The 72,089-nt window shown below is 38.6% G+C and overlaps 2 protein-coding genes across 3 annotated transcripts; one reads left to right on the forward strand and one right to left on the reverse strand.

Annotated features, from left to right (window-relative positions):
* Positions 1 to 2,285: 2,285 nt before the first annotated feature.
* On the forward strand, positions 2,286 to 20,767 carry LOC127507738 (uncharacterized). Its single transcript, XM_051885033.1, has 6 exons — positions 2,286 to 2,312; positions 2,383 to 2,445; positions 2,567 to 2,751; positions 3,749 to 3,903; positions 4,101 to 4,564; positions 20,553 to 20,767. The coding sequence occupies exons 2-6, from the start codon at positions 2,430 to 2,432 to the stop codon at positions 20,765 to 20,767; spliced, it is 1,035 nt and encodes a 344-aa protein (XP_051740993.1). The 5' UTR covers positions 2,286 to 2,312; positions 2,383 to 2,429.
* Positions 20,768 to 22,841: 2,074 nt separating this feature from the next.
* Positions 22,842 to 57,491, reverse strand: ush1c (Usher syndrome 1C). Of its 2 annotated transcripts, XM_051884707.1 has the most exons (21): positions 57,330 to 57,491; positions 51,199 to 51,266; positions 49,334 to 49,477; positions 45,971 to 46,109; positions 45,319 to 45,427; positions 45,038 to 45,062; positions 44,878 to 44,935; positions 44,077 to 44,180; positions 43,854 to 43,938; positions 43,692 to 43,751; positions 43,539 to 43,595; positions 43,021 to 43,163; positions 42,110 to 42,175; positions 41,587 to 41,738; positions 41,311 to 41,342; positions 30,851 to 30,892; positions 30,651 to 30,704; positions 30,461 to 30,560; positions 30,129 to 30,238; positions 27,016 to 27,071; positions 22,842 to 23,061 (listed from the first exon to the last, which is right to left on the reverse strand). In XM_051884707.1, the coding sequence occupies exons 1-21, from the start codon at positions 57,363 to 57,365 to the stop codon at positions 23,049 to 23,051; spliced, it is 1,653 nt and encodes a 550-aa protein (XP_051740667.1). In that variant the 5' UTR covers positions 57,366 to 57,491; the 3' UTR covers positions 22,842 to 23,048. The 2 variants fall into 2 exon arrangements, with proteins under 2 accessions (XP_051740667.1, XP_051740668.1); XM_051884708.1 differs by lacking the exons at positions 41,311 to 41,342; positions 41,587 to 41,738; positions 42,110 to 42,175; ... (10 more) ...; positions 51,199 to 51,266; positions 57,330 to 57,491 and adding exons at positions 34,557 to 34,670; positions 38,105 to 38,158; positions 38,675 to 39,316; positions 39,620 to 39,736; positions 40,736 to 41,190.
* Between the last annotated feature and the right edge of the window lie 14,598 nt (positions 57,492 to 72,089).

Below are 72,089 nucleotides of genomic sequence, written 5' to 3' on the forward strand. Positions count from 1 at the left end.
ACAGCCTCTAGATGGTGAAGATGTTCCTCCCAACTCCTACTGTGGCATATTGCATACTGTAACGACTCAGAAGAGTATTGATCCATTTGCAGTTTATTCAACAACAAGGGCAATACAGGAATCATAAACCAAGTAACAGGCAGAGGGTCGAGGCAGGCGGCAGACAGGGTAAACTGGAACAGGCAAAGAGGTCGAGGCAGGCCACATTGTTTGAAAGCCATGATAGCTCATTTCGAAAGGAGAGCCATGATAGCTCATGTGCGTGACGATCAGCTATCGGCTATATTATGTGAAGGGCCTAAATAATACTGCCGTGTCGCCACAGTCAACCATTTGCCGGTTGTTTATTTGCGAAGGGAGCAGCAAGGCAGCCAAATTAATGTCCTTTCCAATCTCAATTTTTGTGAGACAGAAGCAACAGCAGGAGGAACAAAATGCCTAAAAAATACTTGCTCTGGTAAGGCTGTGGAAAGGTTATAATATGCCGTGGATGGTGGAGCGGGAGCATCTTGAGAAGAAATCTGATGCATGAATGGAGCTGAGGCTGGTGTGGTAGAAGACGTGGAAGGAGCCGTAGAGGGACCAGAAAATGAATGAACTTGGAATGAACTTGATGGTGTCGTAGGCAGGGATATTCCAGGTGTGAGGGTAGAAAAAGCAGACTCGAAAACTCCTAGTCTAGTTTCGAAGCCTTCAATGGTGTCAGAAACAGGGTTGCCAAAACCCGCCCAATTGCTCCTCAAAACTAGCCCAAAACTAGCCCAATCGCGTTTCAGGGGGGTCCCACGGTAAAAATCACTTTCCGGGGGGTAAAAAACGCGTTTTTGACGGGGCTCTCCTGGTAAAATTCACATTCCAGGGGCAAAATATCATGTTATTTTGAGTCGATTCAACCCGCGAAAAACAACCCACGGCAACAGTGTAAAAGTAGCCCAATTCCGTGGGAAAACTGCGCAACACTGGTCAGAAAGTCCTATGACTGCTTTGATTAGATTGGCATTGGGACGTTCTGCTTCGAGGCTCGGGGAAGGTGGTGGAGTTGGTGCAGAAGATTTATATCTTTTAGCCTGTCGGGTGGTGAAGATGACTTGGCAGTCCGCGTCTCACTGGTATGTTTAGGTTGGGCTGATGTCGTCGGGACAGCCGGACTGACATTGGTAGATGAAGTAGGAGGGTTACCCAGGGTGTTGAAAGCCAAGAAAAGATCTTTGCATGAAATCTCACTGTTGATCGGAATGCCAACAGCCTCTAATGCAGCCACGAGATTCCCGCGTTTGAATGCGGGAGCTTTGGCGCATGGCCGGAGGAGTAGGCAGAGCAGGATCTTCGTCTGAATCAGTGATTTCAAAGTCAACAAGTGCTTTTTGCGACACGGTGAGCTGCAAGCGGAACGTCAGCCACGACACGTACGAGCAGCAGATAGTAGAGTAAGACTGAGTTTTTATATAAGGTGTCGTGCTGTGATTGACTATAGATCTAATTATTTAACAATGAATGACATGGCATTAGAGTCTTTCTGGTAAAACCTACGCTGGAGCTTTTCTACTTTCAACAGAATGTGCAAAAGAAATGAGGTAGTTTTAATTGTATATTACAATAAATCATGTATTCATTTTATAATTAAAAGTTTTAGAATAAATTAACATATGTGTTAAATATAGAAATATGCAAGCAAAAACAATGCTTATCCACAAAACACTACTTGCTTATAGACAACTGGCCTACTCGTCAGGACCCCAGGAATACTCCTGGGGCTCCCGATGGCCAATCTGGACCTGCAAACCTTAGAATTTCACAATTGCACAAACCTGCTTTTGGGCATAATCATGTATGCAATGGCATTTTGTGAAGAGCAACTGCTGTTAAAACTGTTGCAGAAATGCAAACAGATACTCATATGAATGTGATACATGTTTTAAATGTATTTCACATAAACATACTGTTCTCTTTATATGTGTGTGAAAACCAAATAATGCATCCCTTAAAATGGAATAAAAATAGAATAAAACAGTTTGATTTATTTGAGAAAATTATGTCTTTAAAAGTAAAGGTATAGCTCAATAATTCTTCCTTTAAGGCATATAAGAATGTGTGATTTCTACATTTCAACATCACAGGCAAGAGGAATGTTAAAAATTCAAGTCTCACCCTGCCAGACCACAGAGATCCCCCAAGGCTATATAGTACAAGGTTTGATTGTACTGATTAATGTTAGTTGTACATGACGAACAATTTTAAGGAGGCGCCATAGAGTATAAATTCCCCATGCTGATACAGTCAATTACATTGCTTAGAGGTTCATTCGTCTTACAGGTAACTTTTATTGGCCTCTCCCATCCATTGTTTTTTTTATTCTTGTCTCATGATGGTGTTGTTGTTTTTGTGTTTTTCAGGTACTTCCTTTACAGACAAAAAAGAAAAGAAATAAAATGTCGGACAGCCAAGGTGAGTAAAATTGTTTTTCACTAATAAAACGTAAACCTCTCACATTTGTTATGTTGTTAATAATTGACACAAGTCTGCACTAAACCATCAAGTTGTAACTATCACATTTGTAATTCTACAGAAATTATGGTCGCAAGTAGCCCCGACTTTGTTACGGAGCTTCTTCCATCTGCTCAGCGTACAGCTTTGCTCTACCATCTCTCTTACCTCTGTCTGGCTAAGTTCCCCAAGTTGGAGAGGGTTCTCCGAGAGCGTGCTGTTGAAACTCAGCTTCTCTTTGGGTCCTCGGAGGCTCTTCTGCTGAAGGTAAAGCCAATGTTCTTGAGCCATTGCAACCTATATCCACTAACACTCTTAAAAATAAAGACGCCAATTGTAGGTTTTCACAGCAATATACATAGAAGAACCATTTTTGGTTAACCAAAGAATCTTGCAGTGAACAGTTCTTAAAAGAGCCATGTGAAGAATATTTAAAAAATCTAAAGAACCTGTTACCACTAGAACCATTTGTGCAAAGAAAAAGTTCAATGGATTTTAAATGTTCTTGATGGAACCATAGATGCCAATAAAGAACCGTTATCTTTAAGAGTGTACTACTGTCTGTCCAAGAGAATAGTGCATTGTTATACAGATCTGTTTACGGTCATGGTTAATGAGTCCACTATTCTCTTCAACAAGAAAAATGGCAGTCATACAGTAATTTTAAATACTGGCAAGAAATCTGCAGTGTTTAGATGAGTATTAAAAAATGCGCTACACTCTATCTCTCCATAACACAACATCCACACAATAAAAATGAAAATGATGAGAAAAGAGTGGTTAAGAAAGCTTCTGATCACAGAAATGTGGATATGTTTCCGCCAGATCTGCAATTTGGCACGCTACTCAAGTTTATATGTATATAGCGTTTTATACCATACAGATCACTTCACCCTGACAGAGTGAAGGAATGAATGAGAAGGCAGATCCCAAGAGCAAACCCACCTATCCCACAATCATCATGGACTAATGGCACCAGTTTATCAGCTGACACAAACTTTTCCAGAATGTTGGCTTTGGTGAGCCGTTTTGAACTACCAAAACTCTCAGAGAACTGTCCATCTTGACTGCACTTATTTCACTCTTGATTGGCATTTCAACTGAGCCTAATCTTTGAACTGGTCACGAGACACACAATAGGCAATGGCATTAAAGTGTCATAGAGCTTTTGTATTTCATCGATTGATTTATTTTGAGCAGGTGTTTCCTATGTAAACTATGAAACATGTGGATAAACAATGTAAGCATTTCTGCTGTCTTTCAGTGTGCGGCCACAAGTAAAAACCTGGTTTCCACGCTGCTGCCTGCGCTGATGATTGCTGTTGAAAAGGATAAAAGCATTTTGGCTATTAAGTCCCTGGAAAAAGCCAGACAATGGATCATGGAAATTGTTGAAAAAGTGGGACAGATGGTAGACAGGTAAAATGTTTCAATATGTTGCTAAAATTTTAATTTAACATAAAGTGTTTTAAGATTTGTTGGATTTATCATCTTTGCAACACCTTTTAATATGGCCACTGCCAAAAGTCCTCTGGATGAAACCAACATGGTTCAGTGTATATCAAGAACATTTGCTGTGTTTAACTGATGGTTAATCTGAAATCTGTTATTGTCAGATATGAGAAACACAACCACAGTGTGGCTTCCTGCACCAGTGATGTAATTCTTGAAAAGGCTGAGACAGAAAAAAAAAAAGAACAAACTAATAAGGACATACAGGCTCAGGAGACGGCGGTGAGGGATCTCGAAGATCAACTGAAGAAAAACAATGAGAAAATTAGACAAATTGATGCAAATATTGCACAGAAAAACGCTGAGCTGTATAATCATGTCAAAGACACTTCTACCAAAAGTAATGGTCTGAGTATCTTTGCTGCCCTTGTACCATTTGTTGGACCCCTTGTTAAATCCATTTGTGATGCTAAAACTGCCCCTGGTGTAGCTGCAAAAACCCAGATTCTGACCAGCGAATTGTCTCAACTCTCCATTGAGAAATCAAGCCTGATGAGCATGGAGTGGAACATCCATGTCAGGATGACTGATATGCAGTTGAAGTTGGCAAGCATGAAAATAGAAAATGGTAAGATTCTTTCACTTAAAAGATTTCCAATCATGCTCAACACAATTCCTGATTTACACCATAAGCCTCAGAGTGATCTCTCAAATTAATGTCTGCTTCATATTGTTTCTAAAGGTTCAATACCGGATCCTGTCCATCTGAATGATGTACAAAAATGCCTTTCCCGAATCCAAAACATTCTGATTCAGCTTCAGAAGTTCTGGGAATCAGTGAGTGTAATGCTGGAGGCTCTCAAAGATGAGACTTTTGCTAATGAACACTTCATTGAGGAGAGTGAAATGAAGGAGGTCTTTCTGGATTCTATTCGTACAGCAAAAGGGGTAACTTAGGAAATGTTCAGTTACAGGTTTACAGAAGTTAATTTCACCTTAATTGCATATTCTTTTTTATGATTGATTATGTACATCAAATCTTTCAGCATTGGAAAGCCTTCGGTGAATCCTGTCTGAATGCAAAGAGCATCTTTAGCTTGCAGACTAAAGATGCGTATAAATTCCTGGAGACCAGCCCATCTACATTGTCACCAGAGGAGTGGAAAAAACAGTATGACGCTGTTATAGTGGATCTGAACAAAATAAATCTTGATCCCTTCACTCCAAAAGAACCAGCTCCCATTACTCAGTAATGTAGAAACATAAGAAGTCTTTCCAGTACATACCTATAATGTTTCACGCTTACTGCTTTGAATAACACTTACTTATGATGCTGTTTTAATAAAACCTTCTTTAAGTGAGCTAATTTGTCATGGATTTTCATTTCTCTCATGCCATTTTTCCGTTCCCTCTGTGATTAAATTGCTTTGAAATTCAAAAATATAAAGAGAGAAAAAAAAAGAAAAAGTAAAAAAAGAAAAGAAAAGAAAAAAGTATTTATTTATTTTGGATACTGGATACTGTCATGCAGAGATTGTTCATCCAAATGCATATAACAAAGACTCAACGCAAATAGCATAACACGGACATGTCCAGAGCATGAACAAGAGAACATGAGTGTATAAATATACATGAAATTTATATCATGTCTTACTGCTTGGCAGATATAAGACAGATATATATATAAGCAGTATTGGGGGTAATGCATTACAAGTAACTTGAGTTACGTAATCAGATTTTTACACAAACCTGTAATAATTAACTATATTACAATTAAAAAACTGTTTTTCTCAATCAATTTGACACATTTCTTTAATGTAATTCAACTGTCCTCAAAACAGTTAACACAGTGATCTAAACACACTCTTACCTTAGCCAAACAATTCAACTTTACTGCAGTATAAAGCACTGCATTTTTTTCTAGTAATGCATTTAATAAAAGTAAATACTAACATCAAAACTACAGTTGTATTCTCTAATGATTTTAGAACACTTTCAGCTGTAGATGTACAAATACACTAACGAAAATACACGTTTATTGTAATGTTTTTCCAACAGGTTTTGTTATATGGTTCATTAAGCAATTAAAGCTTCAAAAAAGGTATTTTTAAAAAATCTTTTCAAAACTGATTTAATGCATATTTTTGAATCATGAACAATATGTAAACAAGTTTCAGTTGTTACACAGCATTTCAAAATTCATTCACTTTTTTGTCAAGTGGTGCAACCAAATTCTTGTAAATATATATCTACCCATACTTGAAATATGTGTCCACAAGATTTTTTGCTTCAAAATTATGTGAAAATCAACCTACTCATTCGCATAAAACAATATATTGATTTAAATTTTGCAAGACACTTTTTGTTTTGAAAGACAGTATGCATGGGGGCGTGAATAATCCTGAATAATGCTGTGATTCACACCTGAGGAGACAAAGACCTGCATAATGAGCCACATAATGAGCCTTTTTAGCCAGGTATGTGTGAGGAGACTAAGAACATGAGGACAAAATATTTTATTTTGTAGTTTATTTAGAATTTAGTTAACAATATAAATGAGAGTCAAAGGCACATTTTGAGTATACAGTTTTACCTGGAAATAAATCCTGTTCAAAGATAGAAGTGAACTTCCCACTGCCAGTTGTTCTCAGGACCCTCGGCACGGATGCACTGGCACACAGCTGGCTGCGGGGCCTTCGCAAGTATGTGTTTCCCCCAGTGAGCCTTCTCACACAGACACTTTGCAAAAACAGGGTGGTTGAGGAGCAGGCCCTTATGGTTGCGCCCTATTGGCCTGGCCGGACCTGGTTCCCTGAACTTGTACTCCTTGCGACAGCCCCTCCCTGGCCTATTCCCCTGAGGAAAGTCCTTCTTTTCCAGAGAGAGGGCACCCTCTGGCGCCCGCGTCCCGATCTTTGGAACCTGCATGTGTGGGATTAAGTACCTTGCCACTTCAGGTGGTAGCTACTATCACTTCGGCTAGAGCTTCGTCTACTAGACAGGCCTATGCTTTGAAGTGGAACCTTTTTGTCACGTGGTGTTCTTCTCGTCAAGAAGACCCCTAGAAATGCCTGATCGGGTCTGTGCTCTCCTTCTTTCAAGAAGGGTTTGAACGAAGTCTGTCTTCTTCTACTCTGACGGTCTATAATGACTACCATCGCAGCTCACCACAATCTCATTGACGGTAAGTCTGTCGGGAAGCACGACCTGATCATCAGGTTCCTGAAAGGGGCTGGAAGGCTTAATCCACCTCACCCTCAACAGGTACCCTCTTGGGACCTCACAGTTGTTCTGTCTGCACTGCAGAGAGCTCCCTTCCAGCCCTTGCTCTCAGTGGAGCTGAAGTTTCTTTCTTTAAAAACTGCACTCCTGACGGCTTTGGCATCTGTTAAGATGGTTGAGGACCTGCAGGCATTTTCAGTTGACGAAGCGTGCCTGGAATTCAGGCCGGCCAACTGTCACGTGATCTTGAGGCCCCGGCCTGGATACGTGCCCAGGTTTCTACCACTCCCTTCAGGGACCAGGTAGCGAATCTGCAAGCGCTGCCCTCAGAGGAGGCAGACCCAGCCCTGGCGCTGCTCTGTCCAGTACATGCCCTCCGCACTTACATAGACAGAACCAGCTCTTTGTTTGTTACGGATGCCAGGAGAATTGAAAGGCTGTCTCCAAGCAGAGGTTTCTGTACTACTACTCACGGTTTCTGTACTAAGTCTAGCCCTTTGCTCGTGCTAAGCCTCATGCTATGAATGGAGGACCACCAGATCAAGATCCACAATCTCCAGACCTGAACCCCACTGAAAACCTCTGGAATGTAAGCAAGAGGGTCATCAGCCATTAAAGGGCATATTGCAGGTTAGAGCTTTAGTGATTCTATGTATAGAAAAATATTGTAGGAACTAGATTTTCTTTAAAATACACATATAAATACGCTACTTAGGCTTCTGGAGTCATTTTATGTGAGAAAATTTTACTTCCGCATCTGAAAAATGCCAAATCGGAAGTGACGTAACGGGAGGGAGTGCGGTCAATATAAACAATAGGAAAACAATGGATCGCAATGACAGTTTGGACGCTGAGGAAATTATAAATGTTTATTCATACTCGTATAACAGACCACAGCCATAATTAGCCTGCTATGCAGCCAAGAGAGCAGGGACAGGCCAGGATTAGACAGAATAATGGTCAAAAGAGACAAATTGAGCTGTGGTGAGGAGAAGCAGTGGAGACCATTATCAGCTTGTAGATATTTGCTAACGATATGTAACACTGTGCTCAGATCACAATATTGTACAGATTATTATCATGTATCAGGCAATAGCAAAGCTAGTATTGGTCATCTAGGAGTATTGATTACTAATAACAGAAACTAATAAACTTTGATCAGGCATAGCCTGTCACACTCATTAATACCCGTCCACACTAACGTTATGTGATATATCGGTTTCTCATTACGACTGATTTGGTAGTTAGCAAATGTAAAAAAAACAAAAAAACAAAAACAAGACTTACGGTGCGCAATTCACGTTTTCATCGAGCTGCATCTCTGACGGATCCATGACCATCATGTCTCCCGCCGGGGAGTCTTATTGTCCCCCTGACAGTGTGTCTTATTGAATGTACTTCATGTTATGCTTTATTCATTAATTCTGAGTTATGTTTATTCCGTGCCCATTTACTGATAGTGTGAGGATGCATATGACGTCGTGACTATGTAGTTGAGTGAACTTGAATGTACATACATGGCATGAATCAAATTGGAGTATTTACATTACCAGCAAATAATTCAAAACTTATGTGTGAGTGTGAGACTGTATGCATTTGTATGCATAATTTGTATTCATCAGTGTTGAAACTGATTCACGAAAAAACGGTGAAGAAGCATCGTGTGTGTAAGTTTATTCATTTAATATCATAATTTACAGTAGTATTACAATGTTGAACTCCATCATATCGCCGGGATGATAATCCTAAAGTGAATGCATTCGTAGCAGATGCAGAAGTGAAGTCCCGTCTCTTCACCTGCACAAAACACACCCCGGCACGGAAGATAGCACCGTCCTTTTTCTTGTTAGTAAACCTGTGGACTCGATGTCCTTACAGGCTGGAGTTTGTGCAACCTCCGCAAACACAATAATTTGCCATGACGATGATAAATCAAAATACAAAAACTACCGAAAACACATTGATTCACGACCGCTGTTACTGAATACCAACCTACTCTGCAGTCAACACAGAGCTCGGCGAATGACTCCCTCTCATGAGGTAAAATGACGCGACGCTGAAAAAAAAACGGTTTCTACAGAGACTGTCACATTATCTACTAAATTCGTGCCCTTATGTCATGCAAAACATTTTTAAATCCTGCAGTACCTTTTCATATGGTATTTTCGTATGAGGTTATATATTCATATCAAAAAAATTTTTTAACCTGCAATATGCACTTTAAATAAAGCCAAGCTGCTTGAATTTTTTTTACCTGTGGCATAAAGTCGCCCAACAGCAATGTGACCGACTAATAGGGAGCATGCCAACACACTGTAACGCCACGCCAGCAGAGGGAGCCCTCTCCCGAGTACTGACTGTATGCCGCTCCCTCTGCTTCACTGGTTACTTCCTGTTTGGTGGACATTTAAGCATGGCCTTGCTCCTTGTACCTTGCGAAGTATTGCCAGCCTGTCTGCCTTACCGAGCGTTTACCCATTGCTATTATTTGCCTTATTGTGTATGATCATTGCCTGTTTCACCTGTTTACTGCCTTTTGGATTGCCCACTGTTCTGTTGCCTGGTTTGGACTGCCTTATTGTGTTTGTACCTCTGCCTGCCTCACGTTTACGATTATTTGCCTGCTGTTTTGGATTTGTTTGCTGTGGATACATTAAACACTGCACATGGATTCTAATGCCGCCTCAGCGTCCTTACACACACATGAAAGCTGTGATTGAAAATTGTATTATTCAAGGTCTGAAAACATGGCATCTTTTTTCATTATTTTGACCAGTTGTCTTTTTCTGCAGATAAATGCTCTAAATGACAATATTATTATTTAAAATTTGGAAGAAATGTTGTACAATTAATACTCTATATATATATATATATATATATATACATAATAAATCCAGAGAAACTGCTGATTTTGCAGTGGTCTCTTAATTTTTTTCCAGCTCTGTATATCCATAAGACATTCATAATGTGAAGAAAGTAGGTTGACTTACACTCACTACATATTCTTTGATGAGTGTCTCCATATCTTCATTGAGTCACACTTCGACACCTCAGGATTCAATTGCGCTTGATGTTTGTGTAGCGTCTGCGCAGGATCAGGATCATCAAAACAATTTTGAATTCGAAAAGCTTTTAACCTTTCGAACCTCTCCTGTATATCTCACTTAGGCTCCGGCTTGGCTGAAGTTTATGGCTTATCCGACAGCTCAGCTGTGAGGTGTGAGACAACTCAGATATCCATAAAACTCTCCCTCCTTGACTTCACAAAGATCTTTGTCACCTCGGATCGAATTACCCTAAAACAGGCCTGAATTCCAAAAACCCCAATACACATCACACACACACACACATACAGACACACACACACATACACATGGAGACTGTATTTACCTGTAGCCTCAAAATATGACTATGCCAAAGTGTACCCTTTTGTTGTATCCAGTGTGTATGCATGTATCCATATTTTAGAAGCTTAGTTACGACTGTAGTTGTGTTAGTTTTACTCTAAACGTTATATTCAAGTATAACACTGTATGTCTTTCTTAATGTCTTTTCCACCTATCGTGTTTAGTTTTGTTTGAAACCTCTCCAAATGTTCTAATTAACAAGGTATGTTACGTTACTGTAAAATGCATTTTTCTATTTTTAATAGTACTTCGAAGAAAATGTACTCAGATCTGACACTCCAGATACTATGCAAATTAGGTCGTAAATGGAGACAAAGAAAAAGTTTGCCTGCCAAAATTGCACCCTCGCCACTGGCTGGCGCATCCAAGGAGGTGTTTTGGCTTGTTTGTCTCTAAAAGACAACGACAAACGTCTATCATCGTTGAGTCTTCTTCATCCGTTGCCTTCACCCGAAGCCTTCACTCTTCATTACCTATGAGACGGACTCTTCCTTTCTTATTTTCCGGCCATCTTACTCTTAAGTTAAAATCTTGTTCGAAAATCCCGCCGAAGATCCTTCCTCGGAAAAAGGACCAATCGCTCCAGCTTGCACGCACTGAAACTCCTGCAGAAAGGCAAAGTAACCACAGCACCTAAACCTATGCAAGTACAGAACTATTTCTTTCAACGTGTTTTAAGCTCCATGTGTAAGTTTTGAGTTACCTTGCTGGCTCTCAAAGGTTTTAACTGTTTGTAATTTGCCATTTCTTTGATCACCGCTGTTTTCTTGACTTTACTTTCGTTTTATTCTAAGTATGTTCCTTTGTTATATTTTAGTCATATATTTGTAGTTCGTATCTATTAAATCCATTATATTTATACTTTTATTGTCTCTGTTGCTGCTCATTTATGAAACCAAGTCACTTCAACATTTGATTTCGTTTATGCTTTTGTAAGTACTTAGATCAGAGATTTTCCTCATGGCCAGAGGAAAATTCCTTTTAAGAGCTGATAAGCATAATCAGACTGATAATTTTGCTGGACAAAATAGATCAGTTTTTCTGAAGTATTTCTAAAACTAGAACTAATTCTAGACCATATATATATATATATATATATATATATATATATATATATATATATATATATACATACATAATTGGTTATAATCTGTTGTAACTGATTATCATAATTACATGATTACATAATTCCCTTTTTGGTCGATTTATATTATAATTAATCATAACGCGTTATGATTAGTTATAAATATATTTCACCCATAATTTGAGCTAATTCGTTAAATCGTTACATTTGTCTTAATTTTTAAACTGTTAAACTGTTTGTGGGTGAAGGGATGTAGCGAGGACTCAATCGCAGGAGAAATATGCTTTTATTTAAATATAAAAATAAAACAAAACACGAACAAAAACTACCCAGAGGGGAAAACACACTGGACTTGACTTGACTTGACTAGACTTGAATAGACTTGACTTGAGATACCACATGGAAGGGAAACAATGACAACGATCCAGCACAGGACTGCAAACCCAAGGAGAATAAATAGGAAGCAAACAAGGCAGGTAATGAGGGAGGACAGGTTGGGAAAATAAACCAATAATCATGTAACAAGATGGGTGGGGTCAAGACAATAGACAGGAGAGCACATGGGACAAGGAAACACATGATAAGCCATGTGCTCACACCAAACATGACAAAAACACAAAGCATGTGCTCACACAAAAGGAGACATGAACATGCAGCTAATAAGAAAACTCATAAGCCACACAAAACAAGATAACATGAGCACACAGCCAGTGAAAAACAAACTGCATCCTACACAGCACAAGACAAAACATAACACAAACACACATGTGCACCATGTGCTACACAGAACACAACAACACAGGAGCACCTGGCCAATAGGAACAAACCAGGCACTCACAAAACACGAGACAAGAGCGCAAGGTGAGTGAAAGTACACACAATCTGTGTGCTCACAATAAAGACAGAACAGGGAGCGTGAGTGTCCGAACCCTGACACAAAACTGAACCAGACATGAGTGCCGGGATCCGAACACCACGCACCCAACATGAAACAATAAAAAACAGACAAGACAGCGCACGGCTTGAGAACTCTCGAGGCCGTACACTCACGCAAAGACAGGACAAAAACGGGAGTGTCACAGCTCTGTCACAAAACCAAGAAATAAACTAGACAGAAGTGACAGAACCCTGACACTACCCCCCCTCTAAAGAGACACCCCCTGGCACCGAACACAAGACAGAAACATAACATGAAAAACACAAGACCAGCACACTAACATGACAATACAAGACAAAAAGAACAATACACAGAAACAAAGAGGGGAGGGAGGGAGGAGAGCCAAGTCAGAGCCAGCAGGAACATGACAGCAGTCTTAGATGGGTCTGGAGTCCAGGCAGATTACCAGGGAAGGACGGGAGGGTTGAGCCAGGGAGGCTTGGGTAGGTCTGGAGTCCTGGCTGAGGGCCAAGGAGGAGCCGGATGAACAGACCAGGGAGACTCCGGCCAATCAGGAACCCTAGCAGAAAACCAGGGCAGGACCAGAGGGACAGACCAGGGGGACTCTGGCCGGTCTGGAGTCCTGGCTGAGGGCCAGGGAGGAGCCGGATGAACAGACCAGGGAGACTCCGGCCAATCAGGAACCCTAGCAGAAAACCAGGGCAGGACCAGAGGGACAGACCAGGGGGACTCTGGCCGGTGTGGAGTCTTGGCTGAGGGCCAGGGCGGTGCTGGAGGGACAAACCAGGCGGCTCCAGCAGGTCTGGAGTCCTGGCTGAGGGCCAGGGTGGTACTGGGTGCTTGGGCGGAGCAAGCAGGTCAGGTAGCAAGGACAGAACTGGCTTGGTAGGCAGCACTGGCGGAGCCGACAGTGCAGGCATCATTGTGTTAGGCAGAGCCAGCAGTGCAAGGAGCTTGGGTGGCGCCAGCAGGGCAAGGAGCTTGGGATGGCCTCTGGGGTGGCCTCCAGGCCAGCAGTGGACTCTGGGAAGGCCTCCAGGCCTACAGGGGGCTCTGGGATGGCCTCCGGGCCTACAGTGGGCTCTGGGACAGCCTACAGCGGGCTCTAGGACGGCCTCCGGGCCTTGAGGAACAGAGGAAGCCTTCTTCCTCCTCTTCCTTCATTTGTGAGGGGGAGGCGGTCGCATTGAGCTTACCGCGTTGGGTGTGCTGCAGCATCTTCAGCAGCCTCTGGGGGCGCTGCAGAATCTTTGGCCATCTCTGGGGGCTCTGCAGCGTCTTCGGCCGCCTTAACGAAGGCTGCAGCAGGAGGATGCCCTTAGAACTCAAGGAAATCTACTACTTGCCCAAAAGTCAGGTGCTGCAGGCCCCTCATACCCCACCAGATCTGGGGTTCATCAAGGGCATAATTAAAATGTCCTTGAGAGCTGAATCATTGAACTCCACGGCAAACTCCCTCAGGTCAGTCCCTTCTTGACAGAGGGAGCTCAAGATCTTAAATTGGAGCATGTGCTGGTACGAGGTAAGACCGCACGGCGAGTGAAAGTACACAAACTGTGCGCTCACAATAAAGACAGAACAGGGAGTGCGAGTGTCCAAACCTCGACACGAAACTGAAACCGAACCAGACATGAGTGCCGGGATCCGAACACCACGTGCCCGACATGAAACGAGACACACAGACAAGAGAGCACACGGCTTGAGAACTCTCAAGACCGTCTGTCGTGCCATATTAAAGACCGCCAAAACGGTATTTATTGTTTGAATTTCATGATAAAATTGACAGAATTTTAAAGCTGAGACTTTGTTTTATATCAAAAGTAACACAGCACAAAGCTTATTGCAATTTATTAAATGAGAGGTGGCGAGGCAAGCTACAAAGTTTTGTATATTAATCAACTGAAAACAGTATAGACTAAAAGATCGATTCTTGGGATTTAAGAATCAATATCTGTTCAACTTGCCTTGCTATCAGGTCACGATCCAGGCCGCTCCAATGAAAGATGGAGAGGAGAATGATTCTTCTTTGGTTGCTGCTGCTTTTGATTTTGCAGGCGCGTGGATCGGCATCATTTCCACTTCTATTCAATTAAATTCAATTCACATTTATTTGTATAGCGCTTTTCACGATACATATCGTTTCAAAGCAGCTTTACAGAGAATGCATGTCAACATTACAATTTGGAGAATGCAGTTAGCTAATAATGTAATGTAACTTCTAAACGATTTAATTTCCCGAAATTCGTATGTAAAACAATCTCATACAATTTAACTAACTGAATCTGGCTTGTTCCACAGCTAGCTATATTTAAACCATATTTATACATTTTAGCTGATTAAATCAAATAGTTTTCACAATTAACAGATTTATATTGATTCTAAGGAATCTGATTAAATACATTTTGAAAAAACGTACTATGGTAGTTAAGCAGCGAGTTACGTCGTTGTACAGGAAACGCACCCCTGACCCGCAAGTACCTGCCAAACCAGGTGAAGTGGACCAAAGAAGCAGAGCAGGCCTTCACTGACCTGAACCATGCCCTCTGTTGCGAGCCTATCCTGCAAGCCCCAAACTTAAATAATTGTTTTTTTTCTACAACAGATGCCTTAGAAGAACGGATTGTAGCAGTGCTTTCCAAGTTGCAGGGTGCACCCAGCATGTTAGCCATAAGTTGCTGCCATATGAAAATAACAATAATACAAGAATGACTTTCTGTCAAATGGGCTATTGAAAAATTTAACTGATCATGCCCTGTTGAGATGGATATCTCAAAACAAAGAGAAAATGCACAAATCAGTTGTTGGTTTCCTCATTAGCATGATTTCCATCTTATAGTAGAACTGGGAATGGGTAGGCTGGGAATTCTCATGCAAATACAGGAATACAGATGCCATGTCCAGGAGACATGACTGCTTCAGGATGTGCGCTCACAATTGCACAAACCTGCTTTTGGGCACAGTCATGTATGCAGTGGCAGTTTGTGAAGAGCAACAGCTGAATGCAAAATGCAAACAGAAGCTCATATGAATGTGATACATGTTTTAAACGTATTTCACATAAACATACTGTTCTCTTTATATATATATATATATAAATCTGTGAGATACTGTATAATAATAATAATAATATATATATATATATATATAATAATAATAATAATAATAATAATATATATATATATATATATATATATATATATATATATATTATTATTATTATTATTATTATTTTTATTATTATACAGTATCTCACAGAAGTGAGTACACCCCTCACATTTTTATAAATATTTTATTATATCTTTTCATGTGACAACACTGACAACACTTTGCTACAATGTAAAGTAGTGAGTGTACAGCTTGTTTAACAGTGTAAATTTGCGGTCCCCTCAAAATAACTCAACACACAGCCATTAATGCCTAAACCGCTGGCCACAAAAGTGAGTACACCCCTAAGTAAAAATGTCCAAACTGGGCCCAATTAGCCATTTTCTCTCCCCGGTGTCATGTGACTCGTTAGTGTTGGTGTTATCGCTCTCACTCTCTTATACTGGTCACTGGAAGTTCAACATGGCACCTCATGGCAAAGAACTCTCTGAGGATCTGAAAAAAAGAATTGTTGCTCTATATAAAGATGGCGTAGGCTATAAGAAGTTTGCCAAGACCCTGAAACTGAGCTGCAGCACGGTGGCCAAGACCATACAGTGGTTTAACAGGACAGGTTCCACTCAGAACAGGCCTCGCCATGGTCGACCAAAGAAGTTGAGTGCACATGCTCAGCGTCATATCCAGAGGCTGTGTTTGGGAAATAGATGTATGAGTGCTGCCAGCATTGCTGCAGAGGTTGAAGGGGTGGGGGGTCAGCCTGTCAGTGCTCAGACCATACGCCGCACACTGCATCAAATTGGTCTGCTTGGCTGTCGTCCCAGAAGGAAGACTCTTCTAAAGATGATGCACAAGAAAGCCCGCAAACAGTTTGCTGAAGACAAGCAGACTAAGGACATGGATTACTGGAACCATGTCCTGTGGTCTGATGAGACCAAGATAAACTTATTTGGTTCAGATGGTGTCAAACGTGTGTGGCGGCAACCAGGTGAGGAGTACAAAGACAAGTGTGTCTTGCCTACAGTCAAGCATGGTGGTGGGAGTGTCATGGTCTGGGGCTGCATGAGTGCTGCCAGCACTGGGGATCTACAGTTCATTGAGGGAACCATGAATGCCAACATGTGACATACTGAAGCAGAGCATGATCTGGCATGATCTGGGCCGCAGGGCAGTATTCCAGCATTCCAACATTCCAACATGATAACGACCCCAAACACACCTCCAAGATGACCACTTATACAAGCTGTACACTCACTACTTTACATTGTAGCAAAGTGTCATTTCTTCAGTGTTGTCACATGAAAAGATATTATAAAATATTTACAAAAATGTGAGGGGTGTACTCACTTCTGTGAGATACTGTATATATATACAGTGGTGGTCATAATTATTGGCACCGTTGGTAAATATAATCAAAGATGACTATAAAAATAAATCTGCATTGTTTATCCTTTTGATCTTTAATTCATAAAATTAGCAAAAAACTAACCTTTCATTGAAGGAAAAGAAATAACATTTATTTCACATTATGAAATAAATGTTTTTCTCCAAAACACATTGGCCACAATTATTGGCACCCTTTTATTCAATACTTTTTGCAACCTCCTTTTGCCAAGATAACAGCTCTGAGTCTTCACCTCTAATGCCTGATGAGTTTGGAGAACACCTGACAAGAGAGCAGAGACCATTCCTTGCGATTCATTGCGCTCTACATTACTTAAATGACATAGTTTAAGACATAACTTACTCTACATTACAAGTCATGCAGTCTGTGTAGGGTAGCATCTTGATTTGTTATATTTTTATTCCGTTTTAAGGGATGTATTATTTGGTTTTCACACACACACACACACACACACATATATGTGTGTGTGTATATATATATATATATATATATATATATATACAGTGGTGGTCAGAATTATTGGCACCGTTGGTAAATATGATCAAAGATGACTATAAAAATAAATCTGCATTGTTTATCCTTTTGATCTTTAATTCATAAAATTAGCAAAAATCTAACCTTTCATTGAAGGAAAAGAATTGAAAGTGGGGGGAAAATCACATTATGAAATAAATGTTTTTCTCCAAAACATGTTGGCCACAATGGACAATGATCCAAAACAAACATCAAAATCAACACAAAAATGTGTCACTGAGCACAAAATGAAGCTTCTGCCACGGCTGTCTCAATCCCCTGACCTGAACCCTAAAGAAAATGAGTGGAGTAAACTGAAGAGAAGAAGCACTAACATGGAGCTGGGAATCTGAAGGATCTGTAGAGATTCTGTATGAAGGAATGGTCTCTGCTCTCTTGTTAGGTGTTCTCCAAACTCATCAGGCATTAGAGGTGAAGACTCAGAGCTGTTATCTTGGCAAAAGGAGGTTGCAAAAAGTATTGAATAAAAGGGTGCCAATAATTGTGGCCAATGTGTTTTGGAGAAAAACATTTATTTCATAATGTGAAATAAATGTTATTTCTTTTCCTTCAATGAAAGGTTAGTTTTTTGCTAATTTTATGAATTAAAGATCAAAAGGATAAACAATAGGCAATGGCATCAAAACTGTCATAGAGCTTTTGTATTTCATATTTCATTGATTGATTGATTTTGGCCAGTTGTCTCCTATGTAAACTATGAAACGTGGATAAACAATGTAAGAATTTCTGCTTTCTTTCAGTGTGCAGCCACAAGTAAAAACCTGTAGCGTCTGGGCCAATCAGGCACACAATTATTCATTATATTTAATGAATTACCCATAAACTCACTCTATCAAAGTTCTGTGAACCCATCCCCCTAAAACTGCAACTAGCATCCCAAACGTAGCTAACACAGAGGCAGAACTAGGTGTCCTGTTACAGATACATGGTACTTTTACGATCAGAAAGAATTTTGCAGAGACTAGTGACTCTGACTTCATTCTTTCTGAGAAGGACAAATAAACTCTCTTAATCCTATGTATTTTCTATATAACCACTTGGGAAATGTATAAACATGTATCCAATTTTCCCATCTCATGACTTTCCTTTTATAGGCTTTATTCTATGTATTAATTCTCTCCTTTGAACTATTTTGGTATTAATGTTCCAGAGTTGCAAATGTACAGTTAACTGAAATTACATTGGTAGCATGTTTGGTATCTACAGACTCCAACTTTCGTTTCCTATTTGGTAATTTATGCTACATGTTACTAACTCTGTGACACATTAGCATTATAAGAATCTAGAAGGTTCTTCTCTCATTCATCCAATCCAGTTTCTTATGCTAATATCCTGCCAAAGTCACAAAGACTCGTAAAGTTCCCTCCGAGGGGGCAACTCCTTATTGGCTCGGACACCTTAAGAGGGTGTGACATCTTCACCCCTTATATTCAGTGATCACAAGATCAAGCTCTCTTCTCTTTTACTGACAAATGCTGATGTTAAGATGATGCTGTGAGAAGTTAGAAGCTTCTAAGGAACCCCCAAGCTTGTGCCAGGCTTCAGCCTAGACCTTCCATTCACCAAAGATCCTCTGAATCCAACTGGTTCTCTTTCATCAAGACAATATCAGCAAAGATTCAACGGGAGCCTCCACAAATCGCATCAGGACAGTTTTAATTTAACTTGGAGAGATATGCAAGTATCAAACTTAGTCTCATCATCTGATACATTGAATATCCTTACCCCTTTTAAAGAAGGGCCTGTTAAAACTAAACTGATGGTTTGCTCAAGGCTGTTGATCTGCTGAATTTCAAACAATGCTGTAACCTCTTGCTTTCCTATACTCTGCTTCAACTCTCTCTTTCCCTTGGTAAACTGTATGCATGTATGTGTGTGAATGTTAGAGTAATTAAGTGTTTAGTCTAGTTAATAAAGTCTTGTTCATGTCACACGTAAAGTTGTCCGTGTTTCACGCTCATTTACTGGAGTCCCTATTCATGCAGATCCTGACTACAGGCTCTGAGTAGTACTGTACAATAAGATTGTTATTTCCCAAAACCTGGAAATGAACATTTTGCTACAAACCTGTTTTCCACACTGCTGCCTGCACTGAAGGTTGCTGTTGAAAAGGATAAAAGCATTTTGGCTATTAAGCCCCTGCAAAAAGCCAGAAAATGGATCAATGAAATTGTTGACAAAGTGGCACAAATGGTAGATAACCAAAATGTTTCAAAATGTTGCTAAAATTTTAATTTTAGCATAAGAAAGTGTAGTAAGATTTGTTGGATTTATTATATCTGGAACACTTTTAATATGGCCACTGCCAAAAGTCCAGTGGATGAAACCAACATGGATCAGTGTATATCAAGAACATTTACTGTGTTTAAGCTGAAATCTGTTATCGTCAGATATGAGAAACACAACCACAGTGTGGCTTCCTGCACCAGTGATGTAATTCTTGAAAAGGCTGAGACAGAAGAAAAAAACAAACAAACTACTAAGGACATAGAGGCTCAGGAGATGATGGTGAGACATCTCGAAGATCAACTGAAGAAAAACAATGAGAAAATTGGACAAATTGAGACAAATATTGAACAGAAAAAAAAATGAGCTTCATGTCAAAGAGACTTCTACCAAAAGTAATGGTCTGAGTTTTTTTGCTGCCCTTGTACCATTTATTGGACCCATTGTTGAATCCATTTATGATGCTAAAACTGCCCTTGATGTAGCTGTAAAAACCCAGGATCTGTCCTGGGAATTGTCTCAACTCTCCATTGAGAAATCAAGCCTGATGAGCATGGAGTAGAACATCCACGTCAGGATGACTGATATGCAGTTGAAGTTGGCAAGCATGCAAATAGAAAATGGTAAGATTCTTTCACTTAAAAGATTTCCAATCATGCTCGACACAATTCCTGATTTACACCATAAGCCTCAGAGTGATCTCTCATAATTAATGTCTGCTTCATATTGTTTTTAAAGGTTCAATACCGGACCCTGTCCATCTGAATGATGTACAAAAATGCCTTTCCCAAATCCAAAACATTCTGATTCAGCTTCAGAAGTTCTGGGAATCAGTGAGCGTAATGCTGGAGGCTCTCAAAGACAAAACTTTTGCTAATGAATGCTTCATTGAGGAGAGTGAAATGAAGGAGATCTTTCTGGAGTCTATTCGTACAGCAAAAGGGGTAACTTAGAAAATGTTCAGTTGTAGGTTTACATAAGATAATTTCACCATAATTGCATACTCTTTTCTATGATTGATTATGTACATCAAATCTTTCAGCATTGGAAAGCTTTCCGTGAATCCTGTCTGAATGCAAAGAGCATCTTTAGCTTGCAGACTAAAGATGCGTATAAGTTCCTGGAGACCAGTCCATCTTCACTGTCACAAGAGGAATGGAAAAAACAGTATGACGCTGTTATAGTGGATCTGAACAAATTACATTCTGATCCTTTCACTCAAAAAGCACCAGCTCCCATTACTCTGTAATGTAGGAACATAAGAAGTCTTTACAGTACAAGTAGCATACATGCCTATAATGTTTCAGGCTTACTGCTTTGAATAACACTTGTTATTTATGATGCTGTTTTAATAAAACCTTCAAGTGAGCTAATTTGTCATGGATTTTCATTTCTCTGCCCAATACTGCCCAATCACATGGTTCTAAAGCTGTCCAAATTTTGCCCTTCATCTTAAAATGCACTTATGTAGATCAGAGAAAGCAGTTTTTTCAGACACACTAGCAAGATCAGAATTTCTAAAACCCGGCCATGGACACACCTAGGCAAAGTAATAATAGGAGACAAGAACAAAGGAAACCAAAAACAAATAACCAGTTTCCCCAGTGTATCCATGTTATTTCGCAATGCTGAAGTAAGCTATTTTCTTTGAATGTGCGAGACTTCCGATTCAATCAGCACAATATGTAAATAACAAGAACAACAAAGTGTAAAATCATTAGCGCTACAAACCAGTTTACTTAAAATAATGAACAAACATTACAATACTATGGTAAGAAATACCAGTTTGGAGTAACAAGCAATGCAACAAGCTGTTTTTTCAGCTAAAAATAACTGGAAGTGGACATAATATTAATATACCAATACAATATGTTGATAACCACCATAATATATATATATATATACACACACCTGCGTATTAGGTGTTTTGCTTATGTTTACCGTCAACTAGACTGCTATGTTTCTCATTGACACACACCCAGCTTATAAAAACCAGAATTTTTATTTTAAATTTATCACTCGTAATTATGCCTTTGTGGTGGCGTACAACTCTATAAATATGGGCCCGGTTTCACACAGGATTAGGCCTTAGTTCCATTAGGACATTTAAGTAGCTTTTATAAACGTCCACTAGAAAAAAAAAACATTACTGGTGTGCATCTTGATACAAAACAATATTTTAAGATATGTCAGGACAAGTTGCTTTCAGTTAAAACAGCTCAAACATGCAGTTTAGTCTAAGACTAGCTTAAGCCTTGTCTGTGTAATCGGGGGATGGGATGGTCTTTCCTTCATGACTTAAACGCACCAACAAATTGATTCACAGTGTTTGGGCAACCCGTTTGACCAGTTCACAGAAAATAACTGATACCCTGACCATTATAGTGTGCTTTCACACAGGTCCGTTTGATGTCAGAGATTGGTTCATTTGAATGTGATGCGAACCCGGTTTTCATAACTCGTGTGCACAATCGTGAACCGTGTGTGAAAGCAACTGTAGTTGACTAGTCATTACATAGCAACAGAGGTAAACAGCAGTTGCTTTGATTACATAAACTAAAATATGGGGTTCGACCCAAAAAATACAGATTGAATAAAATTGAGCGGGAACATCAGGGCTGATAAGATCGGAAATACAGCCATTTGAATTTTTTTTTTTTTTTTTTTTAATTTAATGTAGGCTATATCTAGGCTAATATGATATTTTACCCTAGTATTACATTACACATAACCAGTTAATAGCTAGATAATACAGTAATGGTAAATTTGATCTTTCTCTCTTTTGACCACCATCTTCTCTATCTATTTTTTTCCTCTTTTGGAAAATTATGGAAATGCAATAGTGGGTTTTGTTTCTTTCGATAACAAAGAAATTCTATTTGGTATATTCTCCCATTTACTACAGAAGTTTACCCTCCTACAGTTTACTTTTTTGTTCCAAAACTAGAAATGTGAAAAGGGTCCAGTGTGAAAGCACCCTTAATTTGCGATTAATCAGAAATCATACAAACATCACACAAAAACACCTTTTTGTTAATGCATATTTATTGTTTTTCATACAACAAGAACAAAATATGGCCCAAATAGTAAATTATGTATTTCTAAAACAGATGTTGTATTTATAAATCATGTGAATAATTGCATTTGCTTCACTTACAACATATATACTAAATTATGTGCTTGCTTCAAAATTACTAAGGAATGGCTCTCAATCGATTCCTCCTGTGGTCCGTCTTAAAAGAATGTCCTGTAATAAGAGCGACAGAAAATATAAAAATACAGTTAGTCTGAGGGTTCCCTTTCGAAGTGGAACTCAACACTGCGTCATGGAGTTGACGCTATTGGAACACTCCTCATGAGCTAGTGTCTGAAGCATGTGTGCTACACGCTAATCTCGATTGGCTACCGCAGTCAAGTGATGTCACAGGAGCGCCGACAGAGCATAGAAAGGGCGCCTAGAAAGAACGTTATCAGCTTCTTTGTCTTCATGAAGCCGTTTGTTTGTCTGTGCATGTAAAAATTTCTGTGTGTTTTTTTGCGAACGCTTCACAGTGAGGAAGCTCCACTTCTGCCTGGCTCTTTTCAAGTTGGATGAGAGCCAGGCTTTTGCGCCCCTCGGATCGGGTCCCCCCTGATTTCTTCTATATGAATAAGTGGCTGCTCACTACCCCACTTTTTCAGCATATGGCTTCTGCTGATTAGTGTGCATCTTGTAATCACACTCATTAAGTAAAGTTGGTGTGCTCACAATTCGTGACCCACTTTTTAGCTACAGCTATTGCCCCATCCCTTTGTCTGTCACGCCCTTGAACACTAGGATGTTTCCGTAGGAACTGTTGGGATGGACAACTATCAGCTGATAAGAGCTACTTGGTAGGGAGTGGTATGCGAGCACTGTGGTGCTCCGCTCTCTCAGTAAGCCCTTCTGGTTCACACTGGAGGTAATAGTCAGATGAGGGGCTTTCGCACCGGAGGAACCTTTTCATAGTTCCTAGAACTATTGGCTGAAGTACCCGGATTTTTCAGTGTTTGCACCACAGGAACTAGGAACGATTTTAGGTCTAGGAACTCCTTTTGGGGGAACTAAATTAGCTCCCACTTCAGAGTAGGGTCTAAACCAGCACTATAGGAACTATCAGATTTGTCAAACGTATGTCAAACACCGGCACCCGACATTTTTAAAAAGCTGTGTAAATATGTTTACTTCATGAACATGGAAAACAGTGATAACAGCATTTAACTGTTGTCTGTAGGGTTGTGTTCTTTCTTCGCCGCGATTATATGTAACACTTAGAGTTGTCATAGGAGATTTCGTCTCTTAGCCCCACTTTTTGCTCTTTCAGTCGCCTAAATTATGCGTTTACATTTCATCTCAGTTATCACGAAACCCACGACACACAACAAACACAGCTCCGATCACGGCATCCTCTAACCAGTTGTTTTTAGCTTTTGTAAATGCCCCACTTAAAGACACCGCTGTCGGTCGCTTCAGAGTTCCTATTCCCGGTGCGAATGCAACCAGGAACATGGCCCGGGGGACAAATTATTTCTCTGGGAACTGAATAGTTCTAGGAACTTCGTTATAGGAACTAGCCACTAGGAAGGCTAGTTCCTATAGTGAAGTTCCTAGAACTATTCAGTGCAAAAGCCCCTATGACTGTATGTCGACTAGTACCCTAGGAGACACAGTTTTGGTTAACCATGTTCCTTGGTAGAGCAGGCAGTTGAGAGAACGGTGTTCTCTCCTGAGGCCTCTCCCAGTCCTTAGGACGGGATACTTAATTCTCCCTTGAGTAGGTTGTCCCTCTGGAACTAATGGCAGAGGGTCTGGGTGGCAGTTCTCTAGTCTGTTCCACCTTATTGGTGGCAGATGCAGTGAGGCTGCAATCTACCTAGTCAGTTCTGCCCCAGGTCACATAGATTAGGTGATAGGGGTGGTATTGAGCTACGGAGCTATCAGCCTCAGGCTGATAGTTCTTGGTCACTAGGTGTGCTGTATGGCAATCTTTGGCTACAGTTTTGTTTGCTGGTGATTTCACACAGGGGCATCGTTTACATATGGCAGAGTATGGCAGTTGCCATACCCTGGCATTCAGACAAAACGGGAAATAAACAGCTTATGATGCTGCTTGTTAGTTCTGTTGCTTGAGATGGCCTTTGGCAGAGGTTGCAGCTTTGAAAAGCAAACTTAAATAGTCTAAAGGTGATGATACATGGGGCAACTTTTTGAGCAATGTTGCCAGGCAATGTTGCTTGGGCACTTTCCCATTGAGAATGGCAACATTGCTCGGCAACATTGCCCGGCAACATTGCGCAAAAAAGTTGCCCTGTGTATCATCACCTTAAAACCGTGTCCTAACTAGACGCGACGCATCAAGATTTTCCAGCGGTAAGCAATTTATCCGTCCAAACCAGACTGGACCGGAGACATGACAAAATCAATCAAAAATCACAGCCAATCAGTTGAGCGTGTGGGCAGGCTCTCTGTGCAAGCGCACTGCATTTGCAACGAAATGGATAAGTACATTATCAAATTCCTAAATCTTACACAATTTGTGACTCATTTTTTTTATTTTTTTTTATCACAGAATACACTTGTTTGTTAATCTTGAGTTGACAGTTTGAACATTGTTGTTTCCTTGAAAATTTATTTTCAAGATCTGAGGTGAATTAGCCTATCCATTGTTGCTTTCAGTATGTCTATAAAGGTCACAAAAAATGATATTCAAAGTCACATTAAATTCTTTTTATATTAAATAAAGCACATAATCAGCACCTGAGATTATCATTGTCATACTTTGTATGCTGTTTCAGCCGCAGCGCCCGCAGAGAAATAGAAACTGTTTGAAAAACAGAATCGTCGCGTTAGTACAAAAAAAAAAAAAAGTGATTAACGTGGAAAAGATACATTTTCTTGAGTGTTGCGTTTTGTTAGGACACAGTGTAGATAGGGCTGTTTCAGAATTTGCATTGATTTCGTATTGTTGTTGTTAAGTCTGTGCATGACCTCGTTCATTTTTTTTGGTATGGTAGATTTTTGTCCACATTTTGTTTAGATATTATATATTTAGCCTACTTGGGAATGTTGTTGGTTTATGGGCAGAAGGAATCATGCCATACCCTACATTTTTGTGAAACGCCGCCACAACACAGTGAGCAGGCATTTGAGCAGTAGGGCATAGTGAGTATTTCATTCCCATAGCGTCAACTCCATGACGCAGTGTCTCATTCCCCTTCTAACCTTATCTAACATTCCCCTTATCTAACCTAACGTCTCACATCCACACGAGGGGTAAAGAAAAAAAGGTTGCACTCTTAGCAAGGAAAAGGAAATTTACAGCAAAGACTATAAATGCTATACATGAAACCTATATAAAATTTACAGAGATTGTCACTGCATTGATTCACAGAATGAGCAACAAGACTTGGTGATAAAAAAAGTCAAAAGACGCAGTTACTATCTGCTGCAACTGGCGGGCCATTACTGGTAGTGCAAATATAAATGACTTCAAGCACAAATGTTGCACCCGTCCATACGTTTTTGACTCATAGTTTGCTTCTAGTGAACCAATGGCAGTTTCTTTTCAGAACTCTATGCACAGTAGTGCTGTAGATATTTATAGTATCACGCAGTAGCAAAAGGACAGATCAAAGCTGCAATAATCAATGCACGAGTCATGACATGTAACAGTCCCTTTGAACAACATCAATCAGAACGACTGCACAGCCTTGTGAACAACAGAGTATTGAATATTGCATTATTGAATCATTATCACACCAAATCCCCAAATGAAAACATCTGGGTGGGTTTCCAGATTGACAAAGAGATTGTCACATGTACATGATGCACATTGCAGAATGGTATGGGTGGATTTGGGGGGCTTTTACCACTAGGCTAGTGGCTGATCAGGTTGGGGGATGGGGGGTCCTCATCTGAAGGACGTAGCCCTGTCTGTACACAGGGGCACTGCCTTGGAAAACCTTTTTCTTTGCAGTGGGTCTGAATGATGCTGCTTTAGGGCTGAAGACATACAGCAGATGACAGCTTCACCATTGAGAGCCATTTACCCAACTGATTGCTTTTTTCATTGGGCACAATGGAAACAGTCCACATAATACATAATACTACACTCAAGTGAATTGAATTTAGAGAGCACTAGAGCTGTCATTGTATTATGAGGAAGAATGCAACTATACGTACACTTCATCTTCATAATCCTTCGGTGGAGACACTGCAATGACCAGGTCAATCCAGTCCTGCATGCACATACACAGAAAAATAACAAGCATATGCACATGAACAAAAGGATGGAAGTGTTTTGTACGAGTCAGATAAATTCTAGCACACAATAGAAGACATGCAGTCAGTGATTTATTTTCCTCCTACACATTTCATTTGCATTAATTAAATGCGTTAACTGTGAATAACATTACTTAAAACCCCACTCTCTTGACGTTTGACAAACACAATGGCACAACGTTCTTGATACATTCTGCTTCACTTCTGCTTCAACCCTTCATCTATATTTGATGATGCTTGCTGAAAAAATCATTACAGCAACAGACCTTGTGCACTTTCTTTGGATTTGTGTCTCCCAAGGAAAATAATATTAAGAAAAAAAAAAAAAAAAACTAATTTCCAATAGCATAGGTTGTTGTTTTAACCTAATAATAATTAAAAAATAATGCATACCTACAACCATACTATTTCTATAACTAATGTTGAGGGAAATCGTAATTCTGCAGAATTGGTTTAATGCAGTCGGAATTATCGTAATTACTGTAATTGTGCAATGAAACCTTAGAGATTCCACACAGCTATTCACGTCACTGTACTCAGAAATGATTCATTTTCAACACTGTAAAATATTACAGCACCATTAAGTAATTTGAACTTATTTGTTCTCTTTAACTCCAATTGTCATGACAAGTTTTGGATTTTGAACACAAGTTTTTAAAAAATAAACTTAAAATAATCCATTGTCTTGATTTTTTTGTGAGTTGAAAAAAAAAAAGGTTATCTTCAAGTTGAGTTAACTTGTTTAGTTGAGTTCACTCACATTTTTAAGGCAGCAGGTGAACTTTCATTTCTAAGTTTAACCAGCTGGAAATGTTTTACAGCAGCACTAATAAGATCCAGTTTTGTTGTTGATGACAGCAAAAGATATAATACATAAATCACTACATTTCAGTTCACCTCTATATTCTTCCAAACCAATCTCATTAAAAATGTTGTATTCTATTACATTTTGTCAAATTCATTCAAGTCATATGAAAACGTACGATTTTTAGAGAAAAACTAAGCATGAAGGTCTACTCCTAAACCAATATCAAAAAGATATGAAAACGTGAATGAGATTTTACAAATTCATGTGAATTCAAGACCAATGTAAAATGCCCAAATTTTAAATAGTTACGAATTGCTACAAGAGTGTGTTGATTCTTCTGTAAAATCTTAAAGAACAAGGAAAGTGCACAAATGCTGGAATAAAATGACACTTGGGACTGATAGACACAAAGCTACATAAGTTTAAAAGTTAAAAAGTTATATAAATATGACTACTGAAAATTTGGTTTGTTACATTCAGGACGTTATGTGAATGGTTTTTATGCTGGAAATTGCAGTTATTCCAACATTACGTGAATGCAGTATATGGTAAGATGTAAGATGAGAGCAAGACTCTTATTTGTAGTGGAAAGCAATATCAAATTTGTCAAAATATTCACAAACGCAAAAGGATGACGAATGTGTAGAATTTGATGAGTGACCAGTGTTCAAATCTAGAGTGAATTTAAGTGTAACTGATAAGGGTGTGTTCACACTTGGCAGATTTGGTTCAATTAAAACAAACTCTGGTGCAATTGCTCTGTTAGTGCAGTTCATTTGAATAAGTGTGAACGCAACCATCTGAACCTTTGTGTGCCCCAAACAAGCGGATCGCTGAAAAGGCCAAAAGAAATCTGGTGTGGTTCGACAGAAATATGAACACAACACAGACCAAAGACTAAATGACTAAATGAACCAAAAACTGGTGATGTCAAGTGATGCAACTAATAAGACTGAAGAATAAGACAGAATGCATAAGAGTTATAGTCATGACGTTGCCCATCACAGTTCAGTAGAGACGTCGGAAACGCATCTCCTTGTCGCAGATCTTTGTTTGTGTGTGTAACAGAGTAATTCCTATCATTGTTTTGACTCCTTATAACATTTTATAAGCTATTCATGAGTTCTCAACTGGTAAAAATACCATCAATATGTACACACACACAACGAGCGCATTTAGCCCAGCACAAAGCATTAGGGGCTTTCGCACCGGAGGAAATTTTTTATAGTCCCTAGAACTATTGGCTGAAGTACCCGGACTTTGCCATGTTCGCACCGCAAGAACTAGGAACGATTTTAGTTCTAGGAACTCTTGGGGGAGCTAAAATAGCTCCTACTTCAGAGTAGGGTCTAAACCAGCACTATAGGAACTATCAGTGACGTAAGTGTACGTTGATTTGTCAAACGCATATGCATTTTTGAAAAGCCGTGTAAACATATTTACTTCACGAACATGGAAAACAGCGATAATGGCATTTACCTGTTGTCTGTAGGGTTGTGTTCTTTCTCCGCTTCAATTATATGTAATACTAAGAGATTTCTTCTCTTAGCCCCTGTTTTTGCTCTTTCAGTCATGTATATTATGCGTTTACATTCCATCTCTGTTATCACAAAACCCATGACACACAACAAACACAGCTCCGATCACGGCATCTTCCATTCACTGGTTATTAGCGTTTGTAAATGCCGCGCTTAAAGGACGCCGCTGTTGGCCGCTTCAGAGCTCCTATTCCCAATGCGAATGCAACCAGGAACATAGCCCGGGGGAGAAATTAGTTCTCAGGGAACTATCTTAGTTGCTAGGTCCTATAACTTAATTCTTAGAACTATTCAGTGCGAAAGCCCTTAATGTTTTGGATTTTCAGCAAGTTCCATAACAAAATACACGTCATAAAAGCTGTTTTTGTGTTTTGTATCTTTCGGTTCGGTCTTAAAAATGAAAAAAAAAACAAAAACAAAAAAAAAAGCTTTCAAAGCTTTGTGAAAGCTAAGCAAACTAAGACTAAATGTATAATTTCCTTTTTTGATTCGGACCAAAAGAACCAAGAGAACTGAACTACAAGTGTGAACACACCCTAAATATGTGTGTGTGTGCAAACCATTTGGCTCCAATGAGCTGCATGGTCTTCTTCACCCCCAAGACAATCTGTTCAGACAGATCAACTGATTAAAAGTGATTGGTTGCTTTATTGTAATGAGGGCCGTACCCCTCCACTGTTCCAGGCCTGAGACATTGAGGTCTGTCCTTCAGCTAGAGTCACATCCGTCAGGATCTTTCCATTCACAGCCATGATCTCATCACCCGACACGAGCCCACCTGAGATAACATGGTCAAAAACAAGGAAAATTAACAGTAATAAATTTAAGAAAGTAATTTTGAAACAAAACTAAATGTTTTATTAAGTCAATATAATCAATATCACAAATGATTGAGTGTTGTTGTGTAGTTGCTAAGGTGTTTGCTAAAGCCTAAAGTCAAAAGAACCAACCTTCAAACCTCTATGATATCCTGGAAACGTATTATTTTTGTAGGACTTACCGTGTTTATCTGCTGCACCTCCCTCATAGATAGACGACACCACAATCTTTCCCAATGGGGAGTCGATCCCTCCCTCTATGGCCAGATCAAGATTTCCTTCCTAAAGAATGTGAATAGAATCAAAAAAATCTTATTTTCCATTTTACAGATGTTGCTCACTTTTCTGTTTTTTTCTTATTTCCTTAATTACCTTCTTAATTCTCAAAAGTCGCACATCTCTGCCAGCTATCTGCTCAGCCGTGAACTGTTAAAACATACACAGTTTGAGCAAAGATGGTAAAAGTAATATTCCATAGAGAAATGTTCAAGGAGTGAGTCATATCTGTGTTATAAAATGGAAAAATGGCAAAAGGGTACAGAGAGAACTGTTAATGTAAAAGGTTACAATACCATGGAATATGGATCAAAATCATCCTCGTATTTCTGAAATCCCTGCAAAACAAATGAGGTTTAATCTAAGGACATAATTTAAACAGAAACAAATTAGTGCTTATTGATTTCCAAGAAAAGACAAATGAACACTATATATCTGGATAATTGTCACTCTAATCCAATTAATGCCAAGTTCTGTTTACTCTTCCAGATCAGTGTTTAACAAAACATGCCTCAGTAGATTGGCATGGCCACTATATCAATCTATAAAAAGCATCTGCACTCTGTATTTTTTATTATTGCCATTTAAACACAAAACTAATAGCATATTTCGAATAAATTTAAAATAATGGTACAATCACATAAACTGCAGTCATATCACTGGTCTAAAAAAGCTGTTTTATTCTTTATTTATTACCGCCATTTTGAGATCACATGACCAGCTGAATGCTACTCGCTTTATCTTGTCAACCTCCACATTGTTGGACATTTTCGCTTTCAGAATGAATTGATCATGACTGAATGAGTATTTCTACGATGAAATTGGTGCGCAACGCTATATCCACTTCTATAGGTGTCAGTATAAATTCCAAGACAATTGTCATATCAGCCGGTATCACAAACAAAATTTTGCGTGTGCATATTTATACAAAAATCTGTTGCTTACTTCACTTATTGTGTTTATATTTGAATTAAAGGGTTAGTTCACCCAAAAATGAAAATTCTGTCATTAGTTACTCACCCTCATGTCGTTCCAAACCTGTAAGACCTTCGTTCATCTTCAGAACACAAATTAAGATATTTTTGATAAAATCCGATGGCTCAGTAAGGCCTGCATTTCACGTGTTTCAATTCATACAGTTCATGTGAATATTTATATCTACAATATCTAGTGATGGGCGATTTCAAAACACTGCTTCATGAAGCTTTACGAATCTTTAGTTTTGAATCAGTGGTTCAGAGCGCCAAAGTCACGTGATTTCAGTAAACGAGGCTTCATTATGTGATAAGTGTTTCGAAGTTTCAATGGTTCACCACTGGGGGGCGTGACTTTGGCAGTTTGATACATGCTCCGAACCACTGATTCGAATCAAAAGATTCGTAAAGCTTCGAAGCTTCATGAAGCAGTGTTTTGAAATCGCTCATCACTAGATATTGTCATAAAGTCGTTATTTTGTTTTTTTGGTGTACAAAAAGTATTCTCGTCAACATTAAGGTTGAACCACTGTAGTCACATGAACTGTTTTAAATACTTTAGTAGCTTTCTGGGCATTAAAAGTGTTAATTATCTTGCTGGCAATGCAGGCCTCACTGAGCCATTGGATTTTATGAAAAATATCTTCATTTGTGTTCTGAAGATGAGCGAAGGTCTTACGGGTGTGGAACGACATGAGGGTAAGTAATTAATGACAGGAATTTCATTTTTGGGTGAACTAACCCTTTAAAGTTAATGCAGGATGTTACATTCAAGTTTCTTTTTAAATACAGAGCTAAACAATATAAAAAGTCAATAAAAAGAACAATGTACCATAACATGAAACAGTATAACACAATGAATAATATACTACTACATAGTACACATATATTAATAATGAGAAAGGATGCATTTGATTTGTTGGATCCATTGGTAGCTTTCTAGTTGGATGGTGCCAATAGGCAATCATCTGCAATGATGTTTAGGTGCAATATAAAGGTTCTCTCACAACCCTAACACACTTAAAACCACTGGTCTTCCATCAAGACAAATAATCAAATAAGGTTTAACAACCACTGAACCTACAAAATGGAAACACACAGACCTCCAGTGATGCAATTCCTCATAAAAAAATAAATAAAATAAAATGAAATTGCACACAAAGATGCCATTCGGTGAATATTTACTCTAATATTATATAACCTTCAGTTTGATTCTCCCATTTGAGCAGTGCATATGAGATCCACTCAAATGTTGCTTTCACAGCAAATAAGATGGAGGTATGATTGCATGGGAATATATAGGTGTGACTGTGGTAGAATTCTGATATATTCGAGTTAATCCACCAGTTCAGTGTCATGGAAGGGTGAAAATATAACATCTTAACTGAAAGAAGTGTAATATTGCAATCATACTTCTGATGTCCTTGAGTATTTTAAGAGATATTCATAACATGCACGTTTAACACAAGAAAAGCAGTAGACATTTACCTAAGACAAGAATAAAATCTACACTAGCTATGTTTCCATCCAAAGTTGTGAATTTAACTTGGAATATCATATAAAACACTTGTGAATAAACCAGAGTTTCCATCCAGTGAGTCGAAGAGAACAATAATTGCAGCAGTTTTTTATGCGATATCCCAAAATGCGCATAAAAATAGATGGATAAAAACATAGCAGATTTCCACAAACAACCCAAAATTCAGACCTTAAATGGTTCATATAATGTATTTTCATATCATTTAAAATACCCAAACAGTAATTTTTTTTTTTTTTGCTGCTGTGCCTTTAAGACTTCTATGTAAACATCCATTATATAAACAACAACAAACGTGTGTGATTGTGGTTCAATCACACAAATTTTTAGTTTTAGAGCAAGTATTTCGCATTATATGACCCATTTAATTATTGTCAAGAACACAAAACTAGTTTTAAATCAGCACAGATGGATACATTTTACCAATATCCCCCAGGGAAATATTGTTAGAAATGTAGTATACGCTTCACATGCAGATGTATACAATCAGACTGCAGAGACTTCACTCAAGGACCAGAGTGCTTAGAGAGAGAGGAGGGGTGTAACACAAAGTAATAATGACAGTTACTTGTTTCTTTCTGGATTTAAAGGACGTGTTGTACGTGACCATCCGTTTGAGCATCTCTGGGGGCTGAAACAAACGTTATTGTGACTGACTCTTAAAAACACCTCACAATAACACACACTAAAAGCTTACACCATCTCATTATGTGCCATATAAGGTCTACCTCAGCATGGCAAATAGATCTATTAACTATTATCTATGAATTCAGGCATCTGTGAGCTATAAAAACAACACTGACTGCTTGACTGCACTGATGATCCATTATATACGGAACAACAACGATGGTGAAGCTATAAGGTACTGAATCATTTGAGAGAAAGGACATCTGTTTCTTTAGATAAGAGTGAACAAGATGGATCATTAGGCTTATGCATTATAGCAAAATAAATTTATCAATAATAAAGTAAGACTGAATAGACACCCCAAGGCAGCAAGGTCTTGTCCTCTCTTGATCATCTTGTTATCCTCCTAAAATAACCACAGAATTGGCAAGCACCCATTCACTTAAATTTAGGAGGGACAAGGACAGGGCAAAGCGATTAACTTCCTTTGTGATCTGATGAAACAGAACTGAATGTCTGATGGAGGACAGGGACAGTATGTCTAGGTTTGTCATGTTGATCAATCAGAGACATTTTAATTCTAAAAGTCTCATTGTGTACACAAATGGAAAAGGCATCTCTCTTTTCACCTCTCTCCCCTACTTTTCTTCTCCTTCTGTCTTCTTAATCAGTGCAATCAGTAAAAGCTGCATCTATGTAGTCCTCCTTGAGTTTGAAAAACTCAAATTATAATCAGTGAGTCAAATAGCAATTGGAGCAACAATCAAACCAATGAGTCAATGTTATAAAGATCCAGTAGCTTATGCATGCATCATCATTACCATTATCATCATCGCACGTACACACTGATTCTTCCTGTCTTACCATGGTCTCAAAGCGAAGTGTGGGTCTTTGTGAGGTCTGATTTGGTAGCATGACAGGTTTTGACATGACAGGGTTGATCTGTCTCCGCTGGTTTGGAGGGCTGGGGGCTATTTGCTATGCAGATGTTAGCAGTAAGGGACACAAACTTAAGGTCAGGGTGTGATATACCTTCAAGAGTTACGCAATCCTAATCACACAACACAAATTATATTTTATGAATATTTAATATAGGAAATATATAGATCATGCAAAATGTCAGCCATTGTCTTTCTAGTAATAATGATGTTTTTTTGAAATGGCTTTTTAAATTTCATTACCTCACAAATATAGTAGTCAACATTTGAAGTTGTCCGAAAACCTTTTTCTTAGGACACTTTAGTTCTTAAGACAGCTTGGATTAACGTTTTTGATCCACTTCAAATGTTGACTACTGTAAAAGGAGGTATGTGTATATATAATACAGTGCAAACAGTTACGGTTTCATATTTTATTATATCTTTTCATGTAACAACACTGAAGAAATCACGCTTCGCCACAATGTAAAGTAGTGAGTGTACAGCTTGTATAACAGTGTAAATTTGCTGTCCCCTCAAAATAACTCAACACACAGCCATTAATATCTAAACCACTGGCCACAAAAGTGAGTACACCCCTAAATAAAAATGTCCAAATTGGGCCCAATTAGCCATTTTCTCTCCCCGGTGTCATGTGACTCGTTAGTGTTACAAGGTCTCAGGTGTGAATGGGGAGCAGGTGTGTTAAATTTGGTGTTATCACTCTCACTCTCTCATACTGGTCACTGGAAGTTCAACATGGCACCTCATGGCAAAGAACTCTCTAAGGATCTGAAAAAAAGAATTGTTGCTCTACATAAAGATGGCGTAGGCTATAAGAAGATTGCCAAGACCCTGAAACCGAGCTGCAGCACAGTGGCCAAGACCATACAGCGGTTTAACAGGACAGGTTCCACTCAGAACAGGCCTCGCCATGGTCGACCAAAGAAGTTGAGTGCACGTGCTCAGCGTCATATCCAGAGGTTGTGTTTGGGAAATAGATGTATGAGTGCTGCCAGCATTGCTACAGAGGTTGAAGGGGTGGGGGGTCAGCCTGTCAGTGCTCAGACCATACGCCGCACACTGTATCAAATTGGTCTGCATGGCTGTCGTCCCAGAAGGAAGCCTCTTCTAAAGATGAAGCACAAGAAAGCCCGCAAACAGTTTGCTGAAGACAAGCAGACTAAGGACATGGATTACTGGAACCATGTCCTGTGGTCTAATGAGACCAAGATAAAGTTATTTGGTTCAGATGGTGTCAAGCGTGTGTGGTGGCAACCAGGTGAGGAGTACAAAGTCAAGTGTGTCTTGCCTACAGTCAAGCATGGTGATGCGAGTGTCATGGTCTGGGGCTGCATGAGTGCTGCCAGCACTGAGGGAGCTACAGTTCATTGAGGGAACCATGAATGCCAACGTGTACTGTGACATACTGAAGCAGAGCATGATCCCCTCCCTTCGGAGACTGGGCCAGAAGGCAGTATTCCAACATGATAACAACCCCAAACACACCTCCAAGACGGTTATGGACGGGCCAAGCATGTCTCCAGACCTAAACCCTATTGAGTATCTGTGGGGCATCCTCAAACGGAAGGTGGAGGTCTCTAACATCCACCAGCTCCGTGATGTTGTCATGGAGGAGTGGAAGAGGACTCCAGTGGCAACCTGTGAAGCTCTGGTGAACTCCATGCCCAAGAGGGTTAAGGCAGTGCTGGAAAATAATGGTGGCCACACAAAATATTGATACTTTGGGCCCAATTTGGACATTTTCACTTTGGGGTGTACTCACTTTTGTGGTCAGCGGTTTAGACATTAATGGCTGTGTGTTGAGTTATTTTGAGGTGACAGCAAATTTACACTGTAATACAAGCTGTACACTCACTACTTTACATTGTAGCAAAGTGTCATTTCTTCAGTGTTGTCACATGAAAAGATATAATAAAATATTTACAAAAATGTGAGGGGTGTACTCACTTCTGTGAGATACTGTATAGGATTTGTGGCAACTATATTTATTTTGTATGGAGCCCAGCACATGATATGCAGGAAAAAATAGTAAGCTACGATTTAGCAAATCGAGGGAACCAATTAGTAAATCCTGCACACGATTTAGCAATTGAAGGAACGAATTAGTAAATTGTGCACACGATTTAGCAAATCAAGGAACAAATCAGTAGATCTTGCGCACGATTTAGCAAATCGAGGGAACAAATTAGTAAATCTTGCGCACGATTTAGCAAATGAGTAAATCTTGCACAGGATTTAGCAAATTGAGGGAATGAATGAGTAAATCCTGCACAAGATTTAGCAAATCGAGGGAACGAATTAGTAAATCAAGGGAACGAATTAGTAAATCTTGTGCACGATTTAGCAAATCGAGGGAATGAATTAGTAAATCCTGCACATGATTTAGTAAATCGAGGGAATGAATTATTAAATCTTACGCACCATTTAGCAAATCGAGGGAACGAATTAGTAAATCTTGCGCACAATTTAGCAAATCAAGGGAACGAATTAGTAAATCTTGTGCATGATTTAGCAAATCAAGGGAACGAATTAGTAAATCCTGTGCATGATTTAGCAAATTGAGGAAACGAATTAGTAAATCTTGCGCACGATTTAGCAAATCGAGGGAATGAATTAGTAAATTGTGTGCACGATTTAGCAAATCGAGGGAACGATTTAGTAAATCTTGCACACGATTTAGCAAATCGAAGGAATGAATTAGTAAATCCTGTGCACGATTTAGCAAATCTAGGTAACAAATTAGTAAATTGTGCAAACTATTTAGCAAATCGAGGGAACGAATTAGTAAATCTTGTGCATGATTTAGCAAATTGAGGGAACAAATTAGTAAATTGTGCGCATGATTTAGCAAATCGAGGGAACGAATTAGTAAATCTTGCGCACGATTTAGCAAATCGAGGGAACGAATTAGTAAATCTTGAGCACGATTTAGCAAATCGAGGGAAAGAATTAGTAAATCTTGAGCACGATTTAGCAAATCGAGGGAAAGAATTAGTAAATCTTGCGCACGATTTAGCAAATCGAGGGAAAGAATTAGTAAATCTTGGCACGATTTAGCAAATCGAGGAAACAAATTAGTAAACCTTGAGCACGATTTAGCTAATCAAGGGAACAAATTAGTAAATCGTACGCACAATTTAGCAAATCGAGGGAACAAATTAGTAAACCTTGAGCACGATTTAGCTAATCAAGGGAACAAATTAGTAAATTGTGCGCACAATTTAGCAAATCAAGGGATAGAATTAGTAAATCTTGCGCATGATTTAGCAAATCGAGGTAACGAATTAGTAAACCGTGCGCACAATTTAGTTTTTTTTTTTCTTACATGTGCGGGGCTCTGTAACTTCGAAATGTAATCTCTTGAAACAGGCATGGATGGAGAACTGTTAGAAAGATATTTCTGCTGTAAAGAGATAAAAATGGAGTGGAAGGTCCAGTGCAGCATGTATCTTTTACAAACTAAGGACTCACCAGTGGATTATTAGAGGTGGATATCCTGCTAGCATGAGATGTGTTTCTCATCACCTGGACCACAAGGATAAGGTTTTCAAAAGTCTAACAATGATAGGAATCACTGGTACAGCGAGGGTGTCAAACCAAACAACATGCTTTCACCCCAAATGATGATATGTATCCTAACAAACATCTTTAACAAGAAATCAAAAATGGGTATTCTCATCTGCAAAACAACACACTCAAGGCATGCATGTATGTATGTATGACATAATAGGTGGGTAAAGTTAAATTTTTTGGGGGTGACAGTGCAATGACACCTATAAGCATGTTCAGCATCTAAATTTCCAAAAAGACTGGAAATAGAATTACCAGTGCTTTCACAGGTTTCATTGCACAGGATTTGCATCTCTATGGGATTTCCACAGTGTTGCAGATGCAATATTGGGGGGCCATTTCAGTAAAGATAGCAATACTACGTAATTTGGAATCAAATTGGATTGAATTGTGATGTGACTAAAAAATCCCCACCCCTATATGACATAAATAATCAACTCTCACACTGATAAAAATGTTAACTATGCTAACCGTCAAGTTGCGGTCAACCTTCGGGCTGGGTGGGCGTGAGAGCTCAATGGGGATGGTGGAGTGGAAGCCCCCTCTCTGCCTGTAACCATTGTCCCCAAACCTGCTCCCTTGTTCAGATAAGCTTGAAGAGCGAGGATAGTTGGATGACCCTGCATGGTACTTGTCCTCCATGTGCAAGGGTGGAGGAGGCGGTGGAGGAGGAGGCGGTGGTGGTGGAGGAGGAGGAGGTGGTGGAGGGGGAGGTGGCTGAGACAAGGACAGACCCCTGGAGGAGAATAGTGGGGCAGAAGGGGGTGGTCGGCTATGACCTATTGAGGAAGGGGATACCCTTGTGGCTGGTGGGGAAGGTGGGCGTTGAGGGGCTGGTCTGGGACTGGGTTGCATTAGGTGCTGTGTTCTTGGAGATGGAGGGCGATGGTTTGATGTCTGGTAAAGTCGGGGTGAGGGTGGAGGGCGTGGTAAGGGAGGTGGAGCTTGGTTGGATGTAGGTGGAGTTGGGGCTAGTCTTTTCAAAGGCTGCCTTAGACTTTGGTCCACATCATCTAAGTTTATGTCATCAAGGTCAGTAGTGGCCAATGTCAAGCCTCCAGGGAACCTCCTCTTGGAGGGACCAGTCGACGCAGGAGAACGGGTTGGAGACATCTAGAGGTACACTTCAATTGCTTAGAACTCTAATCTAACAAACTATGGACTAGAACAGTGTTTCTCAAACCTGTCCTGGGGACCCCCAACCACTGCACATTTTTTATGTCTCCCTGATTTAACACACCTGATTCAACTCATTAGCTCATTAGTAGAGCCTGCAAGACTTGAACTGGGTGTGTCTGATGAGGGAGAATGTTCAAAATGTGCAATGGTGAGGGGTCCCCAGGACAGGTTTGAGAAGCACTGGACTAGAAGACTAACACACATTAGGATACTTGAGTAGAACTTGATAGACTTTACCTCTGGAGACTCATTTTCAACTGAGGAGATTTGCTCTAGTCTGGTTTGGCAGAGCCTTTCCACCCAGTGCTGCACCTTTTCCGACTCTTCCAGATCTTCCCTCTCAGTTTCTGACACCTGCAGTAGTTGAATTAGTAAAGCCACATCCAAAGATGGAAACTTTAGGGCTTTTCTCACTGCGCTTAACCCTGGGTTATCATCATTCTAAACACTGCTTTTAACCCTGGGTAAAGGAGCGTTTCACACTTGTAATTAAGATGTGGGGTTTACACTGCTTTTTACCCGGGGTTATGAAACCCTGTTCTGGAGCAGGATTACCACCGCTGTTGCAGTGTTAACTCTGCATTGCAGTGCCAAACTTGTACAGTATGAAAAGATGCGGTGTTAGAATGTTACAACTAGATGCTAGCAACCGACAACCAATCGCATGCCTTATATCCAAGTGCTTTGGACATGGAAACACAGCACGATGTATTTCTGCATATGATAGGAAAAATGTCAAACAGTGATGAAAAACTCAAAAACTGGAGTGAAGAAGAGACCGTCATTCTTACCTTTATAGTTCAAAAAGTTCTAAGAAAAGAACTTGATATTACAGTCAGCAATGTGTAATATGAGGATGCGCAATGCTAGAGCCTTTATGTAAACAGGTCATGCGCTGCGTTTGTCCAGTCAGTGACACTGACACCGCAAATATGCAGATAAGGACTTTAACCTGGGGTTTAGGAATGTGCAAGGTGAAACGGTACCTTATGAATACCCAGGATTAACTGTCAACCCCGGGTATAGTATGAGCAGTGTGAAACGCGAATAAAGATAACCCAGGGTTCCATTTATCAGGGGTTTAGAATGACCAGGGTTAACTACTGTATTTGTAAGTGTGAAAAGCCCTTCTGATATACTAATGAGAATGTAGTGGACTTCCATTAGAAAGGGTACAATAGTGCAGTTACCTGCTAAAACTAATTTAGTCTCTGTTCAAATATGTACATTTGACCAATAAAGGTCAATGAGAGTCAGAGGGCCAAGAAGACAGAGTCATTTACACACATTAAACTGGGAGTACAATATGAGTCAGCAAACCCTACTATAACCTCACTGGAACAAGTCTAATACCTCTTGCAAAAGTCTGCTGATTTTCATCTGCTTCTCTCGCTCAAGTACTTCTTCCTTCTCCTTGGCAAGTTTCAGCTCAAACTCCATCTCTTTCTTGTTCTTTTTCTCGGCTGGGAGAGTGTCAGTCTTGGACATCTTCTTCTTCTTTTTGGTCTCTTTTCCTTTCTAAATATCCAAAGTGATTTGAGAACACCTAGTGGACTTTTCACCAATGTCAACCTAACTACCATGCAAACCATAACTTTAGACATATCTCCAAGATGAACAACATATTCCATAGTTCTAGCACACCAAAACAGCACAACAAGCTTGAAGCACACAATGTACCTTTTTGAGTGTAGGCAACTTTCCTTCGTAACGGTAAAACCAACCAAACGCTAAGATAACAAGAGTGATACATTAGTTCCATGCAAAAACTCAGCCATGATATGGCGTATTCTGCAGATTCATTCATCCAGAAGCTACCAAAAGATCCAACCAAACAAGACAAGGAGGATAGTCTACATGCAGGTGAAGTGTCTTAAAAAAGGGGAAGTTTGTCTTTGTCTATAATGCCATATGAATACTTCACTTACTTCTTCAGTCTCTTCTTCATAGGACTCAGCAGCTGATGGAACCAGAAAGTGACAGACATGGCACAGACAGAAAGACATAGGCCACACATAGAGAGATGATGCATTCCAAACATAAATGCACATCCATTCATGCAAACAATAAAGGAGTAATGGTGCATTATGTGTACCGTTTTAGACAGGGTAACATATTGTTTGACATTTAGAGAATAGTGTAGTTCTACCGAGGGCATTCAAAGTCCATGCACTGGAGAAGTTTTATAGGTGTTGTCAACTTACTGGAGGTTTTTGGTTTGGGTGAAGGTGCAAGGCGTGTGGTTGGTGGGGGCGAGGGAGAGGGGAAGGGGGAGGGGGAAGGAGATTTGGATTTTTCCTTGGAGCCCCAATCTTCTTCCCACTCTTTATGGTGCTTCCTTTCCGCTGCATCAATTCTGACACACACAACACATTAAATGGGCAGTCATCTATCCAGACAAGCCAGCTAAATAATTTCTGAGTAGATATATAAATTTGGTATGAACATCAACACAATAAACACAAATGTCAAGAAGTTGACCCCTTTTTTAGTAAACAAATTATTTGTTACATTTATTTATTTGTCGTATTCATTATATATGAAATCTGAATGCATTTTCACTGGACAAAAAAACATTGGTTGTGAAAGCTAGAAGTGACTTAGGACATATCAAACAGAATGTGCTTCCATCCCTCACTTTCATCAACATCAATTTGCTCTACTCTGACTTCTGAGGTCTGTTTACTTTGAAGATATTTTTGCTTGGCAACATTACACAAGTGTTACCTCTCCATCTCTTTGCGATGCCGTTCTTCTTCCTCTGCAGTCTTCTGTGATATCTCCATCTTCCTCCTGCAAAATATTGCACATATGAAACAATAAAATTGATAATAACTCATGCAGATTTTCTTTAATTTCGAATCAGTGGTTCGGTGCGCCAAAGTCACGTGATTTCAGTAAACGAGGCTTCGTTACGTCATAAGTGTTTTGAAATTTCAATAGTTCACATGACTTTGGCAGTTTGATACGCGATCCGAACCACTGATTCGAAACAAAAGATTCGTAAAGCTTCAAAGCAGTGTTTGTTGAAAAGTCATTATTTTGTTTTTTTGGCGCACAAAAGTATTCTTGTTGCTTTAGAATATTAAAGGTTGAACCACTGTACTCACATGAACTGATTTAAATATGTTTTTAGTACCTTTCTGGGCATCTGAAAGTGTTAATTAGCTTGCTGGCAATAGAGGCCTTACTGAGCAATCGGATTTTATCAAAAATATCTTAATTTGTGTTCTGAAGTTGAATGAAGGTCTTATGGGTGTAGAACGACATGAGGGTAAAGTAATAAACGACATAATTCTCATTTTTGAGTGAACTAACCCTTTAACATTTGTTTTTGTCTCTTGTTGGGTGATTCTTTTGTAGGTTCTTCAATGTTTTTATGAATTGTTATGTCTAGAGTCCTTGTTGTTTTACATGATTGTTTTACATAGGAATTCTAAATTCTGCTATTTGACACTTATACTGGAACAATCTGGGTATTTGGCATGCTGTATGTGTACAATTATGTCACAAAATTATGTTGAGTTATATCTTGGAGGAGCCATGCAAATGTTCTTTCACAAGTGTTTGCATGTAAAAGAACAGTCAAATAGTGCTTATCTTGTGTAGTGTTCAGTTATGTGTTTTTTTTCACTGACTGGCGCTCTTTCTCCTGCTGTTCTTTGAGGATTTTGTTGGTCTCTAATGCCACCCTCTTCTGATGCATGAGCTCCTGTCTCTCCAGCTCACGTCGAGCTTCAGCCGCCAGCCGCTCCTCATCCGTCATAAACAGTTCCCTTCCCTGAAACATACAGTTGACAAATCAGCACTTTTGCAGAAATATATGCACAAATACAATCTATTATATACTGTACAGATCACATGCTTGAAGCACAAGATGTTATATGTTACTGGAAGCCATGAACTAAGCATAATTCACATACATTTACCAGCTAAAATACCAGAAAGACAAATACACCAATAAACAACATTGAGGTTTACAGCATAATACAAAAAACATCTCCACAATTTATAACTCTTGTCCACCGCTGTCAATTACAACAGCTTTATACTAGGCAAATGGCTTTCTTTTTCACACAGCCCCTATGAGAGAGATAAAAGCCTTGGGGCGAGTCTTTGAGATGGCAGAAATGTATTGGGCTCTCAGTGAACTTACAGCTCCAGTGAGGACAGTAATGGTCAGACTCCTGCTGCTCTTTAACACTCTCACTGCCTGAAAACACACACATTAACCAACATGATTACAGTTTAAATATACAGAGAGGTTCTTAATTAATTGTTTGACTTTTTCCAGCAAGCTCCTACTTACATCTTGATGACTCAGGTTGGTGAATTCCACCCCATTGACCTCCACAATCTGGTCGCCAATCTACAAGCCACACAAACAGACACTTATTAGTGTGTTACTACACTTGAATCAAAGAGCAATGGTCTATTAATGCAGTTTAATCTCAGAATTAAATTAAATGACCTGTAATCCCACTTCAGCAGAGAGTGAACCCGGCTTCACATTGCTCACATAGATGCCTGGTTTCTGTGTTGGTCCACTCGATATGCTACAACAGAGAGTATTTCTTTGTCACAAGATGTTGCGTTAAATGTACAGTAAGTACATTATGACAATATGCATCAATAAATCTTTTGTAAATTATTTTCTATTATTGGCGGTAGAATCAGTTCAGTTTCTTCCTTACCTGATTCCCATGCCTTTGGTGCCCACCAAACTAAGGAATACTTTCTTTTCCTTGATCTCTTTCCCTCCAATTGAAGTCAAGCCAGCAATACTAGTCTTCTTATCCTTGGAGGGAACAGTAAAAAAATATTTACTATTATTATTACTATGTTTTATTTTAAAGAAACAGTATATTAATCCTTTATACTACTACATATACTATATACATCAGCCAATATTTTTTGGGCAATATAGTATGATATTGGGGAATATGAAGTTATTCTTGAGGATGAAAAAACACATCTGAGGAAAAATATGCTCAGATTTGGTGCAGTTTTTGATATTTATATGACCAATTTAGATGAAATTCCAATAGTTATGTAAATCAATGTGATCTTTATAGCAGACGAGTTACATAAAATGCATATTAATATCAATTGTCACTCTACATATCTCCCAATAATATGTCTTAGTATCTTGTCTATCCTTGTATTGTTCAACTGGTCGAGGTTGATATGGGATTCATAAAGTAATTAGTAATAAGTAATCCAATACTTTTTAGAGAGAGTAATTAGTACAGTAAACAAACTAATGCTAAAAATGTAATTAGCAGCCAGTAATTAATTTACTTACCCAACTCTGATTATACTAAAAGGCCTTTTACTTGCTAAAAAAATAAACTATCAATCAGATGACAGAAGGCATGTATAAGATTGTGTACAACAGGTTTTTCAGCAAACTTTTGATTTAGAGGCCTTGGAAATTTGATAATAAAATATGATACAGCTTTATGGTATTAAAACATGGAGAAAGAAACTCTTACCCCCGACTCGGACACAAACTGATCCACAAACTGCCACTTCAGAGGGTTATCAGAGGAGCTGATTAGGACAATAATTAAAATATTTTCACAATATTATTATAGAAATAAAGACAAATTAGTGTTAGCAAAAGTTACTCTAATTAAAGTGAACACAAATTACCTCTTGACAGGAATCATTCCCACATCTGTGAAGAGAATGTCACAATAAGAATAATCAAAATCCATCAATAAATAGCGAATAAATGATATGTTTAGCTAACAGCATGAACTCCTAATTAATTACTCAACTGTTAAATCAATAACTATTCAACTGTGAGGGAATCACTGTAACTGACAGCTAAATCAATGAATTAACCCCAGTAGAATCAGACGCAATCAATTTTGTGCTCTAATTAATAAGGTCAGCTCTGCAGATGATGGTATACAAGTGAAAAATCTTACAGCGGACTTTCAGAGACACAGTCTTCTTGGTCTTGATGAGGTTGATAACCTCCTCATGAATGCAGGAGGAGATGGAGTAGCCATTAATACGCACAATCTCATCACCAACCTGAAGAAGACACAGCAAAGCACATTGATATTGCTTTAAAAATTTTAAATTAATACTGAAAATACAAAAAACATTTTAATTAGACCAGAATATTTATTTATATATATTTCAAGTCTTTGTCACAACAAAGGTAGCACAATTTGCACTATAAACACTTGGGCTGGATTTGAATGCCATATGGGATAAATTCTTTGAATTTATCTGCAGGACAAACATTAATCAGATTACAGTAGAGGACAAGGACTGTGTTTGGAAAGAGGACAGGAGAAACTTAAGAAGGCTTATTGCTCCCTCTAGTGGAGAGAAGGTGAACTGATCATGACTGTTTGGCATGTCTTTTGTGCAGCCCATGTATTCATTTGAAAGTTTAATATTTTCTGTTGTTTAATATATAGGCAAGAGAGTGTCTGCTTAGGGTCCAAATATGTTCAGTGTGCTCATACATGGGGCATTATTTACTGAAACAAAGCTGTACTTGCTATATAAAGGTTATATAAGCAGCTTTATAACCAGGCATCACTGAGTTTTTCTGGATTTTCTTACCTGCAGGCCGACATTTCCTGCCTGTCCATCTTTGACTATCTGTGATATAAAGAGCCCACAGCCGAACTCCAGCCCGCCTCGAACACTCAAACCCAGACCCTCAGGGTGTGTGCGGTCCAGACGGACTTCCTTCAACTTCCTGCTCATAACAAAAGTGGACAAAATAGTGGCATGTAAAATCAGTAATAATTAAAAATAAAATAAAAGTAATAATTAGTGAAATAATAATAAGAACAATAGAACAATAATATTATAACTACAAAAGAAAACTTTGTCAAGACAAACTTTAACGATTTGATAAAGCCTTGCCTGAAACTTTTAAAATTATATATATATATATATATATATATATATATATATATATATATATATATATATATATATATATATATACACACACACATATATGTATACACACACACACACACAACAGTTCGTTGTGGTTCTCGAATCTGATTGGCTAAGAGGTCTTTCCAGCCATGCAATATTCTACCAATATCGCCATGAGAACTGTTTCACTGTTTGAATCTCTCCGCTTTCAGCATTCTCGCAGCATTTTGTAACAGAATGTAGTTTTAAGAGTTTTTTTTTTAGGCGAGAATATAGTTTAGACTTCAGATATGCGATTTATATGTAAACATAGCGCCTATTTGAACATTTTTTTAGCCTCTTTTAGAGATGCGAGCTCCAGGCTGTCAGCAGCCGTTCAGTGCTCATGTACCCGCAGAGAACAGCTTCATCTCGGCCAGTCCTTCGGGAATTTGCTGCTGGCTCTTATGTAGATAGTGTTTAAACATGAGGTATAATTCGTTTTGCGGTATATCAAACGGGCAATCTTTGGTCTTATTAATCTATTATTTGTTCCAGAGCTAATATTTTTGGCTTAAGGGCTATATTAAGATTCATAACTTTATATTTACATTGAAATTAAATCCTGTACTAACTAACACTGCTTTTGTACGTTTGACTGAACTTTGCTTGTATTTTTTCCTATTTTACTTCTTATACTGTTATAATGGCTATTGTTGTTCATTTAAATATTATTGTTCAATAAATAAAATTTTATATAGATTATTTTTAATAATAATTTTTGGTATTGAGAAAGAGTCCATTAGTGATTTCGACTTCAGTGAAAGTTACATAAATACGCTATGAGATGGTGGCAAAGACTGTCTTTATGAGTGAGTGAGTCAGTCGCACATTTACAATTATTACATTTATTCATTTGGCAGACGCTTTTATCCAAAGTGACTTACAAGTGAGGAATACAACAAGCGAGTCATCATGAAGAGGCAAATAGACACAAGAAGTGCTCACAATACAAGTTTCAGACATTGCTCAGAGTATCATAAGCTACAATAGAGAGGGATTAAAGGAAGTGAAAGGATAGGTAATGAAAGGATAGGGTTTTTTGTTTTTTAAGATGAGGTTACGTGCTCACGAAAGAGATGAGTTTTCAGCTGTCTTTTGAATATTGCCAGGGATTCTGCATTCCGGATGAAGGCAGGAAGATCGTTCCACCAGCATAGAGCAGTGAACGAGTATGTTCTGGAGAGTGATTTTGTGCCTCTTTGTGATGGTACCACGAGCCTTCGCTCCTTTAGTGAGCGCAGGCTTCTGGTAGGGGTGTAGACTCATAAGAGTGAGTGGAAGTAGGAGGGTGCTGAGCCTGTGGTAGATCTGTAAGCAAGCGTCAACACCTTGAACTTGATGTGAGCAGTGCAGGGAGATGAAGAGAGGTGTGACGTGGGCTCTTTTCGGCTCGTTAAAGACAAGACGTGCTGCAGCATTCTGAATCATTTGTAGAGGCTTGATTGTGCATGATGGCAGTCCAGCCAGAAGAGCATTGCAGTAATCAAGTCTAGAAATGACCAGGGCCTGGACGAGAAGTTGTGTTGCATGTTCTGTTAGAAAGGGCCTGATTTTCCTGATGTTGTGTAGTGCAAATCTGCATGACTGAGCTGTCTTCGCAATGTGGTCTTTGAAGTTCAGTTGGTCATCAAGGATTACTCCAAGATTTCTGGCCGAATTTGATGGGGTAATTGAGGATGTACCAAGCTGGATGGTGAAATCATGCTTTAGAGTCGGATTGGCAGGGAAGACGAGAAGCTCAGTCTTTGCCAGGTTGAGCTGCAGATGATGTTCTTTCATCCATGCCAAGATGTCCGCCAGACAGCTTGAGATTCGTGCAGCTACTGTGGGATCATCTGGTTGGAATGAAAGGAAGAGCTCGTGTCATCAGCATAGCAAAGGTAGGAGAAACCATGTGCCTGTATGATGGGACCAAGTGATGTAGTGTAAATGGAGAAGAACCCTGAGGAACCCCCGTGGTCAGTTGATGAGCTTTGGATACCTCCCCTCTCCAGACAACTCTGAAAGACCTACCTGTGAGATAGGATTCAAACCAGTGAAGTGAAGTACCTGTGATGCCCAGTGATGAGAGGGTGGACAGAAGGATCTGATGATTCACCGTGTCAAAGGCAGCAGATAGATCGAGCAGAATGAGAACTGATGATTTGGCCATTTGAATGCAAAGACTTTTATATTGAAATTGACTGAAACAAGGACATTGTTTTTACTTTAAACATAGTACGAGATGCGACTGACAAATGCTTTGACTAGCGCTGTAATGGGAATGCCTTAAATGTTAAAAGGACAAAGACAAAAGATATCTCTTTCCTCAGCGGACATTCAAACTGATTTTGTGATTATGAATATAAGAATGACCTGAAAAATATCAGCTAGATGCAGATAATGCACTCTCTCATGTGATCTCTCTCTCATAAGATCTCTCTCATAATACTCCACATATTACAGTGAGTTTTTATGAAGCGACTCAACGTTCCTTCATTGTTAGTTCTAAAGTGACGTTTTAGAATTAGTAACAAAGGCTTGAGCTCAACTGTTAAACTGTCAACTTGAGACTTGAATCCATGGTGTAAGGAAGTACTTCTGCACAAAAGAGGGTTAAGTACTTAAGTATAATATAATTAATATAATATAATATAATATAATTAATATAATATATTTCCTTATTTTCTCTGAGAAAGATACAGCAAGAGGGAACAGAATCCAGGTCATTGTGGTCTTATTAGTGCTGTGCATCAGACACGGTTGAATAAACCTTCTCTCTCTGTGCTCATAACCACGTCTGACCGAGCATGAGAGAAAACAATGATTCTTTTTGGAGATGAGAGCAGTGACTGTCATTCTACCTCCTCCAGTGTCCTCTTTCTCTCTGTCTTTATTGCCTTCTCTGCTGTTCATGCAGAGAAAGATTTCCATACTGCTCAGAAACATCACACCCTATTAACCCTTTTTTAACACGTAATTATTCTCTGAGTTCCTCGTTTCCTCTCTCACCTGGATCTCTTGGGCGTGAGCTGGTCGTACTGCACCTGGTGCTTCAGGGGAATCAGGGGTCTGATGGCATCGAACAGCGGAAGGCGTTTGGGCTCATTTATCACCAGTTTCAGGTCACCGACCAGGACAGGCAGGTCCATGGATCTAAAGGGCAGAGCAGAGCCATTTAAACAGGACCTGATTGAGAACATGCAAGCAGGAGGGCTACTTCAGAACAGCACAAACAGTTTGTGCTCAAGATATGGATTATTATATATTTAACTTGAACTTTTCTTACACTATAACTGTTTCAGTGTCTTGATACTCAATCTCTATTATTCAATCATTTGTATCGAGTCAAATGAGAGGTTTAATAACATGAAGCATTGTTCATTGTTCAAGCTTTTGTTCACAGAGTAAGGTTAGGTTTAAAGTTAGACCGGAATTGCAAAAGTAATGACTGTTACCATACATGTTTCCATAAAATAAAATATAAAATAAAATAATGTGTAAATATATATAAAATATAAATATTATTTTCAGGACAATTAAATTCCACCAGTTACCACCAGTTATTATTACTGTAATGCAAAATAGTCTCATTCCTATTACTACATCATGAAAGAAAATACATAAATGTAATTTAATATATAAAATTTAGTATTTATACATCATGATAGCATTTATTATTTTGCCTTTAAAAAAAGATTCCTTTAAATGTTAAAAATCTTTGTAAAATAGTATGTTTTATAATATATTACAGTAATGAGAATCACCAATAAAACAAAACCTTATTAGGCACACATCGACACATTTTTTGATATTGATAGCCAATAATTATTTTCATATTATATTCCTTTCCATTTAAACATTCCCATCTATTATTTTACATGATTCAAGGAAAATCATTATTTTCCTTTTATAACCTGGCAAAAAAGTAGGAAAATATACTATTTGAACATAAAGAAAAACCCTGATATTATTCTTTTAATATTTGTCAATTCAAATATATAGTTTAAAAAACACATCTAATTATATTAGCCAAAACCAATATGGTCATCAACAGCATTTCTAACTAATATATACAAGTAGTATTGGCTGTGATTTTGTAAGTTAACCTATATTAAAAATATTCTGATTTGTTGCTTGTTGTGGAAAATGACACTTTATACCCACATAAAATCAGCTTATGAATTTAGAGGGAGCTGCTCTATGAATCATTGATATTTCACTCCTGACTCAGATATCAGAGACAAAGGGACGTCAGAGAATGGCTGCCCTTGAATGCAGGGAGGACAGTGGAAATGATCTGATCCAAGTTACTTTTCCATTGGATTAAGCCTCTTATTTCTGTCCAGTGGAGCAATGACGTGTTGATTTACACTCAAGATCGCAAATAAAGACCTAAGGGAATGCATTCAGCATTTCCTATAATTACACATAGATAAACAGACACTGAATACGTTTGTCCTTTTGAATGAATGTGCCATGCAGTTTTCATTTGATCAACAGATTGCCAGCACTACTGATGGAAAATTACATTATTTATCAGCAACTTTCCAGACACATTACTGCTTCTGAGGTATTTGTATGCCATTTGCATTTACTTTAATGAGGAAGTATGTAATATATGTGAGCTGCAGAAAAAAAAAAAAAAAAAAAAGACATTTTCTGTGCAAAATTCACTAGATTGTCATTGCTTTGGTATTCTAGGTGGTTGCTACAGTAGGTTGTTTGTTCAAATCTCTAACCTTAAATCTAAGCAACAGTAATAACTAGGATTGAACCTGCAACCCTTATGTCGGCACCCAGAGTCCTTAAATATTACGCCAGTGGTTTGCAACCCAAAAATGGGTAAAAAATTGCTAATAATTGTGAATACTTACTGATGATACATGCGGAGAACATCATAGAGATAGTCCTTCTCTGCTTCATTATCAACTAGCAACTCCACCTGCACAACACAAACACACAAACCTCTGATCAGATCATCATTAATAATCAGAAAATCAATCATATGCACATCTTTTACCTGGTGGTGGCTAATCTGCTGTAGAAATGTTTTGAGGAAGCGTTTTGGCCAGTCAATGATGTAACACATCTCTTTCTCACTGAGTGAGAGACTAAGAGGGAACGTCAGTGAGGAGGAGAGGTCGTGAGAGAGAAAGAGGAGGTGGAGGAACTATTATGTGTCTGTAAGTCAGGCGTCTCTCAGATTGGCTGGGTCTCGGGCTGTTTTGGCTTGAATAGGTCAGGTGGATCTTGTCCTGCATTGTGAGTATCATTAGTTCAGATCTGCTCCACTGGACCTGTTAATGTTCCTGGGCTCAGATAAAGAGGTTTATCATGCTAACAGTGTCACCTTACATTAGTGTGCTGGTGCATTATTATTATCATAGGAATGCTAATGAAGTTAATGTAATGTGAGGTTGTCACCAACGGTTGCAAGGAACACACGATGAAGATGAAGATCAGGTAGAACATCTTTAATATCCACTCAGAAAGCAATACAAACAGGATGAGCAAAAGAAACCAACCACCATGCAGAAACGTGACCAGACAATGAGTGAACAAACTTAAATAGAAAGGCAAATAAGGGTAATGATGACGACAAACACCTGTGATGATTAATGAATTACTATGACAACTAAAGATTGGCGGGAAAACTTAACAAAGGAAGAATGTGACTAATGAAAACAAACTGAATGTCCATGAAAACTAAAACAAACTGAACATAACTGTGACATAATGCCCCCTCCGAGTAGGTGCGACCTCGCGCCGTAAGAAGAACAAAATAAACAGATGAGGGAGGGTGGGTGGAGGCTTTGGAGGAGGGCGAGGAGCTGGAGAAGGGCTGGAAAGGAGGAGCAGGCAGAGGGCTGGCAGACACAGGTGGGCAGGCTGGCAGAGACCCCATGGAGGAGCAGATGGTGGGAGCATCCAAGGTGATGAGAGGAGTGGCCAGATGTTGCAGACCCAGAGCGCAGTAAGGACAACAGCCCACGGTGGAGTCGATAGAGGGAGGAGCCAAGGCGATGCCGTGGCAGACAACATCGGCCGGACCGCTGACGGAGACAGAGCCAATGTTAGGGGATCTCAGGGCGCAGACAGAGAGCTGATGGGCCTGAGTGATACCGCTGGCTCTGGAGACCAAAGCTAGGGTGTGGCGACGAGCGCTCGAGGTGTAACCAGAGCATCCAAGGACTGAGGCGAAGCCGGTGTGATAGAGGACCCAGGTGGAGCCGGAGGGAGGGCGGAGCCCACTGGAGCCAAAGGGGTGGAGAGCCAGAGCGCCGCGAATGGCTCGTAAGTCCACAGTGCAGGCAGACTGAGGTGAAGCCGGAGGGACGAGGGAGCCTTGCGGAGCCGCAAGGCTGAGGATCTCCTGTGGAGCCGAGAGTGGGAGGAGCCAAGGTGGCACCGACAGGTTGACGAGCTGAGGCAGAGCGAAGGGAACAGCTACTGGAGGTGGAGCCTAGAGATCCTCACGTTTAGGCGAAGTTGGTGAGTGCTTGGCCTTAGGTTTGACAACGCTGCAAGGCGTCACAGGGGAAGGTGAAGGACTGCAGGAATCCAACTGAGGCAGGGCTGAGGGACTGGCTGAGACCTGTAGTGGAGGTGTAGGAGGGAGGCTGGGAGGAGTAAAGATGATAATTCACCGTCTATACAGGGTGACAAGACAGTCATTATGCTGGGCTGAACCAGCAGCGATGAAGGCACAGATGATAATTCAGACGACTCAGGGTGGGAAGCAGTACCTCAGAGTCCCAATCCAGTCCTCAGTCTCAAGCTCCACCAAAACTCCTACTGGTACGATGGTTGCCGACTCACACCCCTTGTCAGACTCACTTTGGGCCATGCTGGAATCCTCCACTTCGACAACTGTGAACAGGGATCCAACTATCCACAGTGCAAAAGTGATGTAAGTCTCCAGGGTCCAACAGGGATCACCGCTGGGCATGACGAAGTGGAGAATTCGTCCATACCACACCGCAATCCTTCCATTAAGCAGACGTCATCGCAGGCGGCTTGAAGGCAGGTGTTCAAAAACTCCTCCACGTACTCCTCATTAGCTCTGCCGTTTTGAAAAATAAAAACAGTTCCTCCATTCAATAGTTTGTTGCCCCTCATCGGGGTAACATTGATGGATGCGATGTCCAGTCTTTTCATTTCTTTTTGTTGTGGTCTGGTCATCTGTCACCAATGGTTGCAAGGAACACACAATGAAGATGAAGATCAGGTAGAATGTCTTTAATCTCCACTCAGAAAGCAAGACAAACAAGATGAGTAAAAGAAACCAACTGCTATGCAGAAATGTGACCAGACAATGAGTGAACAAACACAGCAACTTAAATAGAAAGGCAAACGAGGGTAATGATGACAAACAGCTGTGATGATTAATGAATTACCATGACAACTAAAGAGTGGCAGGAAAACTGAACACAGGAAGACATGTGACTAATGAAAACATCTCGGTTACGTATGTAACCCTCGTTCCCTGAAGGAAGGAACGGAGACGTACGTCAGTAGTGACCGACGAATTGGGATATCGCTAGAGAGCCCTATCAGCTTCGAGTGAACTAAAACAGGCCAATGGAGTTGGCGTGCGATATTTGCATAATGCGTACCGCCCCTGCCAGGTGGTATAAATAGGGGAACAGATGCCATCGCACTCGCTGAGGAGACAACCTAGTCTGCACTGCAGCGAGGGTACAGAAACTGTGGCGATGAGACGTACGTCTCCGTTCCCTCCTTCAGGGAACGAGGGTTACATACTTAACTGAGACGTTCCCTTTCAGTCGGTCACGTTCGACGTACGTAGTAGTCAGTAGTGACCGACGAATTGGGATCCCAAATAAAGCGCCACACCGGAGGGAGGCGGAGGAACTCGACAGGGTTCGCCAAGCGGGGGAACTTGACTGGAGTAAAAGGATGCACGTATCCGGCACAGGGGGCAGGAGTGGCATTGCAAGCCGACACTAGAACGGGCTCTTTGCATCTACCGGCCGCTGGAAGCGAGTACACGGGAAGATACTGGTTCTATACGAAGGCTATAGAATCTAGCGAACGTGTTAGGTGTCGCCCAGCCTGCAGCTCTACAGATATCTGTCAGCGAGGCGCCGTGCGCCAGCGCCCAGGAAGAGGGCCCTCCTCTGGTGGAGTCGGCTCTCAACCGGAGCGGGCAAGACACGCCCTGGGATTCATATGCCAGGGCGATGGCATCCACTATCCAGTGGGCCATCCTCTGCTTGGAGACAGCCTTTCCCTTCTGCTGGCCTCCGTAACAGAAAAAGAGCTGATCTGAGGTCCTGAAGCTTCGCGTTCTGTCCACGTACAGGCGCAGAGCGCGGACGGGACAGAGCAAAACTAGGGCTGGGTCTGCCTCCTCTGAAGGCAGCGCTTGCAGGTTCACTACCTGATCTCTGAAGGGAGTGGTAGGAACCTTGGGCACATATCCAGGCCGGGGTCTCAGGATGAGAGTCACCGGGCCCGAATTCCAGGCACAATTCGTCAACCGAAAATGCGTGCAGGTCCCCTACCCTCTTGAGCGAGGCCAATGCAACCAGGAGAACGGTCTTAAGGGACAGTACTTTTAACTCAGCTGATTGCAAAGGTTTGAAGGGATGACCCCGGAGAGATGTAAGAACCAGGGTGAGATCCCAAGAGGGTACAGAGGGAGGGCGAGGAGGATTTAGTCTGAGTGAATAAATGATGTGAATAAATGAACAAAAAATTACAGAAATAAACACAATGAATGAATGAATGAATAAAATTAAATTGTGTGAATAAATGAACAAATAAATAAATAGAGACAAACATACATTAAATAAATAAAATGAGTGAATGAATGAATGAAAGAATGAATGAATTATTTAATTAATTAACTACATAAAATGAGTGAATGAATGAACAAACAAAAATACAGACAAATTACATAAAATGAACGAATAAATGAATGAATGAATGAATGAATGGGTTATATGAAAGAATGAATAAATAAATGATTAAAATAAAAGTGTGTGAATAAATGAACAAATAAATAAATAAATAGAGACATATATTAAATAAATAAATAAAATGAGTGAGTGAATGAATGAATGAATGAAAAATAAATAAATAAATGGGCTATATGAATAAATGAATGAATAAATGAATAAATGAAAGAATTAATAAAAAATGAATACAAAATAAAACTGAATGAATAAATAAATAAATAAAATGAGTAAGTAAATAAATAAATTAAATGAGAGAATAAATAAATACATAAACGGGTTATATAAAAGAATGAATGAATGAATGAATGAATAAAAGGGTTATATAAAAAAGAATGAATAAATGAATAAAATGAAAGTGTGTGAATAAATGAACAAATAAATAAATATATAAATAAAGACATACATTAAACAAATAAATAAAAATGAGTGAGTGAGTGAATGAATGAATAAATGGGTGGATAAATGAATGAATAATAAACAAATAAATAAATGGGCTATATGAATGAATGAATGAATGAATGGTTATATGAAAGAATTAATAAAAAATGAATATAATAAATAAAAGTGAATAAATGCACAAACAAAGAAAGAAATAGACACATACATTAAATAAATAAAATGAGTGAATAAAATAAATAAATAAAACAATAAATAAAATGGGTGAATGAACGACTTAATGAAATGGTTTATTGAACAAATTAATGAACTAACAAATGAATATATTTTCAAATTAAATAAGAATAATACGATTTACATTTTCAAAGTTATATATGAATGCAGATAAAAAGTAATATTTTTATTTTATTTTTGCATTAATAAATAACTATTAGTATATGACTGTTTTAATAATTAATTTTTATAAATAATATATTATATTTTTTTAATAAGTAGGTAAACTACATGAACATTGTGGAGAAATAGAAATGCAGGCCACATGTCATAAAACTGACTTCGTGCTCAAAGTCTATTTAAGGTGTCATAAACATTCTGACCAGCCCAGATGACGGTCCACCTTTGGACTTTAACATCATAAAAAGCAGATGTCTGTAACTGATACCAGCTTTATTCCTTCTACAGTTTATGCAAAGTAATTTGAAAGGAACAAATTAACTGAAATGTCACCTAACAATATAACAGATTTGTCATAGAGGACGTACTAAAATTAAATGCAAAGCTTTTTAATTTATAGTCTGGTGCAGTTTTCCCACCGAGGCAATAAGACACGCTGAACAATAAGCAATAATTTCCGCCTGACCACACATTTCTGACACTTCAGCTAATGCTGTGAAAAACTGTCCATTGTGTTCCTCCATCCACCACACAACAGATGGTACAATTCTACAATTACATACAGTTCACATGGGAAGCCTTTGTATGGTAAAATAAGCATTAGCAAGAGGTATCAGAATTAAGTAATTCAGTGCAAATTAATAATTTAATCAAACGTGCAACTACAACAAAGTGTTAACTTCACATTTAGGAGGCAAAAAAGTAAATAATACCTGTTGTACAACTATTTCTTAAACACATAATACACCTGTCACCTGCTCAACCAATCAGAAAGCGTACATCGTGTGACGTCACCGTGAAGCCTACCTTTCTACATGTAAATTACGCCTTTATCTGCACCTTTAGCTTACGTAAAACAATAAAATTGTGTCATTACGTCTAAATTATTGAACAAATAACATGTTTTACCAGTTCACTGTAAAGATAAAAACGTCTAAAACACCACAGAGCAGAAAAACTGGCATATGATACTAGGTTTTGGCATCTTTTCGATTCAAAACAAACTTTACCGATCGGTTCCTATGGATACAACTATATTTTCCTTTTCGGAAGCTTGGAGAATATTAATTTTTCATACTTTACAAATATTTTAGCTTAAAAATGAAGGATGTGTGCTTCTCCGCCATTCCTGAGCAGCGACTGAGAAATAACTAGACCAATAATAACTGTTAATGCTAATAAAAACAGTCAATACATATTTTAAATTAAACAGAAACCGTTTAAAAGCTCACCTTATGCCGAAATTCTCTCGCCACTTTTCGCTCCATGGTGAACAGTGGGTCTTTTCGGGGTGTTGTTTGTTGTGTTGGCGTCTCTAGTCTCTACCGTCCCGTGAGTCAGTCAGCTGTGTGAGCGGATGGTGGAGTATCAGCGCCGGTCATAGGTCGATTTCTGCTGCCGTAAAATTATTGTTGACTTTATTACACATTGGATGGCAATTCAAAGTGCTCGATAAATCGTTTTTATTTTTTTTTCCTTCAGAAAAAGGACGCTATCTATCTATCTATCTATGCATGTATGTATGTACAGTATGGGTTATTTGTGACCTATATAGTTTTCGTTAATGTGACTATAGTGCCTTTAAGTGAAAAAAAATTCGAACCCTTTATTCCTTTTTGTAATGTAGCCTACCGTGCATAGACAGTTATGGGTAGACAAAACAAGACACCAACTGCTTACAGTACCTATCAACTCCTACCAGTACTGTTTTTATCACACAGTATGTTTTTGTACTGTAATTCACAATATTTTACCCTGTGTGTGTTCTACATCCCTGCTGTTTAGAGGAGCTTTATAATTATCATTATTTATCACCATGACAAAACATTAGGCCTAAGACCACACACGTTCACAGGATAATGTGCGTGCTTGTATGTCCTGAGGTTAGTGCTGGCATATTCTTGTGCGTGTAAGTGTGTGTGTGTAGGAGACAGTGTATGTGGGTGTGTACATGTGTCCAGTGCTCATTTTCAGGGGAAGCAGCCAGGTTGGCCCCTGCTGGTTCAGCTGTTGGCGGTGTGGTGCTCTTGGGGGGTTCGAGCCCCAGCACTGACCCAAAGGCTTACAGAGAGGGATTACAGCCTGTAATACTATCTCATCAACCCACCATCAAAACACACGGACGGACAAAACTTTAGAGGGCCAGAACAGAATAAAGATTCAGACTGAATTAGGCATAAACACAGTTTAAGCATGTCATTTCTTTTAAAAATAGCTTTAGAGTTTAATATAAGATGATAAAAGACTAGGATGTTACACTCTTGCACTTTAAAGTTATGTATATCAACTGGTTATTAGTCAAAATTATGTAACTTTTCCTCTTTTATTTAAAAGGGTTAAAACAAACACACAAAAAAAAGCTAACTATTGGGAGGTCTGGCACATTTAATATTTAATGTAATATTTTATCCCAAAATAAAAAATTATAGTTGCATAGCATATAGCATTTGTTTAAGATGTGTAAATTTTCACATTTGCGTTGTATTGCATAATACTGATAGTTTTCATTATTCTTATATATAAATAAACTTCACATCTCTAGAATATTCTCACAAGCTGTCATATAAACATTGACCTGTAGGTGGCAGTATGGGAAAGCAAGTCTTAATGGCCCAATGGCGACAGACATCCCACCAGTCCACTCTTCCTGTAAGTCATGATAGTCATGTATCATAATGTAGTCAGGCTGTGATACCGATGACTAGACGGTATCATCTGCATATTCCTGTTTTATATCAAGCTTTACTAATCAATTAAATTATTTCACCCCTAAATTAAAGATTCGTCAGTATTTACTCACCCTCATGTCGTTCCAAACCCATGCTTTTTTTTTTTTTTTTTTAATGAATTTCCTTTATTTCCACTGAAAGAATATATCATACGAGTTTGAAACGACATGTGGGTGAGTAATGATGGCAATGATTGTTTCTTGTTTCTACTTTTCATAAAGTTGTATCAAGAACCATCAAAGTACTTTTCCCACACCTCTGCTACAGACTTGCAGTCATCCTCCACCCAGCCCTTGTGCTTCAAGCTCACAGGAAGAGCCACACTGTGAAGGTGTTGAAAGGGAACAGGCAAATGTGTTAGTCTAGCACTTACGCTAAATGCTCTTGCACCTACCAAAATGTGTGTGGTTCAAGGTGTGTGACTGCAACAACTAAATGAGTGATTTAGCATAATATACAGTACTTGTGTAAAAACTACAAAATAGTCATTCTGAAGAAAATGTGAGTGGTGCAAAGGTCACTGCCACAATGTGTAAGTCTGAGTTTTATTCTCATGCTAAAGTAGCGCTACCCTCAGTAATTAAAAATAGGTCTTATATTTTTCATTTGTGTAGTTTCCTTTAGCTGAGCCATTCATCATATGATTCATTTTTTGCTTCTTTTTTTTTTTTTTTTTTTTTAATTCTCAATATTATCACTAATACTTTACTGGAATAAAGTAACGAGAATAGTCTTGTCATTTGTTACTCCCTAAAAAAGTAACTAATTGTGTTACTTTTTTATGAAAAGTAATGTGTTACATTACTTTTGCATTACTTTGCCTCACCTGGGCTGGGCTTGCTTCTTTGTTTTTTAATAACAACAAAAAAGTTCTATTTTTGGCAAATGTTAAGGCCCTTTCACACCAAAAGTGAAATGAATAAGCCTCAGGCTGAAGGAAATGCATATTTACTCCTGTACAGTAGAGGGCGCAACTCAAACAAACCTTTCAGCTGTGCTGCCATTCTGGATCAAAGAAGAATATGATACAGGTGAAGGAAGATCAACACTCTTATTTCTAAATCTAATCTAAAGTAATTTTTGATTATTAGTATGGTTGAATTAGATCATTGAAGGTCGGCAGCAAAGACATTGGTTAATAAAGTGGGATTTAATGTAATTTAATATGGTTAATTATTACAGGTTTGCGTGAAAATTATGAGATTGAATTTCACTGTTTTTATTCATTTTGAGGAATACTGAATGTTTTTGTGCAATTGAGATGAGTAAATGCATGTTCACATTTAGTCTAGAACTACAATAACCATCATGTTTACACAACGCACACAACACCTCTGCACTTTATTTCTCTCAACATGGGGACAGGAGAGCTGTCAGTCAATAAATGTGAAAAGGTAACTTAGCTATTTTGTTGTAAATTTAAAAAGTAATGCATTACTTTACTAGTTACTTGAAAAAGTAATCTGATTACATAACTCAAGTTACTTGTAATGCATTACCCCAACATATATATATATATATATATATATATATAAACAATTTCCTAAGCGTCCTCAATCCCCCCCTCCTCCCTCTCAATTTAATCGTTTAATTCCATTTAAAATCATAAAGTGTATTCCCATGCTAAAGTAGCTTTATAGGCAGTAATTAAAAATAGGTCTTTTTTTCCGTATGTGTGGTTATCTTTAGCTGAGCGGTTCCTCATATTCTCATTCCGTGAGGTGCTGGTAGTCTGTGAGGGGACGTGTGTCCTGGAAGCTGGTTGAAGAGATGTGAGGTACAGTATTCAACTCATGGTGGCCTGGATATCAGGTTGCTATACAAGGCAATCCAACCCCAATTTCTTCATCCATCTCGCTGTGTGACAAATTATGAACTGCCTACTACTACTGTTGAACAGCAAAAACACTCCACAAAACAGAAGGATTTACAGCAATGTTTGTGGTAAACAAGTTGAGAGTTGCATGTTAAATAACATATTTCATGACTGCAAAATCAAATCAATGACCAGTATGAAAACATTTGTAATTTGTGGTATTTTAGCAAATCTTTAATAATGGTAAAGTAGGGGAATGAGATGACCCTAGAAGCCTTGGCAAAGCAATCTACACACATATCTGACCTTTTGACATTTACCTTGGTGACACTTTATATAACATAGCTGCTCAACTGCAGTGACTGAGCACATAATGTCTAAGTATGTACACTTTATGAATGTGAGTGTACTTCTAAGTTACACTCTATTTTTACAGTATGTTGTTACAGTACAACATGACCTGTTCTTGCATGATCTGGTTTAGACAATATCTTTTGAAGTTACAGCTAGTCACGTGGCTTGATTACAATAATGTACAATATATTAATATTATAATAATAATATAATAAATGAAATACTTGAATGATGCTGGTCAATCTGACAAAAACAGACATCAAGGCCTGTTGTTTTTACCTAATTGTAATTACAGTTAAGTCAATTAAGCCACCATTTTGTCAGGCAATTTAACATGAACAATAAAAAAAAAAATCAACACAGCCTCCAAATTAAATTACGACAGTTCATTGTAGTACAAAGGTTTGGATTCTAAAATTATATTCATTCATTCGTTCGTTCGTTCGTTTGTTCATTTATTTATTTATTTATTTTTTATTTATTCCATTATTTATGTTTTGAATCATTCAGTCAATCGTTTATTTATTTATTAAAATTATTTATGTATTAATTAAATCAATCATTTATTTGTTTTCATTTATTTATTGTTTATTTATTTCATTATTTATGATTTGAATCAGTCAATCATTTATTCATTCATTCAACTTATTTATGTATTCATTAAATCAATCGTTTATTTGTTTTCATTCATTCATTCATTCATTCAGTCATTCATTCATTCATTCATTCATTCATTTATTTATTCCATTATTTATTTATGTTTTGAATAATTCAGTCAATCATTTATTTATTTATTCAACTTATTTATGTATGCATTAAATCAATCGTTTGTTTTCATTCATTCAATCGTTCATTTGTTTTCATTCATTCAAACATTTATTTATTTTTTCAATTATTTATTTTTTTATTTATTCCATTGTTTGTTTGTTTGTTTGTGTTTGTTTGTTTGTTTGTTTATATATTTGATTGTTTTTTATTTATTTTAAGTTTTAATCATTTATTTGTTTTTAATCTTTTATTTATTTATGTTTTATCATTTATTTATTTGTTTATTAAATTTATTTATTCATTCGTTTAATCATTTATTTATGTTTTCATTCATTCATTTATTCATTCATTCATTCATTTATTTATTTATTGTTTATTTATTCAACTTATTTATGTATTCATTAAGTCAATCATTTGTTTTCATTTATTTATTTATTGTTTATTTATTTCATTATTTATGTTTTGAATCATTCAGTCAATCATTTATTTATTTATTTATTCAACTTATTTATGTATTCATTAAATAATCATTCATTAAATCATTTATGTTTTCATTCATCCATTCATTCATTCAATCGTTCATTTGTTTTCAATAATTCAAACATTTATTTTTTCAGTAATTTATGTGTTCATTCATTCCATCGTTTGTTTGTTTGTATGTCTGTCTATATATTTGATTGGTTATTTATTTTGTTTTAATCATTTATTTATGTTTTTAATCTTTTATTTATTTATTTACTTATTTAATTATGTTTTAACATTTATTTAGTTATTTATTCAATTTTTTATTTATTTATTCATTAATGCAATCATTTATTTATGTTTTCATTAATTCATTCAATCAATCATTCAAACATTTATTTATTTTTTCAGTTATTTATTTTATTGTCCATTCATTCCATCGTTTGTTTATTTTATTTATTTTTAACACATTTACTGTAGGCTTCTTCTCTTCTAGTCTAGTGTCACTAGTTTATGCCACATGGAATTGAGCTTTTGGGGCCAGTAGATTTTTTAATGACTCAAACTACTTTTAAATGGCTCTGAACACTATGAGAAGAGATATTATGATACTTAATATGACAGTCTTGCTGCATGTTTTTTAAGTTAATTAAATGAATATTATATTACACCTCCTGCATTATTCCATTGATTTCCATGATCATTGGCCATGGTTGGGTCTGAGGGAACAATGGCTGTGTTGATGGGACATGGGTTCTGCAGCCGCACGCCGCCCCTCCACTGGCCCCCAGCCGCTGGGGTTGCATGGGCAGGCGGCAGGGCTGCGGGTAAAGGCTTGAGTCCTGCAGCTGTCAGCTGGCACACTCCAACCTCACAGAGAAATGACAGCTTTTGTCAATGCCAGACGCCTGCTGGGGATGAGAGCGCCTTTAATCACAAACTAAGATGGAAGGAGGATATCGCGGTGGAGCTGTTATTTTCCCAACTCCAGTGTGCAACAAAAAGTTTTGTATGCTCTTTCTGGAGATCTATTCTGAGTGTTTTGTTGTGCTTTGTTAAAGGTACACTATGTAACTGTTGGCCCTCTAGCAGTTAATAAACAAAACTGCATGCATTTTGCAGAAAAACATTGTTTTGGTTGTGCCTCGGCTCTGTTACCCTCTTCCACCAAGGCAGTTTGAGTGCTGGTTCGGAGCCAGAGCCTAGTTTCAAATCAGTTCTTTGTCTTTCAACACCCAAAGCACCAGCTCTGAACCAGGAAAAATTGTTCATAAGTAGCACCAAAACATTGCTGGTCTAGAAGTAAGAACCACTTGCGTCAGGGGCTGGGTTACTATAACCAACAAGAACTTGTGACAGCCATTTTTGAAATAGCAGCTAATCGAGCTAATAGCGGCTTGATTGTAATCTCTGTCTATACAAATTATGGCGAGCCGTGTTTGGATGCCGATGTAGGTTCGCAAATCCATTAGCATCAATAGTAACGAAACGTCCGCCATTGTTGATGGAAGGCTTGTTCGAGATGCATCGGAGCTGCGCGGACCAATCGGAGTGTGACATCGGAGCGTCGTATGCTCTACAAGCGCGAGAGAGACCTGACCAAGTTCAGATGGAAAGTATCTCAAGCTGACTAGCTGAAGACGTTGTTGTAGCTATACCCATTAATAGAAATGGTACTTCCATGAAAATATATTTCAGCACAACTCTGTTAGAGAGCTACATATGGCAATTCATCAGTTCAATAAAATACCTTACTCACCTGATGAGAAATAAAAATGCAATCTCCAAAAATTTTGATTTTTGTTTTATTATGAGCTCTGTCATGTTCTCTTTGCCAAAAGACTCTCCCCTGTTCAGAGTGATTCTCCGGACTTAGCGTGCTCCACGTGGTAAGATGTACTGAGTAGTTTTAGCATGTTGCTATGTGGTTGATAGGGTGTTCTGGGTAGTTTCTCTGTGGTTGCTAGGTGGTTACACTGTAAAAAGTAATACGCTATTGTCGAATCGTGAGTATTGCTGAGAGGCTTGGGAGAGGAAAGAAAGGATGCATATAATTTAAGCAGTCTTTTAAGTCCAAGGTGTTTTATTTTCAACAGCTGTTCTCCATAAGCGCACCACTCAAAGTACAAAAAAAAAAGAACTGAAAATAATTTTACAAAACAAAAATACTCAAAAATAAACTTTACACAACATATAAAAACAAAACATGCTGAGAGCAGCAAAACAGGGCATTAGATCTTGCCTCGAGGCATAAGCCTCTCAATGTAGTCTCACATCAGACTTACTCGACATGTCAGCGATTGGTTTCATCTGCCGTCAGCACTCACAAACAATCCCTTGAATAGCAGATCTTCCCGCCAAACTCTAGCGGATCACACCACTTAATGGGGATAGTTTAACACACATGGCTACCATAAAGCATCATCATTCTATCAACTTCATATAAATGCACATTCAGACACTTACTCACTGACTCATATCATTATTGATCAAAATAACAATACATATACCAAACGAAAGTATAGCCACTTAAGCACTTATACCTATCTCTGCACCCATAAATATTAAAAACCACTAATTAAAGGAGAATTCCAGACATCCTCGTCATCAGAACCCACCACTCAGAACACAGGACCAGATGGGTAAGCTATAATCTGAAATGTATTACACAAAAACATATTCAAAATAAAATAAATATGAAACCATCAAAGTCTCTGTTTCTTTCATGTATTCAATTACCCCACACACTTTGAACACTAGACATTGATACTGTTTTCATAAACAAAAATCACATCCAAATCATTACACAAAATAAACAAGAAATCAACATATACAACAATACCATTCACTGATGCTTCCTGTGACAATAACCTCAAATGTTCATCATCACAGCTATATCTACTCCATAAAATTTTGGCAACAGATTACAAGCAATATTACTAATTAAATTCAACAAATAGAATTGAGTTAGTATTAATCAAATGAATTCCTTAAATGTCAACCATTTAAAATGAGTAAAATTTAAGTAAAATTGAAACAAAAATATCTGAATAACTGGCAGACGTCAAAGACGAATTAAGAACTCTTTATTTTATATTGCCAACATTGAAGACACCTGATGATAACAAGCAGAATCACTATTATGTGAAAAAGCATGTGTAATTTTGGTCACTATTATGGTGATCGGTGTTTTATTTAGTTGGGCAGTTTGACTCTTTCCTTTTTATGTCAGTTTGTGGTTTTTGTAATGGTGTTTGCTAATTTTACACATTTTAAATGGTTGACTTTTAAGGAATTTGATTAATTCTAACTCATTTCTTATATTGAATTTAATTAATAATATTGCTTGTAATCTGTTGCTACAATTTTATTGAGTAGATATAGCGTATTACTTTTTACTTACTGGCACAAGGCCAAGTCCATTTTCTCAGAAAAGCAATAACTTAAATCTAATCACTACTAATCTGATGTCTCAAAGTTCTCTTGAAAAACCATTTTGACTTTTTTGCCTGTAAGAGCATTTAATATAATGTTGAAATTCAACACAACAGATCTTAAACAAAACTCGAACAACAAAGAATCTAAATTGTCATCCAATCTAGACTTTCTTAATTGCTCCAGATGGAAAAATCACACCTGACACTCCTAGCCCACATCACAGGGCCGCCAGCTCCTCTCTGTGTCGTGTTAATGTTCTTAACCTGAGCTCATGTTACAGTGTGGGGGTTTGGGTTGTATCTGTGCTTCTTCCAAGAGCTGGATGCTGAGACAGGGCAATTACTGAAGCTAAAAATATGGCAGCATTTGTTTTAGTTAATGGCAAAGTTACACCCAAGGCCAAACTCCCATGGCAAAAAGCAGATAGAGTTTCCCTGCTGACCATGCTGGATGCCTGGCATACTGGAGTGAGAAGATGGGACGAGGGTCTAGGGGAGGGGGGGAGGGGAGACCAGTCAGAAGTGTAGAGTCCTGTTACCTGCATTATATGATAAACGTGACAAATTTTGGGCACGTTCACACGGCAACGATGTACTAAAATCGGAAAATCTTTTGTTTTTCACGTACAGACGACAACGCTATCAAAATGATCTCTGTTCACACGGATCTGCGAAAACATTTAAAAATGCTGTATTCTGCTGCCAGGCCAGTAGTTGGCGATGCCACTTTGTAAAGAAACACTACGCATCTAACGCATATGCGCATAATGTCATCATTTTCACAAATTCGCGTTTTTGTAGTTTACACGAAGACGATAACGATATTGTTTTCAAAAACTCTGAAATCCGTTTCAAATATTTGCGGTGCCAGGCCCACAAAACGCCATTGTCGTGTAAATGATTGGCCAAAATGCATAAAACGTTTTCTGTTTTTAGTTGAAAACTGTGTCGTATAAACATTCCCTAAGAGCGAAAAGCATTCAGTGAGATTCCGTATCGATCATCCAGTAGAAAACGTTAATAGTTTAATGCGTACATACATAGTTGAATCTCAGAAACAAAATGAAATCTCATGAAGCCCATCAAGAACACATTTCACAACAAGATCAAAAGAAAAATATGTATTATTGCATTTATTACATTTCATTATTTATTTTTTGCAATTTATAATGCAATAATATATTTTTATTATTATAATATACAGTACAAATATTCACTACTGTTCAAAAGTTTGGGGTCGGTGAGATTTTTAAATGTTTTTGAAAGTCTCTTCTGCTCACCAAGGGTGAATTTATTTGATCAAAAATACAATAAAAATAGTAATGTCAAATTATTATTACCATTTGAAATAGGTGTTTTCTATTTGAATATATTTTAAAATGTAATTTATTCCTGTGATGTAAAGCTGAATTTTCAGCATCATTACTCCAGTCTTCAGTGTCACATGATCCTTCAGAAATGATTTGCTGCTCAAGAAATGTTTATTATGATCACTTTTTTAACAATGCAAAAGATTTTCCTCTCAATTTTGATCAATTTAATGCATCCTTGTTGAATAAAAGTATTAATTTCTGTAGAGATTCACACATAAATCTGCTAAACATACACAATTCTTGACAATTCTTTTTTTTTTTATTTTTTTTTTTATATTGCAGTATTTATTATAAATTTTATTACATCAATTCATGTGCTCTTGTAATCTTTAATCTAAATAACTTCCCCTCCCTCTTGCAGCGACATCTCTTCTCTTCTTTCATGTTTACTGGTGTGAGGGCGGGGCAACCTGTCACTCACATGAGATCCACCAATAGCAAACCACAACCATCCAATCAATTCCCAGTGAACGAAATCAAATCCCATCCTACAGTTTTTCTTGTTCGAGAAGCCGCTTCACTCAGATATACATCAAAACAGGGAAGAAAAGACTATTGCAACTTCTGTTTCATGCTAACTCCTGGTCAAGGATTGTGCTGTAATGTGTAAATGAAGTGTGTCCATACATTGATTTGCACACAGACACACACACACACACACTTTAGCATATTTGAGGAGTGTGCCACCAATACAGCTCCATTACCCCAAACACATTTGCTCAGTGCCTTATTTACTGATCCCACTATGCATTGCATCAGCATACGCCACTATCCTTTTTCTCAAAAGTTGAAATATTCATTGCAGCATCTGTTTAATTAAAGCCCTGGACATAATCTCCCGTGCCAAAGTTTGTAGATTTAGAGCTCGGCCACAAGTTATGCATTTACATCCCCCTCCTCTTTCTCTCTCTCTCTCTCTCTTTCTTGAATAGGAGTTCTTATCTAACAGTTGTTTTATTATTTATCCTCCTGGCATTAGGCTAACAGTTGCTGTTGGGCCCTCTGCTCCCCCCGGGCCCGTGTCGACACCTGCAGCTGTCATTTCTGCAGTCCCCACGGCTACCGCAGCCCTCGCGCTGGCACGCTCCACCCCCGTCGCACACCCCCCTCTACCGATGGGCCTCTTTGTAGGATCCCTATCTGAAGAGCTCAAACCCGCTGCTACAGAAGGTCAAACATTCACGGATACTTACATGAGCTGCCTGACAGAATAAATGACATTCACTGTTAACGTGAAGAAAGCCACTTGTCTAATGCTTAAAAATTCATTCAATACATGTAGATGGAAAATATACCTCATTGCAACGTGTGTATTTTACCTTTTTACATATATTTTATAAATTTATTATATTTAACACACAGAGATTCCAACCCTTAAACTTTTGAATTTGTTTAAATAAATAAAGTAAGTAGTAATGTATAATTAATACACATTATATCTGGACACAGCAATATAAAATATTACCCAAAACATTATCCAACGACTCCATAGTTGGGTCCCTTATGATGCACTATACAATATGCACTTACGCACTTATGTACTCATAGTGTATGGATTTTATAAGGTTATTTTGTCATTTAACATCGGCATCTGATAGCCATTTTGGCTTCCACAAAGCACTATGAATGACTGCAGAACTTTCTGAAGAACATTTGTGGAATAAAGGGTAACTCTTTCTTGGACTGGAGTCTTGTACATCTGCAGGTATAGGGCTCTTGTTTCTGCAGCTGCTACTGGGCCTGAATTCCCTGGTGGAAATCCTTTGCTAGGAAATGTTTGGTTTTCCTGCACTGCTGTGTCTCCATCTGATCTCTGAAGACCTGTCAGTTGAGGTCAAAGGCAATGTCTATGTCCAGAACAGATCACAAAGCTTGTAAAAAAAATCTCTAATATACAGTATCTCACAGAAGTGAGTACACCCCTCACATTTTTTGTAAATATTTTATAATATCTTTTCATGTGACAACACTGAAGAAATGACACTTTGCTACAATGTAAAGTAGTGAGTGTACAGCTTGTATAACAGTGTAAATTTGCTGTTCCCTCAAAATAACTCAACACACAGCCATTAATGTCTAAACCGCTGGCCACAAAAGTGAGTACACCCCTAAGTGAAAATGTCCAAATTGGGCCCAAAGTATCAATATTTTGTGTGGCCACCATTATTTTCCAGCACTGCCTTAACCCTCTTGGGCATGGAGTTCACCAGAGCTTTACAGGTTGCCACTGGAGTCCTCTTCCACTCCTCCATGGCGACATCACGGAGCTGGTGGATGTTAGAGACCTTGCGCTCCTCCACCTTCCGTTTGAGGATGCCCCACAGATGCTTAATAGGGTTTAGGTCCGGAGACATTCTTTAGCAAGGCAGCGGTCACCTTGGAGGTGTGTTTGGGATCGTTATCATGTTGGAATACTGCCCTGCGGCCCAGTCTCCGAAGGGAGGGGATCATGCTCTGCTTCAGTATGTCACAGTACATGTTGGCATTCATGGTTCCCTCAATGAACTGTAGCTCCCCAGTGCTGGCAGCACTCATGCAGCCCCAGACCATGACACTCCCACCACCATGCTTGACTGTAGGCAAGACACACTTATCTTTGTACTCCTCACCTGTTTGCCGCCACACACGCTTGACACCATCTGAACCAAATAAGTTTATCTTGGTCTCATCAGACCACAGGACATGGTTCCAGTAATCCATGTCCTTAGTTTGCTTGTCTTCAGCAAACTGTTTGCGGACTTTGTTGTGCATCATCTTTAGAAGAGCCTTCCTTCTGGGACGATAGCCATGCGGACCAATTTGATGCAGTGTGCGGCGTATGGTCTGAGCACTGACAGGCTGACCCCCCCACCCCTTCAACCTCTGCAGCAATGCTGGCAGCACTCATACATCTATTTCCCAAACACAACCTCTGGATATGATGCTGAGCACGTGCACTAAACTTCTTTGGTCGACCATGGCGAGGCCTGTTCTGAGTGGAACCTGTCCTGTTAAACTACTGTATGGTCTTGGCCACCGTGCTGCAGCTCAGTTTCAGGGTCTTGGCAATCTTCTTATAGCCTACGCCATCTTTATGTAGAGCAACAATTCTTTTTTTCAGATCATCAGAGAGTTTTTTGCCATGAGGTGCAATGTTGAACTTCCAGTGACCAGTATAAGAGAGTGAGAGCGATAACACCAAATTTAACACACCTGCTCCCCATTCACACCTGAGACCTTGTAACACTAATGAGTCACATGACACCGGGTAGAGAAAATGGCTAATTGGGCCCAATTTGGACATTTTTACTTAGGGGTGTACTCACTTTTGTGGCCAGCGGTTTAGACATTAATGGCTGTGTGTTTAGTTATTTTGAGGGGACAGCAAATTTACACTGTTATACAAGCTGTACACTCACTACTTTACATTGTAGCAAAGTGTCATTTCTTCAGTATTGTCACATGGAAAGGTATAATAAAATATTTACAAAAATGTGAGGGGTGTACTCATTTCTGTGAGATACTGTATAATGTAAATATAAAACATTCATTGCCATGTCCCCTAACAGTTTATCCAACCCTAGAGTCATTCATGGGGTGTATTGAAACTAATGTTGAAAAACGCTTGTAATGTTGTAAATGTTGAAAATGTCCTCTCTAAAATCACTGTTGCAAAATTCTGATGACATGGGAAGCTTTATAATAAAGATAAAATTACATTTTGTATGTCAGTACAGCAAATAGGCCTATATTTACACTGTATATGATTGATTTACATTTTGTACAAGAAACCAGATTAGCGCATTTAGCTTGGTTAGCTATAACAAAGGATTTCAGGCCATGAAGAAATAAAGTGAAAAAGTAAACCACAATGCTGGATATCAAATAAACATTATTGAGCAAGCTGCATGTGTGGGCACTAATAAAGCTTCCCATGTGTCAGTCAGGCACTGTCACTTACCATAAAAATAAAACATCCAGTAAACTCGACCGTTAGCCACGACCTGGCCCTACAAAGAGACAACAATGCTTTCTCACAGATGGTTTTCTAATCATTTAGGATTAACACACAACAAATATTCTACACTTGGAGATATACACAAGTTTCACTTATCTTCTAGCAATGCTAATGCTGATGCTATGACAGACCTTCCCAAAACAGGGAATTAATTTTATCCAGTCACTACAAAGTCTTTAGATTTTACCCAGCTAACACGGAATGTTCTCAGAACTTTGGCTAATGTTATGACAAGTTCTCTCAAAGTTATGAGCAAGCATTCTTTCAATAACATTAATAGAACATTTATTCAGAGTTACCTGGTTTAATGTTCTCAAAATGTTAGCAAAAAAAAAAAAAAAACAACAACAACAAAACGTTATTTTACATCATTCATGACTTTTTTTTTTCTTTTTTTTTTTTTTTCCTGAAACATTTTAGTTGGACATTCATGTCGACTATCTCTCATTAATTTGTAACTACATGCCAGCTAACTCTCATTAGAGTATTAGTAGACTGTTAGGTTAGGGTTAGTAGAATAAGTTGACATGTACTTGCAAAGTTACATATAGTTAGTAAAATGTCTAAAGTGGACATCGAAATAGTGTTCTTAGAAAATGTTTGTTAGCTGGGTGTTCACTTATCAAAATAACTGACCAAATGTTGTAAACAAAGACCTAGTGGCCTTGGGTTCATAACTGAAACCAAAAGTACGTCTTACTCATCAGACCACATGGGATTTCATGGTCAAACTCGAGGTAAAAACACAGACCACAAAACACATGGAGACGATCTTCTGCTCTCTGACGAACTGACCTTTGCATTTTTACAATAGCTGGAAACCAAATTCTTACCAAGATCCAGAAACACAACCTCACTGACCGTACAGAAACAATGACATGGTGTTCTGGGATTCTTGTTCACTGAATTGTACAGTATGTGCTGGATGATGAAAACAGGTTCAATAGAAACTAGGACTTTCAATCACATTGTCACATCTGTTTAGGTTTGTCCGGAGGGAACAACTGAAGGGAAGTATGGAATGTGGATGAATGACTAAGTGCTATTGGGATCGCA

Source organism: Ctenopharyngodon idella, chromosome 24, assembly GCF_019924925.1.
Source record: "Ctenopharyngodon idella isolate HZGC_01 chromosome 24, HZGC01, whole genome shotgun sequence".
In the NCBI taxonomy this organism is placed as follows: Eukaryota; Metazoa; Chordata; class Actinopteri; order Cypriniformes; family Xenocyprididae; genus Ctenopharyngodon; species Ctenopharyngodon idella.

What these genes read in the sequence shown, in the direction of transcription:
- LOC127507738 (XM_051885033.1), top strand. An exon ending in GTGGGACAGATGGTAGACAG is followed by an intron (nt 3,904 to 4,100) that starts GTAAAATGTTTC and finishes TGTTATTGTCAG; the next exon opens with ATATGAGAAACACAACCACA. An exon ending in AAGCATGAAAATAGAAAATG is followed by an intron (nt 4,565 to 20,552) that starts GTAAGATTCTTT and finishes TTGTTTTTAAAG; the next exon opens with GTTCAATACCGGACCCTGTC.
- ush1c (XM_051884707.1), bottom strand. Translation starts at nt 57,365, where the DNA reads ATGGAGCGAAAAGTGGCGAGAGAATTTCGGCATAAG. An exon ending in ACCCAAACCAAAAACCTCCA is followed by an intron (nt 41,343 to 41,586) that starts GTAAGTTGACAA and finishes TGGTTCCATCAG; the next exon opens with CTGCTGAGTCCTATGAAGAA. An exon ending in AGGCCTGGAACAGTGGAGGG is followed by an intron (nt 27,072 to 30,128) that starts GTACGGCCCTCA and finishes ATGTGCATGCAG; the next exon opens with GACTGGATTGACCTGGTCAT.